The sequence below is a fragment of the Taudactylus pleione genome, unplaced genomic scaffold (assembly GCF_031769625.1).
Source record: "Taudactylus pleione unplaced genomic scaffold, aTauple2 ptg000055l, whole genome shotgun sequence".
In the NCBI taxonomy this organism is placed as follows: Eukaryota; Metazoa; Chordata; class Amphibia; order Anura; family Myobatrachidae; genus Taudactylus; species Taudactylus pleione.
This window is the reverse complement of record NW_028284457.1, coordinates 3,628,873-3,700,961: the sequence shown is the minus strand read 5'-3', so window position 1 is coordinate 3,700,961 and position 72,089 is coordinate 3,628,873. Positions and strand designations below refer to the sequence as shown.

Here is a 72,089-nt window from a genome sequence, read left to right as displayed (position 1 = left end):
TAAATAAAACATAAAACATTTAAATTAGTATATTCACAATGACTACTGTTTGTGAGATGTAAATGCAAAAATAACTTTTGTTTTCACAAATATAGGATTGATGTCCCTTATCAGAATCCAGTTCAGGAGCCAGAGATGTGCATAATTGTAGTTATATTTATATTTACAGTACACATTAATTTAATGGTGTATTTGTAATTTTTGTCACTCCATAGGCATTCTTCTTGGCTGTGCTGTAAACAAACATTAAGTTGACATTAATTATAGGTGCACAAATGACAAGCAAGATAAAAGCGGAAAGTACCGGCTGGCGAAAACCATTCGCCAATGCAATGTTTTTGTCTCATACGCCTGCTTGTACGCAAAGTTATCACGTATTTTCACTTTGCGTGCAGCCACTTTTGCCCTATTCAATTGCAAAACAGGTGAAAATGTGGACATGCAAATTTCGAAACTAGCGAAAAGGACTGCTTTTTTTTGTGAGAATCAGTCTGTACCCCCAAAAAAGCCTTAGTGACCCTGGTAATCAATATAGAAGTGTATTAATAGCTGTTGTTATATTTGTTTGGACAGCTAAATTGAGTAAAATGGCTGTTATATGCACTGTTGCATTAGTGTAAAAATTTATATAAAGTAATTTCTTTTGTGATAAAAGCAAAATATAGTTGCATTGTGGATACAGTTAAATGGGTAATATTATATTTTGGAGTTAATAAAGTGCATTTTTGAAAACTGTAAAAAAAGTAGCTGCTGCAATACTAAAAATACCGGTCCCATACATACAACACCACAAAATACCCGACCCAATACTTAAAATCCATTTTTAAACAGTTTTTAATTTTCACCCCAAAAATGACATGTCTTTTTTAGGGGGTATTTAAATGATTTTATAAATGTATATGCCTAATTCGTCATTAGGAGCAAGGGTGGCCAAAGGGTTCTGAACCAAGGGGGTCATTCAGACCTGGTCGCAAGCACCAATGTGCTCGCAACTGGGTCGATGGGTAGCCCTGCGCGTGTGCAGCGGCCGCACTGCGCGTTTCCAAGCCCCGGAGCAAGAGAGAAACTGTTCGCCCCTTTTTGTAGATGGGCCGGGGGGGTGGTTTCCAAAACGGAGGCATTCCTTAAGGAACGCCTACCGTTTTGTGGGCAGCCGCACTGACATCAGCAATACCCAGATCCAACCTTAGGGTCTGGCCGCAAGCCCCGATGGTCGCGATGGTGATCACCATCGCGACCATCACCCTGGTCGCTAGCTAAGCTGTGGGTTGGAACCCACAGCTTAGCTTGCGACCAGGAGGCAGCACCAAAAAAAAAGAGCCCACCCTCATTCAGAGAGAGCGATCGCTTCTTGCGACCACCACTGAATGAGGTCCGATGTCCCCACATTTTTACACAAAATAGGGATTTTGCACATCATTTCTCCTGCCTTTGGGTGGAGAAACTTTTTTGCCTGCTTTTGCCTGGAGTTTTTGCAAAGGTGAAAATGTCCAGGAAATGAATAGGGTGATACTTTGGAAACAGGTGAAAACCGCGCATTGGCGAAAAGTTTTCGCCGAACGTGGTTTTTTGCCTCTAACTGAATATGGGCCATAGTGTGTGTGTACTTGCAGTGAGCAAATTAAATTCAACATGTTTTATAAATAAAATATAAAAAGTTTGTTACATATGTTAATATTGGTTTAAGCATAGTTTTTGCACATTACTCACCAGACTCTGGAGGACATGGTGGTGCATCTGTGTCATGCACATTCACCCAGACACCACTTCCCAAGGAATGATTGCTTTCACCTGCTCCTCATATTCGTTGAAGTGATCCATCTCCAGTTTCACATGATGATGTCCTTTCCCGGGCCATCTTTTCTTTAACAACTTGTCCCAAATATGCTTGCTGCACTAGGTTTTAGTGCGCTTAAAGGTCCCAGTGCTATTCACTGCATTTATAGCCTCCTGCCACATTATATTTTTGCACCTACTTGAGGTTTGCTGTATCATCCTCCCAAATAATTCTTGATAATATTTTAATATAACATTCACCAAAGCACAATTTTCTGCACAACTAAATCTGACATTAAAGCCAGATTTAGTTTTCCCTGGCTGTGGCTCTACACCAGAGTCAGATTGTTTGCCCTCAGTTTCCTCCTGATTAGACCCAGCAGGAGCACTCTACTCCACCCCCCTCTGCTGCCTTCCCCTACTCCTATCGGCTGCCATACTCACAAAAGCAGAAAAATTTGGATACAGCACTCTGCACTATGGACACACTTAACAACTCCTTTTCAGTTTTCTAGAGTGTGCACGATTTTTCCGTTAATTAGTGTGCATGTGATACATTTGGCCTAATAGGAAGTAATGAGGAAGTTGAGTTTACATTCTATTTTGCATTTGATTTTAATGGGGATTTGAGGTTCAATTTTAGAAGGCATTTCATAAACTGAACACAAAATCCCTTCTTAAAATTGACCAAAATCGAATTCAATCTGAAAATCAAATATAAAATCGAATATTAGTAAATGAGGGATTTGCTAATGGATTTTGCAGTTCGATTTCAGTCTATTTTATAGATTCATGAAATTGAATCCCTAATCAAACTTTAGTCAATTTTCACCCAGCTGCTGACAGTACTCAGGGAACAGTCCTGTGTATGCAAACAGTGGTGGGTGGAGTGAGGCTGTGTCTATCTATCAGGTAGCCAGTGAGAGCTATGAAAGAACAGGTGGGGATGAGGCCTCTCTTCAACTCTCTACTGAGCAGCTGCTAGACTGAAACAGTAGCTGATTATATAATATATACACTACCAGTGAAAAGTTTTAGAAATCCCCCATTTTTATTGAAATTTAAGCTGCAATGTAAGGTCAGGTCAGGCAAGTTAGCAGAGCCTTTCCTGTCATACTTAGATATACTTCAAAGTTTTGACTACAAAAATGATAACAAAAAATGTAAGAAAATATTATAAATATCATATTATTCTAATCATTTTATAGTAAAAAGTCTGGAGTAAAAGGTGTATGGCAGGTGAGGCACTGGCTCCCCTATATACCTTTTCCTCACATCTCTGATCAAAACACACCAAATTTCCAGCACTATATACTGCTGCACCTTTGTATAATGCCCACATGAGCCCTCAGGTTCATATATGTATCTGTAAATGTGGCTCTGATACTACAAGTGCCTCCCCAGCCATTAACCTCACCGCACATCACTGAATTTAAGCAATTCAAGTCCTGTGAAAAACCTGAAATGGTACAAAGGTAAGTAGTAAACAAACTATAAAGAACAAACTATAAAAAAATATATATGTTTGCAACAACTGAAAAATAATGTTAATTTCAGAGTTATTAAAATAGGTATTTTTCAGTAAACAAGTAAAGGGTTAAGAACAGACAACTTTTCTGCCGCAATGAAAAATAGGCTTGCATGGGAAATAAAAAGCTCCCAATGGGCTAGTGAAGACTGGAAGAAGGTCCTATGGACCAATGAATCCATCTAATAAAATCTTTGGTTTCATCATGCAGTGTTTTTGTATGCTGTCAAATAGGCAAAAAGATGGTTCCTCAGTGTGTGGGGTTTATATGCTTTTACAAGCCATAAATCCATGAGGAAGCCTAGTTATCCAGGAGAAACTTGTTGGAGAGGATAGTTAAGTGTGGTACATCGGACCGCACACAGACTCACCAACTGCACATCGTCTTTATCCACACACAGAACTACCAAGTGCAGTGTGTCCTTGGTGTCAGGAACCATCCTTACCCTCAGGGTCATGCTGCTCTGTCTTGGCGGGGGTCCCGGCCTGGTGGCTCTCAGAGTATGCTGAGAACCTTGGACATGTATCATCAACTAAGCACATACAAAGAATGCTGTCAGACCAGGATACTTATACCCTGGATCTAGCAGGGACTGGCTGATGCAGTCAGATGGACACTAGCCTGGCTGTCACTGGAGACTAGTGGTCAGCAGACCGGGACCAATATGACAGTGCCCGGAGCTGGTGGTAATGCTGCTGGACTTTGAGCCCCCTGAGACCACCATAATGATTGGAGCCCATCAGCAACACTGTCAGCTGACCGGGCCTGCCATAGCAGTGCCCAGTGTCCGAAGCTGGCAGGAATGCCATGGAAGCTACAGGGCCCTGAGACTACAACCATGCTGGGGACCCTTCGACAGCATGAACTCGGAAGAGAATCCAGGTACCAATACCCTGCAGACTTTGGCCTCATCATCCCAGCATCAAGTTATGCAGCATCTACAAGAACTATCTACTCAGTTGGATAACCTTCAAACCATCCAGGGAACAACAGTACTCGCATCCAATGCTACATCATTGGTGCCAACACATACTCCTCTACTTACTACGGCTACTAAGTCTTGTCTGCAGCTTTCTACTCCTAGTAAATTTGATGGAACCCCAAAACTTTGTTGTGGCTTTATCAATCAGTGTGAAATTCAGTTTGAGCTCTTACCACAGAATTTTCCAACACAAAGATTGTGGATATTTTATATAATTTTACTTATCTCTGGTTCAGCCTTGGTAGGGTGTCTTCTCTATGGGCGTGTGCAGATCCTATTGTGTCCAATTATGTTGAGTTCATTTCATACTTTAAGAGGATATTTCATGAACCAGGTTGTTCTGCTGCTGCCTCAATGGATATTTTGCAAATCCATCAGGGTTCTTGATCAGTTGGTCAATATGTGATCCAGTTCCAAACTATCGCTACAGAGCTTGAATGGAACAAAGAGGCTCTAAAAGTAGCCATCTGGAATGGCCTCGTGGAAAGACTTAAGCATGAATTGGCTGACCGTGATCCTCCTGGCTCCTTGCAGGAACTCATCTCTCTCAGTATCAAGATTGATCTACGCCTCCAAGATAGAGCTGCTTGCAGGTTCAAAGGTGAAAGTTTTAAGCTTTGCATATCTAGTACTTCTTTCTTCTTCTCCCCTTGTGGATGAGCCTATGCAAGTGTATCGCTCACGTCTATCTTCAGAGGAATGCTTGAGGCGTCAGCGAGAAAAATTGTGGCTATATTGTGCCTGTCCAAATAATTGTATTTGATCATGATCTGTACGTCCGGGAAACTCCAGCCGCTGACCTGCTCTGGGGAAATCATGTTGGGGGTTTCAGCAAAATCCTTCCCGAAGTCTGACTGCTCATTGAATATGACTTTGACTACTCATCAAGGGCTTAAATCCTTGGACAACTTGATAGATTCCGGAGCTGCCAGGAACTTAATTACATTATCATTAGTTCATCCCTATCATGGCTATGTCTAAACCAGTCTTCCTTACAGCAGTGGATGTAATTGGCATTCCTGAAGGTTTCACTACTCATTCTACTATTCCCTTGACTATGCAAGTTGGCCCACTGCATCGTGAAAAAAATAAGTTTTAGTGATTCATAAAGCCTCTTATTGACTATTCCTTGGCCTTCCATGACTACAACTCCATAACCCACAGTTTGATTGGCCAACGTCACAGCTGAAGTCTTGGGGTGCCTCTTGTTTTTAGTCTTGCCTGACTCATGTGATTCCATTATGCCTAATGGTGCATACACACGGGAGCACATTCAGACACGCTCGCAAGTTGTGGTCTCTCGCTGGCAAAAAGGGGCCAGATATTTAAATTAAGTGCTCGCACTGTGTCGCGTAAGGACGCCCACTATGTTTTAGCGAGCTACCGCAAAGTGCATTCACAAGTGTCTAAAGACGCCCCCTTGCCACTCGCAACACATGTCATCTCTGGGAAATAAAGGATTAATCGGGACCATCGAGAGCCATCGGAGCTGCTCACAACCCTTGGGGTAGCCTTAGCCTGCCGCAAGCACAGCGATCAGTGCTGGCTGAAATACATTCATGTGACGTGTACAATAATGCTACTTTGCTAATTATGCATGCCCTTTAAATGGCGTTTTGGCGGCCTGACATGCCTGCGTTCGCACATCCACTCCTCCGTTCACAAGCACCTTCCCCTGTTACCACCCACAAACGGCACTGTCGCTCAAAGCAGCGACCTGATAGTGGGTTATGAGCAACCAAAATCAGATCACAATGAATGGCTTGTGCATGCACACTGCGAATTATACGCATGCGCAGATGGGCAAAAATAGCTCAGAGCGAGCGACCGCGCCTTAGTGAGCGGGTCTGAATCAGGTCCATGGTCAGATCTGTCAAATGAACGATGAACGATTAAACGATTTTACCAATGATTTTAATGATTTTAGCAACGATTTGAACGATTGAATGATTTCAGACTGTATTAAAATGAATGAAATCGTCAAAATCTGACTGCAAGCACAGATGATGTCAGATATCATTATCTGACAAGCGGGAATGCATCTGACTGAGGAAGCGACAGTGAAACGCGCGTCTCAGACCCGCGAATCCGGCTGTGTACAGGCGGGATTCGTCATGGCAGCATACTGACAGGCTCTTCTAGTGGCAGATTTTCTATACTACACACCGGCTCCCTGGAGGTGAGCGCTCAGGTACTTTTCATACTACACTTTCTTTAGCGCACTGAGTGGCTTTATTTAACAGAGACAAGTTTGTGACCCTGCAATACCTTTAGGGCAACAGAGCTCCACTTGTCCTGTACTAGCCATAGTGCAGCTACACTCATACTCTTTCTTCCTATCACTGCATATGCGATCTGGGTTTCCCACCACTCACCACTACCTTTGGTATATGACTGGCAGCAGCACAGATCGCAAACCTATGCTGTGTTATTTCATTACGATAACTATTGTCTCTATGAGTACTCTCATTGGGGTGCGCCTATTAGAGGTTCCTGCAATGTTTACACCAGGACCTTCTTTTTAACGCAGTCCAACAGCAGATACTCATTGTACTTATTCCCTACCCTGGGAGTACCTTTATAGTACGCTCACATGCCATTCAATGGTTATACAATGGCATGCAGCAGCTGCTATTTTGTAAACTCCACATAAAGGAGTAGCTTTACTTTTTCCTATAACCTTACTGTCTACAAGTACCTGGGTGGCATCACAGGCGACCTACGTGTGATCTGCCTCTCATTACAACCTGTGATTTACTTATATTCATTTTGATATTTGCAGGGTCAGCTATTATTTCATCTGACCCCCTTATCATTGTATTTCTCTGATTACTGTTCAGTGTTATTGTGCTGTGATATCTCACGTAACCTATATTGAATATTGTATGGTTATTATCACATTCTTTTCTAGAAGATTTCCTTGTATGCTTCTGCCGTAATTCTGATTAGCCATTGTGCTATGACGACATTATGAGGTCATTGAACTAGTATATGTTTTATATAGGTCTCAATATTGTATGAGACAGAGAATTATAGACCTATTTGTAATATTTCACTTAGCTTCACATAATTGTGATAAGTATTGTATTATATGTTGTCTTATGTTCTATGTATGTTCGTGTTCTGCTTGTGATAATTTATAGCTGTTATTCCAACAGTAATGCCAATAAGTAACAGGCTCAGACTTGTTTTTGGTATTTTAAAATATATCTAATAAAAGTAATTTTTTATATATTATTCTTATTATAACCTTTACATTCGAGTGCCCCCAACAAGAGAGTTTTCTTCTTCTCCCCCATACTATGCGGGAATGTGCATCGTTCATCGTTGCAGGCCCACATGTCACATTTTCTTTCAGATATGAAAAAAATAAATAAAATCGTTATCGTTCATATCTGACAACAAATCTGACCGTGTGTATGCACCATAACACAGTCTGTTGTTCCTGTAGTACTTCAAGAAGCCTATAAAGAATTCCTTGAAGTTTTTAGTGAACGTGCTGCTGAAACCTTACCGCTTCAGAGAATGGGACTGCGCTATTGAACTGATCCCAGGAAAGCCTCCACCTAGGGGTCAAACATATCCATTATCTGTGCCAGAAAGTTTAGCCATGTCTGGATATAATCAGGAGAATTGACAAAAAGGGTTTATCAGACCTTCCTCATCGTTGCTGGGGCTTTGTAAAGAAGAAGGATGGAGGTCTTTGTTCCTGCATAAACTACCAGGGCCTAGATGACATAACCATCAAAAATCGATATATTTTACCTCTTATTATCAAACTTTTTGACAGAGTGAAAAGAGCTACTGTTTTCATCAAACTTGATTTAAGAAGGGCCTATAACCTGATCAGAATAAAGGAAGGTGATGAGTGGAAGATGTATTTTAATACCTGGGATGCCCATTAATTACGAATATTTAGTTATGCGGTTTGGCCTTTGCAATGTCCCCGCTATATACCCGATTTTGTAAATTACATTTCAAAGATATCTTTTATATCTATGTTGTGGTCTATCTACTTAGATGACATTCTCATATTCTCAAGACCTGGAGTCCCATCGGCAGTATTTAAAGGAAGTTTTGTAGTGCCTTTTTGTCAGTCATCTCTATGGTAAACTGAGCAAGTGTATTGTCAAAGTGTCTGAAGTCCCATTCCTCAGATACATTATTTCCAGAAAAAATTTGCAGGTGGATCCTGAAAAATTAAGTGCCATTCGAGACTGGCCACAACCATCCACCTTGAAGGTGGTCCAGCAATTTTTTAAGATTCAACAATTATTCCCGGAAGTTTATAAAAAATGTTTCTTCTGTGGTAGCGCTAACCAAGTAGGGAGCTAATCCCTCACACTGGTATTCTGAAGCCACCTCTGCCTTTCATGCCTTAAAACAAGCTTTCACCTCAGCACCAATCCTCTGTTAGCCTGATCTGGAGAAACCATTTTTTCTTGAAGTTGATGTCTCATCTGTAGGTGTAGGTGCTGTCTTATCACAAAACATGGAAGATTGCAAGCTTCATCCTTATGGATTTTTCTCCCAAAGATTCTTTCCTGCGGCGAAAAATTATGCAATTGGTGACCAAGAACTTTTAGCTATCAAGTTAGCTTTAGAGGAGTGACAATACCTTTTAGAGGGAACTAAACATTTTGTGACTATTTTTTCTGATCTTAAAAATTTGTTGTATCTAAAGTCCGCCTAATGCCTTAACCTTAGCAGTCTTGTTGGGCTTCATTCTTCTCAAGACGCAAATACAAAATCACCTTCTGCCCTGGTGTTCAAAATCAGAAGGCAGATGCCTTATCCTGTGGTCTACTGAGGAAGATGCCATTCTTCAAGAATCTCATATTATCCTTAATCCACTTTCCTTTGCTACTACCCAATTAGATCCTATACCACCACCTGGTAAAATGTTCATGCATCCAGAACTTTGCCAAAAGTTGTTAACTTTGGTTCATGCATCCTTGTTTGCTGGACATGCCGGTATATGGAAAACTTTTTAATTCCTTTCTTGCTCTTACTGGTGGCCTTCCATGAAACTAGATGTTCATGAATAGATCTATACCAGAAACTTCCAAAAGTGAATAGGGAAAAGAAGTCCACCTGGATAGCCAGTTTCTCTTTATGCCACTGTATAGGTGGAGAAGATTTCTCTTCAGTGTCTATGTAGAAGTTGATCAAACACTAAATAGAGATACAAATACAAAAGATGGACATCATAGCATACCTGTATAGATGGAGTGTCCATATCCTAGGCGAATACCACTAATAACTAAGCTTTAGGAGACAATGGTAATAGTATCCCAAGATAATGAATAGTGCTCAGAAAGTAAGAAGATAGGGACCCCGTCCCCTATAGGTCATCACTTACTAGACACTTTCTTGCGTTTGAGCATGTAGTAATGTGTTTTTCTAGAATCTCCAGAAATCCTCACAGCATGCAATGTCAATGTTAAAAATGATTTATTACATCTGTATAACATATATAAATAAAAGAGCGGTATTCCACATCCAGCCAAATAGATGACAAACAACATGTGTAATACATAGAAAAAAATTACCCGGGCGTAAGTCTATATATACACATGTAAGGCTGATGATTACTGCGCTCACCCACTTCTCCAATGCATTTCAACTTCTGCTGCAGTCTTTGTCATGGAAATCCTATCTTCTTACTTTCTGAGCACTATTCATTTTCTTGGGATACTATTACCATTATCACCTAAAGCTTAGTCATTAGTGGTATTCACTTAGGATATGGACACTCCATGTCTACAGACTATGCTATGATGTCCATCTATTGTTTTTGTATCTCTATTTAGTGTTTGATCAACATCTACATAGACGCTGAAGAGAAATCTTCTCCACCTATACAGTGGCATAAAGAGAAACCTGCTATCCAGGTGGACTGCTTTTCCCTATTCACTTTTGGAAGTTTCTGGTATAGATTTATTTTTGTGAACTTACACCGTTTGTTGGAATGGGACTAAGCGCCATTCACTTGCATTTGTGTTTTACAGTCACAGTGACATATCAGAGTAGAAATAATGTTACCAATGTGAGGGTAGCAAGCTTGTAATCAGGACTCTGTGGTGACTCTTCACTGACACCTACTCACTACAATGACGTGACTGTTGGAACCAAAGAACGTGACTCATTTGTGACCTGTAGCTTGTAGAGCCATGGAGTCCTCCTGAGCAGCTGCTCTGTGAATTAGACTGGACTGATGCAGGTGATGCTAGATCACACTGCTCAGCATTACCCGGCTGAATGGATCCCTGAGGAATCCATAGGGCAGTCAATACATAGAGGTAAGCTTTCTTCTATGCATTGACCGCCCCACAGAGACCTCAGGGAGATAAAACTGAGCGGTGTACTCTAGCATCAGTAGTCACAGAGTTGCATTTAACTTTGACTGTCTAGGGTTCTTTGCTGGATCCTGAGTCATCAACAGAGTGATTGCCATTCTAAATTGGAAGGGCTACCTCAATGTTCTACAGTTCTATGCAATGCACTCGGGTCGACGCCTAATTCGTGAAGGTTTTATCCTAAAGCAAGACAATAACCCCAAAACAGACCTCTAGCCTAGGCTATATCAAAACTACCTTTGAGGAAAAAAAAAAGTCAGAAGGCTTCAGATCATGGAACGGCCAGCAGAGTCTCCAGACTTAAACCCCATCAAGCTGGTTTGGGTCAGAAGGTGAAAGAAAAGCAACACATTTATGGAAATATCTGCAACACTGTTGGGAAGAAGTTCCCCAACAATATTTCCATTGTAGAAAGAATGCTACAAGTGCGTTCAGCAGATATATCTGTAAATGATGGCTACTTTGAAGAGACCAACATTTAGATTAAATTTCGTTAAAAAAATGATTCTATGATTTATTTTTTTACCTCCAGTTATTTATTTGGTCTATGATTTAATTGCAGAGCCATTAAGACTTAAAACTGGAAAAATATGGGTGTTCTAAAATTTTACACTGGCTATGGACACCCTTCCACCTGTTTCTTTATCCTTTTTTTTATTCTCACTCTTTCTTTCTATCATGCCTCCTACATCTCTCTTGCCTCCTTTCTTGCTTCACCCCTCCTCTGTCGTGCTCTAGTCAGGCCCGCCAAGAGCCGTGGTGGGCCCGGGTAAAAGGGGGCATGACCTAATCACGGAAGGCTTGGCCACTCCCCCTTCAGTAAAAAAAAAGTAAAGTTTTGCAGCGCCACAATGCGGTGCTGTGTGCTTGGGAGGGGGGAGCTCTGAGCCCCCTCAGCCCAGTGCATAACCAGTGGGGGGTGCAATCAGCTTGATCACTTCCCCCACAGACATAGGAGACTGCTGTGGCTGCTTCTTAGCAGCCGCGAGCAGTCTCCCAGTGCAGCCCAGCACACAGCAGCGTGTGCTGGGCTGCTGTGATGTAAGAGGGAGTGGAAAGTGGTGCCGGACCTGGGACCCCAGCAGGTCCCACCAGCAAGCCTGGGCCCCAGGTAATTACTACCCCCTCCCTTCTCAGCGCCCCTGCTCTTAGTCCCCATCAGGCTCCCCTGCCCTGCTGTTCCTGTATTTCTCATCCACATGTCTGTTTTTGATTCTCTCTCTTTTACTACACAATCTTCTTCTCTATAGGCCCATCTTCAATTCTTCATGTTATGGCCTCTCTGATCAGACACCATGAACTATGAATATCAACATTTGATATGTTGCCCTCTTCTCCATGTTGACTTTCTGAATATTATCATGGTGTCCACATTCTTAATGTTGACAGTTTGAGCATCGACTTTTTATACAACACCCATCTGAAACAGCTCCCTGTCTTATGTGGAAAAATGTAAAATTTGCTTGAGCATGCACAAAAAAGCATAATATATGCCATGGCAGTGAGGAAAGCACTAATCAGCATCAATAGTGCATATGCAAGCAGCCAATTTTAAGTAATACTCTAGTGCTGGTTACTGTCATCATCATCATTATTATCATTCACTATTTGCAACTGTGCTTGATGAATTATATGTCTTTTTAAGCCATCTGTGTCCCAATCTGCATTTGTATGCCCTTACTGTGCATGGCCTTTTCCTTCCCCATTTGGACCCTCCAGGTACAAGTTACAGAATCATGCAAATCTACAGAAGGGTTTAAGGCATACATTTAATGTTTATGACCATACTAGTTTAAATCATTTCACATTTTGGGCTTGATTCAAAGGTGCATACAGATAAGTCCGTGGCTGCATCTACTTTACAGGCTAGTGGTTAATGTTTCATACTAAGGGGGGAATTCAATTACCTGTGGTAAATTAAAGCAGGATAATTGTTCCTCTGGGGCTAATCAAATAGCCCTGAAGTGCGGTCACCGGCAGCTATCGGGGATTTTTTTTGGGACCTCAGCAGGTTCTGAAAAAAAATCCCTGATAAATAGGTCATTTTGCAATGCCTGGCAGCAAAAACACAGAAACATGTAGGTCTGTGAAGCTTTCAAGGATTCTATGTGTTTTAGAGCTAAAAACGGGCTCTAATTGACTTGCCCGATAGAAAAATTGCAATAAAGTCAAAAAAATTGCAAGACAGTCTCATTTTTCACATGCAAAAAATTATTGAGGCTAATTAAATTCCTCTGTTTATATATTTGAAAAAAAAGAAAAATGCATATAGTTTATAAATGTCTTAAATCTTAAATGTAATACAATAGATTATTTTACACAAATGTACAGCTCTTGCAGGAAGTTTCAGAAGACAATACATATATTTTTCATACCTTTCATATAACACATGATTTTGTTGTTTCTATGACAATACAGAATTTGTGTGACCTTTTTAGTTGATCTCAAAAGCATTGTGGAAAACCTCTGGTGTGACTCTAAAAAATGTATCTTTTGATACACATTGACAGCATGCGTCAAGGACAGCCTTTAAAAAATGTTATGAACAGATCAATGGAGTACCGTTTGTTCCTAAAGGCCCCATAATAGCTCATTGCAGGTCAAAAAATGGAGCAGTTCCTATGCATGTAACAAGGCAAGAAACTAGTCGAAGTGTAAAAATGTTTCGTTTATGGGCTCAGTTCATACTTGATATGTACGGCAGGATCTGAAGAGTAGGAATTATTAGAGATTTGAATACACATCTTTACCAGTGTGCAAGATTAGTTAGTGAGGTTTGATTACATGATGGAAACAATAATTATGCAGTATGTAAAAAAAGGGAAATATGGCTGACAAATATTTTTCTTGTTCCTCTTAAATCCTGTAATGATTTCCTAAAGGGAACATTAATAATTTTTTTATAATTATGGTGTTTTGTGGTGTATTTGATATATTTAATTGCATTACTGTATGTCTAGGATTCGGCATGGTGTTATGAAATATAGCTATAATGGAGTAATGCTGAATCAGACAACTTGTAGAATACTAGCCTGCTTGAGGCAGATATATTACTCAATAGAAAAAACACCACAATATATATTTATTTTACATTAGCAATGTTTCAGTGAAATGTCCTTTTAAATATACCTTTTAAAGCATAACAAGTTTTTATTGTATTCGTGTACATGCTTACATTTAAATGGTTTGTAACAATTAGAATTAATGTTAAAACATTAAAATCAATAAATGTTATAAATAATTTACTGTGATAGAGGTGAAAATATTGCGAGTAATGTTACTTACATTGTACATTACATTTGGTATACATTATTATATTATTACAGATAAAATAGTTACAAGCACGAAGACATTTACACGGATAATCTGTAACACACTGACACACACAATAATAATTGTAACTTTCTTGTTAAATGATATTATGGAGGCATGAAGACACCAGGATCAAGTGATGACTAATCAAAATACTTTTATTGTAACATACTGTAGTATATGCAGGAAAATATCTCAAACCTTAAGGTCCAGATGAACCAACTAGTGAAATACCAAAACCCATGGCGCTCTGCCCAAAGCAACCCGAATGCACACATGCAAAAGAAAACAGGGGGGGGTGATGGTCACTTACCGTGTGGGAGTGTATGGTACAAGTAGCATCAATGTAGCTGCACAGTCACATCCCAAAATTCTTGTGTTGAGTAGTTTTGGCCTACAGCAGGGAACATGGGTGTCCGTAGAAAGGAAAAATTCCCCCACAGATACCCTATCTCACACCACAAGTGCTAGGGCCAGAGAAGACAGGAGGAAAAGTTTGAAGAGAACTACAAAAAGACAATGACTACAGCGTCTTCTTGCTGAAGTGTAACTATCATCATCTGTAAGACAAACTGAGGAAAGCCTAACTAGCTACCAGCTAGAAATGGCTACAATAAGCCATCCTTAGGGGATGGAGCTCTCCATGGCAGCATCACCATTTGTAGAAATTAAATCTTTACAGATTCAAACAAACCAAGAATAAAAAACTTAGAGGACTTATTGAACTGGATAGGATCCTAGTTCCATTTTCATCTAGGAAATCATTTCTACTTCTGGGGACTCTCCATCCTCTTTGGAAAGATGTAGCTCACCTGTTCCAATAGCAACAAGTCTTTCTATGGGGATATTCATTAGGACACATATTCACAGTTATCAATTGCTTTGCTTATATAGGCAAGAGTTATAAGGATAAAGGTCTCAATAAAAATTGGACAAACAACTGTACATCAATCCCAGAACATTCATTACTACCTAACAAACTACTTACCAGTAAAACAAGTTATAGATACATATTGTAACTTACATATTTCAACCGAAGTTCATAACTGCAACCACATATCTTTCATGAACACATTTTATCTTAACCATTTGTGTCTAAACATAGAACCTCAGAAGATGCCTGATCGCTGGGAGTACATTTACTTTATGGAGAAACAGGAACATCATAATATGCTAGATCACTGGGAGTACATATTCTGAGAAAGAGGAAGCTTGGGAGATGTCTGATAATTGGGAGTACATACAGTATCCTGAGAAACAGAATACTTGAAAGATGCATAACCACTGAGTACATATCCTGGGAGTACATACAGTATCCTGAGAAACAGAATATACCTGACCATTGAAGCTGATTACTGCATCCTGAGATACCTCGGAAGATGTTTGACTACTGAGAGTACATACTGTATACTGAGATAGAGGAAACACGGAAGATGCCTAAACACTAAGAGTACATACTGTATATTGAGATGCAGAAACCACAGAAGATGCCTGACCACTGAGAATCATGGAAGATGCCTGACCACTGAGAGTACATACTGTATACTGAGATACAGGAACTAGGGAAGGTGCCTGACCACAGAGAGTACATACTGTATACTGAGATACAGGAACTAGGGAAGATGCTTGACCACTGAGAGTACATACCGTATAGTGAGATACAGGAACCACGGAAGATGCCTGACCACTGAGAACACATATCCTGAGAAACAGAACCCTTTCCAATGTCGCAGAACTTAGTTTTAGGAATATATAAGCTTTAAATAGAACAAAAAAAGGCATTTAAATTTACATCTGTATAATTGAAATCTAACAAATCAGGACAATTAGAAAGAATCATTGCTCTCTGCCTACTATGTACAATATGATTTTATAGGTACCATTCTGCATGCTAGTACAGGTGTACTTGCAGAAACTGTTTCAAAGGAATATATTTAGTTTTAAACTTTTAAATACACATGACCTGGCAGAAAAATCCACAGCTGCACATACTGTATCATGCCTTCTTTGCTTACATACGCTTTTGCCATATCATGGGTTTGCTAGAAGGACTATTGACACTATAAGGATCCATAATGGATCAATATACAGCATGTATCCTGCCAATCTTAATTTCTGATTCACGGAATTGACAGTAGTCATGGTTACTGTAAAATTATTATATCCCATACATGGTGACAATAGAAGACTGCTCACATGAAAGTGAAGGTAACACATGAGGTTAGGAAAGCTGAAGAATCTGCTGAGGCATTTCTTCTTGCAACATCTTCATGAAGTCTAAATGGGCACAGCTTTTAATAACAGCAACAAGAGAACGTATCATGAACTCATTGAGTTTTGTGTAACATAAGAACCATTTATTAGCTGTGTCCATGGGTTAGAAATCCTCTTTATGTATACAATTACTCATAATTAGGGATGTGCGCCGACCCCCGTGTTTTGATTTTGGTTTTGGATTTGTATCTCCTTCAAGGTTTTGGATCTGGATTTGGTTTTGCAAACCACCCTCAAGTGTTTTGGTTTTGGTTTTGGATGTGGATTTCTTAAATAAAAAATAGATAAAAAGTTTTAAAAACAGCTAAAATCTGGTAATTTATGCAACCCAAAACCCGGAACTCGGATTTAAAATCTGAATCGCAAAAAGATCAGAACCGCGACCCAGATTTACCCAGATCACCTCAGGAGATTAGAACTGCGACTCGGATTAACCCGGATTCAGGAAATTTGGCTAGATTCGGATTTCTGGAGAACCGAACTGCACATCTCTTCTCATAATCTTAAACCATACCAAACATACGGTGAGAATCTGTAAAGTACTTGCAGAATTTCCGTCCGTCAGAGCAAGGTTACCTGTTCAGCAAGCTCTGCTACACAGGCAGAAGTCAAACAATTACTTTTTATGACCTCAAATTTCCTTTCTCATTTCTATGAGATCAGTCAACATAAACAAACAGATCTAACATGTATTGTGTGTTGTACATTAATATGTAACATAGTAACCTGTATAGTGACATTGAAACAATCATGATGTTCTTCTTCATCATGGATGGGTAACTGAGATGCAAGGTTAAATACTGGACATCTGGAAATAATGACATACTTTGATGAAAGCAAATCAATTTCATACTTGGTGTGACTACCATTAGACACATGTTGAGTTTTAGTTTTATGTAATACTGTTGCACTGCATGTGTAATTGTCAGTGTGAGAGGAGAACCTAAAATGAATGGATCTGACAGTTCAGCTACTAAATCTTCAGGAGTTCAGAGACATAGATGTGAACTAGATATTATAAAATCTAGAGATTTACTGTAACAAGCAAGTAGTCAGTGTTTGTCACCCTGTTGTTGCCAAAGAACCCTTAAGGCAAACCCATATCTTCCATGACCAAACAATAAATGGTGTTGCTTAATCAGGAAGTTCTAATGCAATTGCGGGTGAAAGAGCTTATTTTGTTGAACTATAGGAAGGGTGAAGGTATGGACAATGAATATCGACATATTAAATATATCACTATTTTGACATGATATTGAAGTGAAATTGTATCGATACAAAAAATCAGAATATATTGATTGTATCGATGGATGCATCAAGCAAACATAAAGGGGAAACAATGTACATTTAACCTTAGAAATACTGGCAAAACAAATATTATGGCACCATTAAAACAGGTGGATGAACAAAATGTTTGATTTTCATTTCTCTGGTCTCAAGGAAGCCTGGAATGCATTTATTCTTAATCGTCCACTAAACACAATGAAGATAAACTCAGGAATAAAGGCATTTGCTGTTAAAGGAATTCCTTTCTTTCTATGCCAAAGGAGCCTTGAAACAAACCATGACTATAACAGCATGTTAGCTAACAGCATTCTTTTCTTGAAGATATCGATCATCTGCATAATTTTCATTGATATATTGATCTGTTTCTTCTGATTATCAGTGCATATCGACATGCTGTTATCGATAATGGATCAATACAAAATGTTGCTAAAGACTCTATGATTGACTATCCTTAAAAGGGTCTCTGGTGTGTTTTGAACCACTAAAATCCCCCATACCTCCCCCACATACTGTATATTAAAATTTTGATTTTGCAAAGACATCAATTTAGTTTCAGTATCTCACTTTTTATTTTTTTCTGGCCAGCTAAACAGTGGTTAAAAATGGTTATAAAATCAATCATTGCCTCTCTTTGTTTCAATCCTATAGGAATACTTGGCTTTGTATACTATGCAGTAGTTCTTGAATAAATGTAGCTGTAATTGACTTTATTGCATTGTCAGCAGCATACATAATTCTTCATCAAAAACTATCTTTAGCCTTATTAGCAGGCATTTCTCCCAATCATGTTTTTAGCCTAATTAATTTAGCTTGGGCTGATTCTACTTATAGCTTCTAACAGTCTGCCCTTAGCTGTTATTAAATCTTGATCAGTGGGCTACAGTTAAAGCTGATTAGCTGCTTTATATAATCTAGTTCTAACTTCAATTTGGAGGGTTGCTGAGAAGTTGGTCAATATCTGGTAAATTTTTATTTGAATTCCTGAGAGTCTTGGCTAATGTTTACTCTCAGTTATGTGGTCTTATTGTTTATTTTAAAAGTAGAGAATTTGGGGATAATGCAATGTTGGTCCTGCAAAAATATCTTGTGTGCTTTGGAGTATGCTCTGGTGCTGAACATACACAAGTATGCACAGCGTGCTGTGACTTCAGGCTTGCCAAGTTGTGAACTGTATGGAAAAGCCACAGGAAGGGATGTGGCTGTCCCCTTGGTCAGTACTTACCCATGGTGTGCATCTGGGGAGGCATGCTCACAGCATTGTGGGGGGTGGGAGTGGTTACACCTCCCCTGCACTCCAGTGCCCCTAAAGAAACCTAGAAAATCCATACACACCCCATGTCTTGACACCCCTGGGCATATGTGATGTAGGTTCGAAAAACAGTTGCATCTCCACTTGTGTCTGAAGTAGCATAATTGGGCTGTAAAGGAGTATTGGCACATAAGATAGGTTCAGACAGTGCACTTTAATTAAATTTTAGGCTATGTAGAGTTGTGCATATGTGTACCTACATTGATTTTCAGACACATCTTTTAAACTGTGCTCACTTATAATGAGGATAGCTTTGAAATAAACCCTCAGGTCCAGCATCAGGGATGCATTTTTGTGATTGCAAGCAATTAGTTCTGTTTGCTGAATCTGAGAGCAATTCTGTTTGACTACCATTCAGGCCTTTAGTGCTCCCTCAGCTTCATTCCCTTCCCAGCTTGAAGTGAATCTGCACTTACCTGCCTCAAAGTTGCCATGACAGGTGATGCTGCACCGTATGGAGAATTCAATATGGTAATGAAGTTGATAATATTATTTATAGATATGTTGTGGTGTTAATCTTCCTCTTCATTATTTCTACTTGCCCTGGTTAGATGTGGACATAGCGGAACTTACATTGTTTCACCTTGGCAGGACACCACTTGTTTCTAAAAAGTTTTCAATTGTTCCATTAATTTATCTTTTATATGGTTCAGATGTTGTAATGGGCCTTTGTTTATAAGTTTTCAAACTATTAACATGTGATTGTTTACTTATTTCATGCCAGTCACAATAACCGTTCCATTAACTGAAGTTTTGTTTCCAATAGAGTTAAGGATTCAATGGAGATAATCTAATTTCTTAATATCAAATGCTCTATGTTCTGGAACCTAATTAAATTGATCCTTTTTGGCATAGATATGTCACTCCTTAGTATAATCACAACTCATGTGACTCTACCGTACATACATACTGTATATGGAGCTGGTATTGCATGTGGCAAGTACGGTTCTCCTTTTCTATATCCAATCTCCATGATTTTGTTCTCAGTTCACACAAGACTTTCACACTTTCAACACTTTCATTCTACAAGACAAAGCATATTAATGGGGTCTTGTAGGAAAGAGTGCACAACCAGCAGAGCCGTAACTAGGGTGGTGCGACATGAGCACAGAGCGCCACAAGGCAAGGGGCACTGTTCAACGGTGCCTGTCAATTTTTTGTTTTAAATCAATTTCACTTGTAGTGCTCCTGGTACCTGGTATGTTTAGGAGAGGCAGCTTAGATTTTTAAATTGGATACATTAAGCCCGAATGGGCTTAATGAGGCACTAGATTATATGTCATTAGAATAACTCATTATATTCCTGGTAGGAGTTATCAATTTAACTTATAGGTTGTAAAACTGCCTGACGTGACTTTCAACTACTTTCTACTGGACCATATGTATATTAGTAGCGTGGCCACGCTCATTGTATTTATATACATTGGTTACTCAGAGACAGAGTTATTACATACAATCATATGAATCAGAGCTGGGACGCCAGCATCTTTCCAGCATTCAATTATTCCATTATTTGTGTTTTAATATATAATCAGCTATTGTGATACCAATTCAGTTGTTACATGTTAACAAGTTTTAGTATCCAACAGATACTGATATACAGTTACAGCTATTGCATGTTAATCTGATTTGTGTTAATTTTTATTTTTTTTAATACATGTGTATTTTATTGTTCATTAAATAGAGATTTTACATTCAACAAGTCTCCTATACATTCCATCAGAGAGCAGATTATACGATTTTATATAGATATATAGTATCAATTTCCATCTTGCGCAGTAGCTATATGGTTTGTCTTTTTTGGTTGTTACAATTTGTTGGTCCTAACTAGACCAAGATTGCTACTAGCCAGCAGGTGGATTATTTATGTTATAAATTACTACAGAGCACCGGGTATTGTAATTTTGCAAACTACATATCTATTTCCTCTCCAGATGAGCTTACTTTTCTATCTGTGAGTATGTCCACATGGGATGATGCACAGGGACAGCACACGGAGTGGCTGAAGGGGGAGCTCAACACACTGGAGCATATGTCCCCCAGTACCTCAGAAGTGCCCTGACACATAAGGTGAGGCATAGGGCAAATTGGCTCCCCGCTCTGGATACCTGTCAGCACAGGCTCCCCTCCTACATCAAAAATAAAACAATAAATGCAAAAAGGTCTGGTTCTGATATATATAAGAAATCCAAAACCCGGCACTCTGGAGGCAGCTGGGACCTGTCTCATAACTGTCTTGGGTACCTTCCATCAGGATATTGTACCCCCACTGCATCCAACAAAAATAAGGTGGCACTCCAAGACTTGTGGAAAAACTGGTGTATTTAGAGGTCAACGTTTCGGGGTCGATCACCCCTTCATCAGGACACACAACAATAATTAAAAACAGTGCACATTTTCTAACATAACTAATCAAGACTTACCCGTCCTCCCACGGGTCTCTGTCGTCTGGCGCATGCCACGACTTCACTCCCGGAAGTGACGTCTCACTGGAAGTGAGGTCATCTGGACCAGACCTGGGGAGCAGGGGTTTCCATGGTGTCTTTATCTCCATAGTGACGGATGCATGCGCAGTCCATCCGGACTGAGCCGTTTAGCACTGTGAAAAGTGAAAACACAACAACAAATATCAATGCATACAATACAACTGGTGAATATGTCAAAGAAAACTGACACTGTAAAAACTTTTACTGTACAAAATTTTTTTGGAGTCCAATGACACCACATTTGACACAACAATCAGTGTACAAGTTGAGTCTTCCATATCCAAAATGCTTGGGACCAGGGGTATTTTGGATAACAGAATATTCCGTAGTTTGGAATAATTGTATATCATCATGAAATATCTTAGGAATGGGACCCCAATATACACACAGAATGCATTTATGTGTTATATACACCTTATACACACAGCCTGCAGGTCATTTTATACAATATTTTCAATAATTTTGTGGGTCAAACAAAGTTTGTGTACATACATGAAATTAATTTATGTTTCATATATATACCCTATACACACAGCCTGAAAGTAATGTTATACAATATTTGTAATAATTTGTGCTTTAGACAAAATTTGTGTACATTGAACCATCAAAAAGCAAAGGTTTCATTATCTCAGTCATGCCAAAATAATTCCGTATTTCGGAATATTCCGTATTTCGGAATATTTGGATATGTGAGACTCAACCTGTACTACTAAATTCTATGAACTATTAAAACATGTCCTGCATCTATGAAACAGATCTAACTTGTCTCTATATAAATAATCCTATGTGTCACCTTATATACCAAATGTGTAACTTGTTTAAAAAAAAAAGATCAAACACGTGCATATGGTCTTGGAAAATATTCACCAACCATACCAGTGACGCACTTGTCCCTATATCTGTGAATAAATGATTTAATAAATGCCCTGTTTTATGACATGTGGCCTGAGCACCCTACATGTGTCCTCCTAACCTGCTATTACAATTCTAATTGTATACTCACTAAATTACACCATCAAGTTGTGCAGTACTACTTAATAAAGTCACATAAAATTACTGAACATCCTATCTGAACAAAATACTAAATCAAGACAAGAGGTGTCTGCATTAAATTTTAGGCTATATACTACAATATCTCATACATAACCATCTTATATGACAACTGAACCCAGCAAAGCATAAATGATGCAAGCACACATACCTGCAGAAAACAACTAAGACTCAACGCTTCATTGAGCCCTCTCAGACTCACTGTGTCTAACCGAAAGATCCAGTTACATTCCAATTGCAAGAGTTTCCTCGACCTGTCTCCCCTCCATATAGATGGTGGTACATGATCGATTACACAATACCTTAACATAGCCATGTTGTGTTTAGCTTCTGCAAAGTGTCTGGCCACTGCTTGTTCACTGGACCCAGACACCAATGCAGCGCGGATGGCTTCCCTGTGTTGTGCCATCCTCTCTTTAAATTGCCTTTCCGTCTTACCCATGTAATGTAAGCCACATGGGCAAGACAGAAGGTACACAACAAACATGGAAGACATGTCAAAGGATGCTTTATAGAAAATAATCTACCTGAATATGGATGTGCAATTGTCCCACCCGCGATCATATAAGTGCACTTAACACATCCAGTGCACCTATAACATCCACCCTTTTTCAGACTACCAAGATTCATATGCCAATTGGTAATATCTGATTGCACAACGAGATCTAGATCTTTGATGTTTGGCCCCCACAAAAAACTTGGCATAATTTTAACATTTTTCAAGCTATGTAACTCAGGATCTGAGGTGACTATAGGCCATAATTTTTTAGCTATCTTGCTAGTCTGGTAACTTCTGTTGTTATACTTGTTGAACCAGGGCAACACATATTTTTATTTTGTTAGCCTATCTTGGTCTGTAATAATTCCACCCGTTCTTTACATTGAGCATAGCACTGTTCTAGCAGTTTTCTGGGGTACCCTCTGGCTATGAATTTTTCAAGCATCAACTTCAATTGGATATCTCTTTCCTGAACATCACTGGTGATTCTACACACTCTCACAAATTGTGAGTACAGTAGACTTTCAATGGTGGATCTAGGATGAAAACTATCGAATTTTAATATGGTGTTAGAATCTGTAGGTTTTGAATACAATCTAGTATGCAGTATGCCTGCCTCAATCGATATGTTAACATCCAAGAAATTTATGTCAGATTGGCTGACTACCAATGTTAATTTAGCCGGACAGTCAGATACATTATGATCATCTATCAGTTTTCTAAGCATTTCAGAAGGACCCTGCCACAACAACAGAATAATGTCAATGTAGCGATAATATTTATATACCTTGCTGCTTGTTGTTGTGTCTACAAAGAAGAAATCCTGTTCAACTTCATACATATATGTGTTCGCATAGGATGGGGCTACGCAAGAACCCATTGCACAGCCCGTTAGTTGAATAAAAAATCTCCCATCATAATTGAAAAAATTATGCAACAGGGTAAATTCTAATAGATCCATAAAAAAATCTACATCTGGATCTGTGTACTTAGGGTTGCTAGTGATGAGTCTCCTCACGGCCACCAGTCCTCTACAGTGCAAAATGCACGTGTAGAGGCTGGTGACATCAATGCTGGCAAGTGACAGCCCATCTGGCAAATCCGTCAACTCCTCTAATGAACGAATCAGAGAGGATGTGTCCTTAAGGTGTGTGAACATGTCTTGAATGCAGGGTTGCAAAAATGCATCCAGATATACTGCAATTGGCTCACACAGAAACCCCCTGGCTGATATAATGGGTCTGCCTGGGGGCCTCTGTGTATCCTTGTGTATTTTGGGCATGGTATACAAAATAAGTACCACAGGATATCTTTTAAACAATACCCTTTTCATTTCACTATCTATGACACCTTGAAACACTGCTTTATCCAAGATGTTCTCTAATTTTTTTTTTAAATGCTACTGTGGGCTCAGAGCTCAACTGGGTGTAGGTGTAGGAATCAGACAGCGATCGCTCACATTCTGTCTTATACATGTCTAAGTCCATCACTACAATTGATCCTCCATTGTTGGCCCCTCTGATAATAATGTCTCTCCTTGAACTCAGATATTTTAGAGCCATACGTTCTTCCTTAGTGAGGTCGTGATGCCTCAAGGGGGTACTCTCCATTCCTGATTTCTCTAATAATCTTGCAAACATTTTTATTGAGGGGTTTGTAGATTGCAGGTCATTATGATGAAGATGGTCCTACTTTCTTAACTTGGAGAGGCATGGTATGATCTATCACTGTGCCTTTTCTGTTTTTGTCAAAATGTTCCTTCAGACGTAACTTGCGCAGCAATTTGTAAGTATCAAGTTCCCATTGAAATTTGTCAAAACCGTTAGTGGGCACAAAACTCAGCCCCTTACTTAATACCTTCTCTTCATTCAATGAAAGTTTTTTTTTTGATAAATTAAAGATTAAACTTTGTGACCCCTGGGCGGCCTGCTGTTTCCTCTTCCTCTGTGTCTGCCCAGCCCGTCTTGTGGGTCTGGTCTTACCGAGGCCCTTTGGGCTATGGTGTCCACACCTAAAGGGACACTTCTCTGAAAAGAGGCAGATGCATTGGAAGGGGAGCTCTCTGCTTCACTGGCTGGGGTGCTGGATTGGAAATTGGGACGAGGCCAATTTTTTATTACTTCTCCACCTACGACCTTGAAACTCCTGTGTCTGTTTTGGTACCTGATATAACCATTTATATACACGATGTTGGATGCAATCCAATAGCACCTTTTTCAATGTATCTTTTTTATATTGTATTAACTCCTTTCTATAGGAGTCTACTTGCTCTTTTAGTTTCTCCAGCCATTGATTTGATGGATCTGCAGTGAGCATGGCCATATGTTCTGCCTCAAAGGCTAGAATTTTTTCTTTTGTAAGATTCAATTCCCTGGTGGATTCCTCTAATACTAGCAACATTAAATCCATTGAACATTTGTTCAAGATAGAGATCCATTTGGTGCAGAATGGAGCATTATGTCTACCAATCGTGGGAGTATTATGCACCCTGAATCCTCTGGGAATCTGTTTGCTTTTGTAATATTCCGATAATGTCAAACCGTGGTACAGGAAATTCACCTCACATTTTTTCAGTTTGAACAAATCTCTGTAGCGTTCTTCATTGGAAATATTGTCAGTCGCATCAAACACAGGTTCAGTGTATAAAATGTTGTTAGCCTCTGTATCTAAATAGCTAAAAGCATCAGTGGTGTCAAACTGTAGCATGCGCAACACAGACTCAACAAAGTCAGAAATCCACTGCACTCGCCACTCCCAGATTTGGGGTGCAGACCTGCACTCGCCATTCCCAGGCATGGGGTGCAAGTGGCTTGTGACCACATTTCTTAAATACATAAAAACAGAAAACTCAGCACTCACCATTGTTAAATCACTCACCATAATACATAAATAATGGGGTTTTGGTTTATGGATTGATCAATGAAACACCAACTGCGTTTTGATGCTCTACATATGGCATGGGTCTGCTAACTACATCCCTTACATTCTCCTATAGGTATATAGTTATTATATAGTGCTAGATCAATGTTATTGAAACAATACAGTAAATAAAAATAAGTGTTTAATTCATGCTATCCAAGTAAATTTTACACTCACATTTAGTTAGCCTCAGCTGTGTAGAGACTAATTATATGGTAAGCAAGATTAACTAGTTTTTGAAGCCAGCAATGTTTCTTTATTTCTAGGACACTCTACCACTTCTTGCATAATTCCAGTATACAGCTTTCTTTTTATTTCCTAGCATGGAGAAATTACATGTTTTGCTCAACCAATAATACTAGAAATCTATGCTCAAGTGTGATGATAAATTGTTTTTCAAAAGTTTACTCAGGACTGGCACACCAAATTACTTAATCCTTTATTACACCCTCAAATACAGCTCTTGCAGTGTATAGGAAGACTATTTGGGTTGATAATAAATTAAATTTGCAAGTGAATCACAAAGTATGTATTTGGCTAGAGGAAAAATAGATCTTACTTTGATAGTGACTTGCTCTTACCTATATTTGACCATATGAAGTCTGAAAATTAAGATTAATTGTCAAAACAGAAAAGCCAGAAAAGTATAAAGAAATCTTTTTAGCCTAACTACTATACACCCAGAATGCTCAGAACTCACCATACTTATAGATTGTGCTAGAGAAAAAATAAATTATCATCTAATTACCAACCTTAAAACTTGGATGGGGCATATGAAACAAAATTAGAAACAGAGAATAACCAAATGGAAATATTATTAATTTGAAGACACACAATTGGTGAGGTTATTATGTTAGTTAGTCTTGAAAGATATTCAAAATGACCTAGAAGTAAAATATTGCAAAATCTAACACAAGGACAGATTGGAGCCCTAAATGAAATTGAAAAATGGGATTATATATATATATATATATATATATATATAAAATCCCAATTCAGAAGATGTAAGCTTCATTTCACCCAGAGTCTGGTGCACGGTTAGCTGCTTGGGGTCCAGAGACTCTACGGTTGCTTTTTATATAGACAGGACATTTGGTAACATCTATAAAGGAGTGTAGGGTGTAGCCTGTTTTTAGTTCATAGGGGCCCCGTTGTCTTAAGTGCCCTGGAACCACAGAGCCTTAATCTGGCTCTGAACCACCAATTCCCGACTTAGGTGCAGTGTTACCATCACACTTGCTCTGACTTCAGCTGCTGGTGCAGGTTATATACACTACAAGCAGCACTCTTTCAGTTGGTGATCTACCAGCTCTCGGTTTGTGCACGGCTGTTCTGATGGACAAATCCTGCTATTTAAAGTATTTAAAAAAATTGGGTGGGGTGTAGGGCACCTATGCTCTTTCTGGCACAGGGCACCAAAATGTCTAGTTACAGCTCTGACAACCAGGACTCTGCTCTTCTCGGCAAAGCTTTGTCATCCAAATGCAGATACAGGCTGCAAATAATGGAGAGACACAGGTTCACTTTACTCCTTTCAGACATCAAGGCTTGTGCCTTCAAATGGGGACATACAGTACAGTATTCTAAACAATTACAAAAAACGTATTAAGTGAATTTTGTCATCAAGCTGAATCCTAAATAGCACCCCCAAGATGAATCACCACAGCTGTGTTGTGACAGTATTGGCAGAAATTACATGTTTATTTATTTAGGAGTTACTCCTGATGAAACATAAGGCTTATTTTCTGCATGTATTGTAAGCAAGAAACATGGACCATTGCTTTGTGTTCTGTGTGTCTAGTGAGGCTACACTGTTGTGATGGGCCTTGTAGATGAAGAGTATGTATGTACAGTATATACTATAGATACTATAGAGCAAATGTGTACAGTATATAGCATTGATATACTGTAGGCTGAAAATATAATATACCCACATACATTGGTTGCTCCCTGATAAGTGATAACATTTACTTGTGGGGTTTTTCATCAGTTTTCTTAGTTTACTTTTTATTGAATTGTATTTCTTACATGGAAACTACAGACTAGGAGCAAAGAAACCTTTTGAGTTTAACCTTAGCTGCTCTTTTGACTTTCTTCAGTATTTTCTTCTTGCCTTACAAGAAATCTAAGAAATACAGAATCAAAAGGAGACAATAGCATTCTGAAGTGTCAGTGACACCTGTGTCTTCAATGAAAGTGTTTCATAACTCTTCAATCTTTTAATGCTACTGAATCCTGGTAATGCATGCAGTGGGTACTTTGACTCAAAGAGAAAAATATATACGTAATGATTTGCAAAGCCCCCAAAATACAATAGTGAATATCTTACATACTACATATGCTTAGTTGTCATAAATGTCATAAATGTTGTTTTACTTAAGGAATTTAGTTATTTTGGTATATATATATATATATATATATATATATATATGTGATACTGTACATTAAAAGAGGCTAAACAAATTTTAAATTTCAGCTGGCTCAGGGTATATTACAATAATTTAACCCACACCATAAGCTATATTTATTTGAGCAAACATATTATGATTCACCATTGCAAACAAGTACCAGCTGCATTGTGTGCTCGGAAATACATGCGTCTCTTCATCTGTGTAATGCAATAACACTGCACCCATCTGCTTGTGAAAGCACTCATTATCACTATCACCATGCACTTGCACCAGCCCAATACCTGGAACACAGCCTTTTTGTGAAAGAAACCGTTTTCTACTATATTGTATAACAGAAAAAATATCCAAACTCAAACATGTATTGGCCTATAGCCATTAAGGGCACACAAAATCGGGGTGCCAACTTTATGTCATTTATTAAATTTAGACATCTGTTAAATTGGCATGTCCCAGGGGCCATATTTGGCAGGCATTTGGGAGCTAATTATTATAATTAATAGTATATATCTTTATAGTTTTTTTGTTTTGGATAGATTATTATGTTTTGGGCACTGGCTATCACATTTTCACTTATGAAATCATTCTATCACTAATCCTACTTTCATAATTCTTTCCATGTATTACAGATGTGTTCTGCTACATCTTTGCTCCATACACCATGTAGCGCGCCCTCCTAGTTGCACTATGCCGTGGCGTATTGAGTTGCATCGTAAGGTACTGAAGAGCTGGAAAGCCAGAGAGTAATATAACTTTCTGTCCACCAGATGTCCCTTTTCCTAAACTGCACTGTGCATGCATGAAAAAAGACAATGCAATGTCTGTATTACCACCCAAAGAATTGGCTGACTGAACATATCATTCAGTACACTATAGTTATAATGGATCGAAAGCTGTATTTGAGTGTGTAATATAGGATTAAATAATTTGGTGTGCCAGTCCTGAGTAAACTTTTGAAAAGCAATTTATAACAACTTATTTTAGAAAAGTCAGTGCCAGTCCATGTGACGTGTGACTGTTCTGTGGGGTTGTGTGGCACTCACACAGTGATAACATGCCTTAGAAATGAACAGTTGGGTTTGAAGGGCACTGTATAAAGCCATCACTGAACTACAAGTCTCAGCCCCAGAAAGAGGTGTCTCTGGATTACAAACTGACTGTACATGTTATGCTGCACATTTGCCCCAATGTTGGCAATGCTGTACCACTAGGAGCTGGATGCTGATCATTACACATCAGTAAGTGCCTTTCCCTGCACTAATACTGATTGTATCTAATTATGGATGTGACTGTTGATTATAGATTCTAAGGAAGTTTAACAATGCCGTAGTGAATGACACTTTCCTAGCGGCACAGCAGTTCTCCTGTGGCTGGGGAATGGTGTCCTAGCAATAGTCACCATTCCTCTCCTTTTCAGTACACCAGTACGGTAATTGCATGGGCAGATCTTGAGCTGACTGCTAAAATGGCTAAAAAATCATCCTTTATTATGATAATGAAAGGCTCTTGCTTGCTTTGGGGGAACGGACCTAGAAGGCACACCAAGTTTGTAATGTGATCACAGCACCCGCTCCCAAGATTTCAAAGTGCTGCACTGACCGGCACTTACTGATGTGTACTGAATAGCAACATGTTGTAAAAACTCCAAGTGGCACAGTAGTGCCGATATTAACGCAAGTGTGCAGCAGAAAATAGTTTGTAATCCAGAGACACCTCTTTCTGGGCTGAGACTTGTATTTCAGTGATGGTTTCATACACCACTGTTCAGACCTCACTACTAGTTCCTAAGACATGTCATTGATATGTGAGCGCCACACACTACTTTCTGCAGTGCTGCGGTGAAGGCACTTATGGCTGTGTACCAATTAGCGACATGTTGTCCAAGCTCCTAGTGGCACAGCACAGCAGTGCCAACATTGCTACAAATGTGTGGCATAAAACACACAGTCAGTTTGCAATCTAAAAACACCTCTTTCTGGCTGAGAATTGTAATTCAGTGATGGTTTTATGCACCACTGTTCAGACCCCACTGTTTTTTTTGGGGGGGTGCACTGCTTCCCGGACGTGAACCCCTTAGTTTTAGGGACTGCTAGTAACAGAGAAGCCATGACGTGGCTTAGCAGCCTCACATGTATTTGTAAATGCATGCAACTAATATCTCTGAATTTCTATGACCATATAGTCTTCATATATTGTTGCAGGTATTCTTCAGTGTGCTGAGGAACAATAGGGGGTTAAAACCCCCCTCCTTTTTCTAACCACTGCTAAATTCTAAGACATGCCATCACTGTGTGAGCGCTGCACACCACTTCCTGCAGTGCTGCAGTGACCGGCACTTACTGATGTGTACCGATTAGCGACCTGCTGTACAAACTTCAAGCGGCACAGTAGTGCAGCATAAAACACAGTTTACAATCTAAAGACACCTCTTTCTGGGCTGAGATTTGTGGTTCATTGATAATTTCATACAGCACTGCTAAAACCCCACTGCTAATTTCTAAGGCATGTCATCACTGTGTGAGTGCCACACATCACTGCCAAAAATAGCCTGCCATGCAGAATTCCTACAGTACTGTATACTGTATTAAAGACACTGTTTACACTCTGCAATACTCTACAGTATGTGATTGGTTCGCCTGTCAGGGCTTACTGTTCTCTTGTATTCTGTAGTGCCATACTGTATCCATCCACTGCTGTGTATTGAATGCTGTGGATGATGTCAAGTCTCACTGCACCATGCCACGCTATTCTTCAATGAAAGAGGCATTGAATTATTTTCTTCACTTTTATGACATCTATTAGAAAAGTTCTCCAAACAGGCAACGCATCAGAGTAAAATTACTTTTGTACAGATTGTTTCATGGTAACATCATTAAATATCTGTAGATGCAAACTGTCTGATGAAACTGTATTTGGGTTTTTAATTGTTTTGTTCTGATGCCTCTTGTGAACAAGACCTGGAGGAGATTTACTGAAGTACGCTTTGCAAATTTCAACACATCGGATGTAGTTTTCAGATCAAAATGGCAGAACAAACTACAGGGTAAAATCTGATCTGACACAATCTGTTTTACTCTGGTTTGATTACATGGAGTGCCTGGTGAGGTGTATTGGAGCCACCCTGACAAGCTAACTTGAATTGACTTAAATTAAAGTTAAAAAGTTCCCTTATTTAAAATTCAGTAATTTACCAAGTCCTCTAGGAGCCAACCAATGCTAAGCAGCACAAGGACCCTTCTAATACACTTGGCTGTTGGGTACCAGAGTATTATTGTGAAAATATAGGCCCTCATTCAGAGCCACTCGCTAGCGGCAGTACGCTCGTTCCGAGCGATGTTCGCACATCTGCGCAAGCGTACGGTTTTTAGAACGCATGCGCGAACCAGTCAGTGCGGCTGAAAATCGTTTGTATGCAATATAGCGAGTGCCTGCTATTTTGAGTGACAGAATGAGGCGTATGTGGGTGGTAACAGGGGAAGGTGCTTGAAATCGGGGAGTGGAGATCAGAATGCAGGCGTGCTTAAAGGTCAAAACGGGCGTTTTATGGGTGTGCATAATTAATCCAGCAGCGTCATTGACCACGTCACTTGGTTTTTTTTAACTCAGAACTGCTCGCAAAATAGCGGTTGAAAAAACCAACCACAAGAATAGCTAGCAGTTCATATCCTGTTCGATGTACTCGATTAATCTAATAAAAAGCGGACATGACGTATGGTGCGAGCAGCCAGGGGGCGTTTTTAACAAATAAACGAGCGTATGTTTTGCTCGCTCGTTCAGACTTAGAGGTGTGAACAGACTGCAATGTGCGAACGGATCATTTGAATAGCCACCCCTTGTTTTTGAACGAACGAACGCAAATAGCGAAAGTATGCTTGTGATGTGTACTAAGCTACTAAGCATGTTTTTTGTTAGTTTTATGCGCTTGTTTGTAAACTGTGAATTTTATTAATGGTGAAATCAATCAACATTTTTCAAAGCACCAGGTCTAAAACAGTCATACTCCGATTTTTTTAAATGAAAATAATTAAATTCACTCACTGAATGAAGCATTAGTGTGCAAAACTGTTCATCTAACCACCAGACAAAAGGCAGAAATTTTAGACGATTTCTGATTTCATAAACCGCATTGGACTATTGGACTATTAAGCCTATAAAAAAGCCCAGAAACATATCTGCTACCTAGAAATGTTCAAGATGGCAATTATTGATAAGATGAGAGGTGTTCTAGGCTGCATTGACTTGCTGCATATGGAAGAGGAGCAAAACATAAAAATGAGGGAGGATCAGCAGCATTTGCAGCAGAGGTTCAGCAAAGTCCATCAATTCAGTCAAGGAGCATAGATACCCTGGAATCCCTTACTGATCACCAGGTCATTCAAATATTTATGAACAACAGAAATTGCCTCTTGAATCTTTATGGTGAGTAATGATTTGCACCTATAAAACGTAATATGCTGCCATGCGATTTCTGTCTTGAATAAATTATTATGTACTTTATACTTTGTGACCTCAGGATAATTTTAATCTTTGTACGAACAAACATTTTTTACAACAAAGCTGACATCTCTCTCTGCATATACACAGGGGCATATTTATAATGGGTGCAAGCACAGACACAGCACACCCTGCATCCAATTAAATATACTCACCTATCCATCAGCCCGGCGCTGCCTGAGGTATGTTACTACGACATTAAATGAAAAAAATCATACAGGCTCTGCACTTACCTAATTTTTACTCCAAGCTGTGTTTCATTTAAAATGAGGTGACTGCAGAGCCTGTATGATTTTTATATATAGGCATAGAGTCTACAAAATGAAGGAAAATATAGGAGATGCACAGCTGTGAGAATAGTATAAAAACAACTTTACTAATGTATCAAGCTCACAGACATGAGAGCAGTAGCAAACATATAACAAACTGTTGTTAGGTTCTCCACATATTCAGGCGTCATATAGCAGGTTCAGAAAAAGATAGGGTGTCAGTCCTAGAACTTCAACCCAAAAACTCTAGAAGGGTGCACTCTAATAGCCAAAGTCACATGTATAAAACATAACTTTTATCATATTTATAATGAGCCAAGTATAAAAAAGACTAACATAGACTAACATAGATACCACATAGTATCTAACAGAAAATATTAGGCTATAATAACCCAGGTAAAGTAGGTGAAAATATAAAAGAAACATATATAGACAATACAAACTGAATTCCCGTGAGCAAGCCCCGCCAGGCGATACGCGCGTCGGATGGATCCCGGGTGCCCCGTGACTGCGCAGTATGGGACACCACAACAACATATCTAAATTGTTGCTCTGTGCCACTGCACAGTATTATACCTCAGGTTATTTCTCCGCACATGAGACTGTGCTTGATGAGATAGTCAGGATTTACCCTTTCATTGCCACTGTGCTGCTCTCTACTCGCATTATACTCGTTAAAATACACTGATACACAGATGGATGGATAGGACTTCTTGTGGTTTCTTATACATGCCTTTAAATATATCATGAAGCTTCATTAGACTAGGCATTTTTTTTTATTTGACCCCCTTTTTTTGCTGTAATATTTGTTACTTTCCTAGGCACACATGATATGGTATTTACCACATGACTACTAGCACATTATATTGCCTGTCATTGATTAAAGTGTGTGTCAATAAGGGTTCCTTATACATGCTCTGTATTATATCTTGAAACCTCATCAGGTTAAGCATGATGTTTAACCCTTCTATTGCTACAATGTCTGTTATATTGTGATTTTGGCTATTAGAGTGCACCCTTCTAGAGTTCTTGGGTTGAAGTTCTAGGACTGACACCCTATCTTTTTCTGATCCTTACATATTTACTCCCGGAAGCACCACCACCACCATCATTATTGTTGGATTACAGTACCTTAATACTTTTCAGAGGTGGCTATAGCATATCTCACATATAGTTAAACTTAAGATCAGTGCGGTGTTTCTTCACCCCTCTCTTCTCCCTTCCCCATTTTTTTCTCATGTCATATAGAAGGTATCACATACAATCTCAATCTCCAACCACTGGAAGCAGCAGAGGTCATCACCAGTCCTATGTACTTAGGCCACCCCCTACGCATTTTGTCACTGCTGGACTTCATCCGAGGGTGTAGCACTACCTCAAACTCTGCCTTTTTAAGAAATTAATATATAGTCGCCAATTTTGGTTGGTCCAAACTGTGGTCTGTTAGTCATAACTACATACTAAATTAAAAGAGATCCAATTATCTTAAGTTTTAAATACAAAATTTATACAATGATAAGTTATCTTAATATTATATAACTGAAAGAAGCCTAAAAATATCTAGATAAACCTTTTGGAATGTTTCTTTATGCCCCAAGAAATTGGCAGATATAATTGTGGCTTCCTGTGTACTGCTCAATCTAGCATTACTACAAACTAAGCTGACCATGAATCTCTGCCAAATACTGTTCCTTATCCATAAGGACCACCACTCCCCCTTGTCTACTGGTTTTATTATTAAATCTACATCATCTTTCCAGGATTTCAGTGCTAAAAATGTAGTTTTGGTTAGATTACATTTTTTATTAATATTCCTTTTTTGATTTACAATTTTTTATTTTTCAGTGTTAAAAATTCTACTGAAACAATCAATAAAACTACCCCTTTGGTGTACTTGGTAGAAGGACGATTTGGGTTTAAATAAGAACCCAGAAGGACGACTGGTCTCCTCACATCCCCTATCCTCTTTGCACTTATTTAAAAATAAATTTTAACTGTTAGTTTTCGAGTAAATTTTGTAAATCAATAAATAATTCCAAGGAATTAATCCAGCTTGTTGGGGCAAATTTGAGACCCTTTTTTAGTACATTTTCTTCATCCGGGCTCAATACCCGTTTACTCAGATTAAAAACTTTTGTCTCATCCTTCTCTTTCACTGCCTCCATTATGTTTCCATTTTTCCTTCTACTCCCCCCCCTTTTCTCCTCTTTTTACCAATGTTTAGTTTTTCCATTTTGCTCTTGGATTTGAGTCTAAAAAAGGTGAACACTGGGCCTGATTCAGAGCCGAATGCTCTGACCAGAGCGCTCGCTCTGAATCAGGGCCCTCCTCCCTAAAAATGGAGCGGCCTCCTGGCCACTTGTATAGCTGTGGGTGCCCACCTACAGCTATAGCGAGCGGTCATGATGATGGTCGCGATGGTCTTTGACCATCGTGACCATCGGGCTTGCGACGAGACCCTGCGGTAGGGTCTCGCTGCCGCAAGCCCAGGAGTGATTTGGGCTCTATCAGAGCCCAAATCACTCCCACTGACATCATTACTGATGTCAGTGGGGCCGGGCTCAGACGGTAGGCGTTCCCATGGGAACGCCTCCATCAGGCAGCCACACCCCTGGCACGCCCACCAAAGGGGGCATGCTGTCAGTCACCATTGACAGCACTCCCCCATTGGTGCGAGACCCCAAGTGACATATTCCTCATCGCTCGCCGGGTCTCGCGCATGCGCACGACGGAGCTCCCTCCATCGTGCACATGCGCATTTGGCAAACTTCGACCCGCTTGTGAGCGTCCTTTGCTCGCGAGCGGGTCTGAATGACCCCCACTGTCCATTAAAATCTTCCAGAGGTTTATATCTATTGTTTAATCTCATTGGACCTCTCTTTGGTCCATAATCATCCCAGTAGTGGGGCATGGGTTTATCCCTCCAATCACCCATATTCCTCCTTTCCTGAAAATGATAATTCCCATAATAAAAATAATTACTCCTTCTTTTTGGGTATTCCCATTTCTGTTCATATCTATAAGATATGCCCGCTCTGCTCCCCACCTCTGGAACTCTCTCCCAATCCCCATCAGACTCTCCACCTCTTTGTAATCCTTCAAATGGGCTCTCATGACCCACTACTTCATCAAAGCCTTCCAGCTATCATTCTAACTCCCTGCTACATGCTTCTTCCTCCCCATCTACCCTATCTGTGTCAAATCTGGTTGTCTTCCCCTCCCTTTTAGAATGTAAGGTCTTACGAGCAGGGCCCTCTACCCTCTTGTGCTTCTCCCTACTTTAGTTTCATCTACTTCTTACTCACCACTAGGGCACCTAACACTTGGTTGCTTATGCTCTGTTGCTTATCTGGGTGTTATGGTCGCTAATGTAGCAATATATATTATCCATGTCCTGGTCCTGTATTGTATTGTTCTGTAAGTCGCTTGTCTACAATTTGTTTATGTACTTTGTAAGGTGCTGCGGAACATTTGTGGCACCATATAAATAAATGATGATGATAATAATGATAATAATAATAATAATAATAAGAAGAAGAAGCGGGTGGCTTCATACGGCACTTAATTTCCTCTATCTCTCTTTTCCTTCTCCTTAATCAGTATATTCCTCCTTTTTGTGATGTTTTTCTTAGAGATGAAAAATTCACCCAGTGTGCCTTCTCTCTTTCATAGTAGACATAACATCTCCTTCATTTAAATCTTTTAAATCCCGACTATATTTCCTTTGATTTTGATCCTTTAATTATCTTGTTTCCTTGTTTAATTTCCTTATTATTTATATCTCTGCTTCCTTAAATTCTTCAAGATCTCTAAATGGTTCTGTCATCAACTGAAGGGAATTAATCTCTTCATTTAATACCTCTAAACCCCTCCTTCATTCTTTTAAGATCAAATCAATCAGTTGGAATGAACAATTATTTAAAATTATTTCCCAATCATTCTTAAAATATTCATTACCTGTTGTGAAAGAGGGTGGTTTGGTAATTCTCAATCCTTTTGGTATGAGTTGATCCACTTGATATCATTCCAAGGTAACTACCTCCCACCATAAATAATTCTCCTTCAAAACAGCATTTTCTAATTCATGCAAAACCATAGATAAATCTTCCTCACAAACATTATCGTTCTCATTGTCCTTATTACCACCAAACATATCAATTAATAAGTCTTTTCTACTTTCCCTATATGAGAACATAACTGCTGCAGTCAAAAACCATTAAGAGACAAATACAAGATAAGAAGTAAAAATAGTTCTAGATTTGAGCAATAACTGCAGCCAGTTGGAACTCAAGAGAACCCTTAAATTTCCCTTAAATACAAATAATAGAAATGAGTTCAACTCCGGTGCTGTCAATGTTCCAAAATGAATAAGGTGTATACACAATCAGGACCTCATTCAGAGTCGGTCGAGGCGGCCACACAGTCGTACGTGAAAAGGAGCCATATATGCAAATGATTCCCTCGCAAGTTGCGTCCCTAAGTTCGGATTGGTAGTTGGCCGACCAAGGGGAGGAAGCGGTCGGAAGACAAAAAAATACGCCCCCTTCTCGTACGCATATAAGGATTAATCGAGACCATCGGCAACCATCGAAACTGGTCATAGAGCTTAAGGTTGACCATACCCTCTCTTAAGCTCTACGATCATGTCAGTGTAAAAACCTCCCATATCACATGTGCCATGACGCTACTTTGTAAATTATGCACTCCCATAAACCGTATGCACTCCCACAAATGCCGTCCGCATAATTAGGCACGCCTGCGTTCGGATCTCCACTCCCCTGTTTTCAAGCACCTTCCCCTGTTACCACCCACAAATGCCTCAATCTGTCACTCAAACTACCGACCTGGCTGTGTTCAAGGAGAGAGAAATTTCTGATCGTAGCGGCTAGTTTGCGCACGTGCATTGTGAACTGTACGCATGTGCAGTATAGTGAACATCGGTGGCGTACGACCGTGCGGCCGCTTCGACAGACTCTGAATGAGGTCCTCAGTCTCTTACATTTCAATAAAGACAAGTTCACCAAATATTCTTTTAAGGCTCATAATATATTTTCCAGGAATATAATTATTTTCTTCACCTTCCGGACTATTCCATAATAACACCCAGAGCTTTTCTCAATGTTCCTCTCAAACAAAGAGACAAGATAACATACAGTAGCACAATACCATTTTATACACAATATGAACAATTTATTTGATAATTGCACCCACATTAGGCAACAGGTTGGGGGTCCCGGACACCTGCCCACTCCTTGCTAAACTGTTTTTTTAGTGAATAAGAATAGTAATAAAGAAGAAGATAATACTAATAGGTTGAATGGTCCTTCTTGAATAGCTTTAATTTCCAATACAAGGAGATTGAGGCGGTATTCAAGTGGTATTGGAAGATTTTGAAACAAGATCCAGTGATTGGTGACAAACTACCAGATAAACCTTTATTAATTTATAAAATGGCACCTTCATTGATGGATAAGCTAGTGAGAAGCTCAGTGGATAATAATAAAAGAGTGAGCAGTAGGAGCATGGGTTTCCACAGGTGTGGAATCTGTACAATGTGCAGAACAGTCAAAGGCCCATCTAAGATTAAAGATTTTCATGTAAAAGGTGTTGATTATCCAATAAAGGAATTCATCACCTGCACTTCCAAGTCATCTATGGGTTGGAATGTAAAAGTGGCCTAGTATACATAAATAAAACCAATTAAAATTATACAGTATATAATATTAAAAAGGGCTTGGAGACCCATACTATGTCTGCACACTTTAAATCAATCCATGAGTCAAACCCTTGCCAATTAAAATCCTTCTGGGGGATCCAACAGATACATCCAACATGGAGATCTAAGGATTTGGAAGTGAGACTTCCAAATCTGAGATAAGATGGATCTACAAACTCAAAACCCATGTACCTGGTGGGCTGAATGGAGACTTTGAGCTCAAATGATTTTTATGATTGTTTTTTAGCTATTTGAATAATATTGGATATGTCTATATGAATCTCATTTTATGAACCTTTCCTGAATATTATATATATATATATATATATATATATATAAATAATAAAACTGATGTAAAGCGCACTGTGCTAAGTAAACACAACCAAAGTGTAAATGATAAACTGAGCAATATCAATATATAAACGTAATGTGCAATTATCGCAATATAAAGTGTATAATGTGCATATAGAATAAAGTGAAAATCAAGTTCTTATAATCATAAAAAATATATATAAATTTAATTACAAAAAAACTCTGAATATACAAGGCAACAACATACAATAGAAATAAAAATGCCACTGGCAGATGTTAGCATAAGAGAATAAAAAGGGGGGGAGAGAGGAAATAAATAGGGAATGGCTTATCTGGATATTAAAGGTAAGTTCATGGAAGGCGGAATCAGGAGTCTCCAACGCGTTTCGTCCGATTGTTGGACTTCTTCAAGGGATGTGTAACTCCTGTGGAGTATCTGGTATAAATACCCACATGCTGGGACTAGCTGAGCAGAGATTTCCGATTGGAAGTGACCTCACTTCCGGTTTATGTTAATTAGATATTCGTTATATTATATAAGACCAATAACTAACCATATAGTTGTAATATTGCTGGATAGCAGAATCGCTCTTACAAAGAGTAGATTCTGTTTATGTCCGTAATGTTTTATAATATTTCCCGGGCATCACGTGGTATTAGCCCGTCTCTTCATTTCCTGTGAACTTACTTCCGCCCACACGAGCGCTGTTTTCGGGATCTGATGAGGTATTTCCGCCCTTACGTCTTGGTCAGCTGGCCTGGAAGTCAGGTGTCTCGATATCCCCTTCCGGTATGTTGGTGGCCATCTTGGTACTCATTTTACAAGCGGCGGACATCTTGGTGCTCATGTGAGGCTACGGACTCCATCTTGATATTAAATGAAAATAGCACTACAACGGAGGCCATCTTAGTACTCAAATTGAGCAACGGTGTCCATCTAGCTTTTCAAAAGTGATCAACATTGGCCATCTTGGTACTCCTATTTCTTATCATTAACGATGGTCCAAATGATTCAAAGTTTAGCAGTCAGGTGTCTTTAAGTGTCCATCTTGGTACTCTCATGGTACTGTATAGAACTTCCTTATGGTTGTTATACCCAGACCTATGGAAATCAATATGTTAAAAACATCTGTTTTGAGTTTCATATATAGTTGCTCCTAAATATATATAATATATATAATATATATATAATATCCACATATATAAATATAACTAGTCTAATAAAAGTGAAATATATTACGATAGACTCATGAAATGATATGATGAACTAATTAAAAAGGGGATCTATTAGGAAGGAATAATTAAATATTTAAATATTTAAATATGGGCAGGACTCAGTCTTCTTAAAGGGCAAGCCATCTTTATTAAAGTTCATTGCAGAAAATCATAATTCCTTCTTCAATTTCCAATAGATAATTCTTCTTATATTATTATTCTCTTTATGGTCGATCTTTTCTTTAATGGAGTTCAGCATTCCTCTGCTACAGGCTCATGAGACAAGTAATGTGAAATGATGGTGCAAAATATTGTGAGTCCTATAACATACTACAGTTCCTGGTCTTCCCTGATGGTCTCCCACCCAGGTACTAGCCAGGCCCATCACTGCTTAGCTTCCAAGATCTGATGAGATGGGGCGCTTATAATGAGGTATGACTGTAGAAAAATACATAAAGGATACACTAGCTACCATCAGTACATATCTACAAGAATGGTGCTATCTCGTAGCTGTCATTGAAGCCTCGCGGGGTCATTGTGTCCAATTCGAAGATCCAATACATTTCTCTTTTGGATAGCAGGTTAGCCAGGTCTCCGCCTCTTTCTCCCAATTGTACATGTTCAATGGATTTGAATGTTAAGTCTTCCGGATTAGAATTATGGTATTGTGTAAAATGATGAGATACCAAATGTTCTTCAACCTTGTTCTTTATGTTTCCAATATGTTCTTGTATCCGAAGCTTGACCGGTCGCTTGGTTTTGCCCACGTATTTGGTTCCACAGGTGCATTCCAGCAGATATATGACCGATGTAGAGTTGCAATTCAAATGAGTTTTTATCTTATATTCCTTACTGTTTGTAGAGTTGTGGAAAGTTCTTCTTTGTTTATGTACATACTTGCAGATGTTGCATTTGCCGCACTTATAGCAGCCTGGGCAATTGTGAAAGGCCGTTCGTATTGGGGTATTGGGGTTCCTTATCATACTGGGTGCCAGTGTGTCCTTAAGATTTTTAGCCTTCCTAAATACAATTGGAGCCTTTTTAGGGAGGATGTCTTTCAAAACTGGGTCCATTAAAAGAATTTTCCAATGCTTGTTAAAAACGTTCTTAATTTTATTTTCTTGTGCATTAAAAGTGGTTATGAATGGGATGATGCTATTTTCTTCTTTGTTAGGTTGATCCTTATATTTAAGTAAGTCACATCTCTTTATAGATTTAGTTTTAACTGCTGCTTCATGCAGAACTTTTTCTGGATATTCTTTTTCTTGAAATCTATTGCTGTATAGCTGTATTTGTTCTTCACACGTATGAGCCTCACTGCAATTCCTCTTAATTCTGTGGAAAGTAGAGTATGGTATATTTTCTTTCCAACTTCTCAGATGCCCACTTTTATAGTGGAGGTAGCTATTCGTGTCTACTGTTTTTATATAATTTTTCGTAACAATTTTGTTTCCTTCTCCCATTAAAATTAAATCCAGAAATTCTATATTATTTTCATTAATGTTGGATGTGAACTTGAGATTCATATTATTTTTCATCATATGATCTAAAAACAGGTTAAAATCCTCTTTCGGGCCTTCCCATATAATTAAAATATCATCTATATAACATTTGTACAAAACAATATTCTTCTTAAATGGATTGTTGTTATATATATAGTTCTTCTCCCTATATCCCATGAAAAGATTAGCGAAACTAGGCGCAAAAATCGTCCCCATCGCTGTGCTGTGCCACAAATCTGCTTATAAAATTTATCTAAAAATTTTAAATAATTATGATTTAAGATAAAAGCCATTATGTCGCATAAAAATTCCTTATGTGTGGCAGTAATTGTAGAATCTGTTTCAAGAAATCCTCTACATGCATCAATCCCTAACTGATGCTCAATGCATGTATATAAAGATTGTACATCCACTGTTGCCCATATATAAGAATCCTTCCATTCCAAACTTTCTATAATTTGCAATATATTAGTAGTATCTTTAAGATAAGATTGCAACTCGATCACATATTTATGCAGGAAAACATCCACGTATTTAGATAAATGTGAGGTTAATGAGTTTATACCTGCAATAATAGGTCTCCCAGAAGGGTCCAGCATCGTTTTGTGGATTTTAGGGAGAAAATAAAAAATTGGAATGGTGGGGTTAGTGATTAAAAGATACTGGAATTCTTCCTTAGTGATAATATTATTACGAAGTCCATAAAGTAGGAGAATTCTCAGTACATCGATGTAATTATCAGTAGGATCATTCTCCAAAGGAATATAAGAGTTCGTATCTCCTAGGAGTCTGTGTGATTCTTTCACATAGTAGGACCGATCCATGACCACTAACCCCCCTCCCTTGTCAGCCTGTTTTATGACTATGTCATTATTTTTTTGAAGGTTTTTTAGTGCTTCTTTTTCTCTATTTTTTAGGTTATATCTGGTTGTAGGTTCTATTTCACCCTCACACAGATCCCTTTTAACTAGTTCGTAGAAGACATTCAGATGACTCCCCTTGGATTCCACTGGGTAGTATTTTGATTTCCCTTTAAGACCTGATTTTGATTCATTCATATGATAATTCTTAATTACAGATTCATCTTTCCTCAAGAAATGTCTTTTTAAAGTGAGATTTCTTATAAATTTGTTAAGGTCGATAAATGTTTGGAATTTGTTCATGTTACTAGAAGGTGCAAATGTCAATCCTTTACTTAGTAAGGAGATTTCAGGCTTAGCTAATTCGTGTTTGGATAAATTGAATATTCCTTTTTCTTTAGGGTCTGCTATAGGTTCCTTCTCTTGAATATTCTTCCTCCATTACGGACTTAAACAGAATCTACTCTTTGTAAGAGCGATTCTGCTATCCAGCAATATTACAACTATATGGTTAGTTATTGGTCTTATATAATATAACGAATATCTAATTAACATAAACCGGAAGTGAGGTCACTTCCAATCGGAAATCTCTGCTCAGCTTGTCCCAGCATGTGGGTATTTGTACCAGATACTCCACAGGAGTTACACATCCCTTGAAGAAGTCCAACAATCGGACGAAACGCGTTGGAGACTCCTGATTCCGCCTTCCATGAACTTACCTTTAATATCCAGATAAGCCATTCCCTATTTATTTCCTCTCTCCCCCCCTTTTTATTCTCTTATGCTAACTGTTTTTTAACATCTGCCAGTGGCATTTTTATTTCTATTGTATGTTGTTGCCTTGTATATTCAGAGTTTTTTTGTAATTAAATTTATATATATTTTTTATGATTATAAGAACTTGATTTTCACTTTATTCTATATGCACGTTATACACTTTATATTGCGATAATTGCACATTACGTTTATATATTGATATTGCTCAGTTTATCATTTACACTTTGGTTGTGTTTACTTAGCACAGTGCGCTTTACATCAGTTTTATTATTTATATACTTTTCTTTTAACAAATCACCATTGTTAATATTTTTACTGATAAGCTGACACCCACACCTATGGGGAGTGCTTTGTTGGAAAAAAACTTATCACCTGAATAACGGGTTTTAACTTTAATTAAGGGAATCTCATTTCTCTTTGGCGCTATAATTTCTCATACATACAAATTACACTGGTTATTTATTGTAGCTGCCTTGAGTAAGAGATCCCAAATATGTATAGGAACACTGAACGCTTAACAAAAAGAAGCGATTTCTGTCAAAAAATTTTCAATGAGGAAAATACCACAGTACGTGAGAGAGTTCCCACTGAAAATTTGGACAATTTATTTTGGGAAATGGAAAAACTCATCACTAAGGAAATTAAAGCCTGGTGGGACATCAAAGGACTGGAACACTATATTTCCGTAAATAGAGTCCCGAGAGGTCTAAGACTGTTAAAAAATCCAACATTTGGTATAGAAAAACCAGGTTTTATGGATAAATGGGACAATATATTGCACAAGTGTTCCCTAGACCTAATTAAACTTATAATTAATGAGAAGAAAACCTCACTCACTGAATTGGAAAGAGACATAAAAGAAAAAGAGGTACAAATGGAGGGCTTTAAAGATAAAGAGGAATACAGAGCCAATAACGCAGTATTAACTCGCAAATTGGACCGTATAGAGGAGGATGTCATGAAGGGAAAGGAAAAGAAATTTAATAGGGACAAACAAGATTATGAGCAGAATAGAATCAAGAATTGGAGTAGGTTCCTCAAAATTACAACTCAACAACAGTGGAATCACCCCAATAAAGAAAAAACCTGGACGACAGTACCATATAGAAAGAATTCTAGAAGAGAAACTAACATCACTGAACATCATCAATTTAAACCTTACCAGACAAGGAACAGGTTCTCAACATTCCAACGATACGACTCTAACAGTGATACTGATCATTTTTTATGCCCGGACCCAGGACACAACATAGGAAGCACGAGAAAATCATTCTTCAAAGAAACCACGAGAGTGGCGTCTCCCATGAAATGAAGACTAAGAGAAGAAGAGGAACAAGATGAGGCAGGAGGAAGAATATTCAAGAGAAGGAACCTATAGCAGACCCTAAAGAAAAAGGAATATTCAATTTATCCAAACACGAATTAACTAAGCCTGAAATCTCCTTACTAAGTAAAGGATTGACATTTGCACCTTCTAGTAACATGAACAAATTCCAAACATTTATCGACCTTAACAAATTTATAAGAAATCTCACTTTAAAAAGACATTTCTTGAGGAAAGATGAATCTGTAATTAAGAATTATCATATGAATGAATCAAAATCAGGTCTTAAAGGGAAATCAAAATACTACCCAGTGGAATCCAAGGGGAGTCATCTGAATGTCTTCTACGAACTAATTAAAAGGGATCTGTGTGAGGGTGAAATAGAACCTACAACCAGATATAACCTAAAAAATAGAGAAAAAGAAGCACTAAAAAACCTTCAAAAAAATAATGACATAGTAATAAAACAGGCTGATAAGGGAGGGGGGTTAGTGGTCATGGATCGGTCCTACTATGTGAAAGAATCACACAGACTCCTAGGAGATACGAACTCTTATATTCCTTTGGAGAATGATCCTACTGATAATTACATCGATGAACTGAGAATTCTCCTACTTTATGGACTTCGTAATAATATTATCACTAAGGAAGAATTCCAGTATCTTTTAATCACTAACCCCACCATCCCAATTTTTTATTTTCTCCCTAAAATCCACAAAACGATGCAGGACCCGCCTGGGAGACCTATTATTGCAGGTATAAACTCATTAACCTCACATTTATCTAAATACGTGGATGTTTTCCTGCATAAATATGTGATCGAGTTGCAATCTTATCTTAAAGATACTACTAATATATTGCAAATTATAGAAAGTTTGGAATGGAAGGATTCTTATATATGGGCAACAGTGGATGTACAATCTTTATATACATGCATTGAGCATCAGTTAGGGATCGATGCATGTAGAGGATTTCTTGAAACAGATTCTACAATTACTGCCACACATAAGGAATTTTTATGCGACATAATGGCTTTTATCTTAAATCATAATTATTTTACATTTTTAGATAAATTTTATAAGCAGATTTGTGGCACAGCGATGGGGACGATTTTTGCGCCTAGTTTCGCTAATCTTTTCATGGGATATTGGGAGAAGAACTATATATATAACAACAATCCATTTAAGAAGAATATTGTTTTGTACAAACGTTATATAGATGATATTTTAATTATATGGGAAGGCCCGAAAGAGGATTTTAACCTGTTTTTAGATCATATGATGAAAAATAATATGAATCTCAAGTTCACATCCAACATTAATGAAAATAATATAGAATTTCTGGATTTAATTTTAATGGGAGAAGGAAACAAAATTGTTACGAAAAATTATATAAAAACAGTAGACACGAATAGCTACCTCCACTATAAAAGTGGGCATCTGAGAAGTTGGAAAGAAAATATACCATACTCTACTTTCCACAGAATTAAGAGGAATTGCAGTGAGGCTCATACGTGTGAAGAACAAATACAGCTATACAGCAATAGATTTCAAGAAAAAGAATATCCAGAAAAAGTTCTGCATGAAGCAGCAGTTAAAACTAAATCTATAAAGAGATGTGACTTACTTAAATATAAGGATCAACCTAACAAAGAAGAAAATAGCATCATCCCATTCATAACCACTTTTAATGCACAAGAAAATAAAATTAAGAACGTTTTTAACAAGCATTGGAAAATTCTTTTAATGGACCCAGTTTTGAAAGACATCCTCCCTAAAAAGGCTCCAATTGTATTTAGGAAGGCTAAAAATCTTAAGGACACACTGGCACCCAGTATGATAAGGAACCCCAATACCCCAATACGAACGGCCTTTCACAATTGCCCAGGCTGCTATAAGTGCGGCAAATGCAACATCTGCAAGTATGTACATAAACAAAGAAGAACTTTTCACAACTCTACAAACAGTAAGGAATATAAGATAAAAACTCATTTGAATTGCAACTCTACATCGGTCATATATCTGCTGGAATGCACCTGTGGAACCAAATACGTGGGCAAAACCAAGCGACCGGTCAAGCTTCGGATACAAGAACATATTCGAAACATAAAGAACAAGGTTGAAGGACATTTGGTATCTCATCATTTTACACAATACCATAATTCTAATCCGGAAGACTTAACATTCAAATCCATTGAACATGTACAATTGGGAGAAAGAGGCGGAGACCTGGATAACCTGCTATCCAAAAGAGAAATGTATTGGATCTTCGAATTGGATACAATGACCCCGCGAGGCTTCAATGACAGCTACGAGATAGCACCATTCTTGTAGATATGTACTGATGGTAGCTAGTGTATCCTTTATGTATTTTTCTACAGTCATACCTCATTATAAGCGCCCAATCTCGTCAGATCTTGGAAGCTAAGCAGTGATGGGCTTGTCTAGTACCTGGGTGGGAGACCATCAGGGAAGACCAGGAACTGTAGTATGTTATAGGACTCACAATATTTTGCACCATCATTTCACATTACTTGTCTCATGAGCCTGTAGCAGAAGAATGCTGAACTCCATTAAAGAAAAGATCGACCATAAAGAGAATAATAATATAAGAAGAATTATCTATTGGAAATTGAAGAAGGAATTATGATTTTCTGCAATGAACTTTAATAAAGATGGCTTGCCCTTTAAGAAGACTGAGTCCTGCCCATATTTAAATATTTAAATATTTAATTATTCCTTCCTAATAGATCCCCTTTTTAATTAGTTCATCATATCATTTCATGAGTCTATCGTAATATATTTCACATTTATTAGACTAGTTATATTTATATATGTGGAAATTATATATATATTATATATATTATATATATTTAGGAGCAACTATATATGAAACTCAAAACAGATGTTTTTAACATATTGATTTCCATAGGTCTGGGTATAACAACCATAAGGAAGTTCTATACAGTACCATGAGAGTACCAAGATGGACACTTAAAGACACCTGACTGCTAAACTTTGAATCATTTGGACCATCGTTAATGATAAGAAATAGGAGTACCAAGATGGCCAATGTTGATCACTTTTGAAAAGCAAGATGGACACCGTTGCTCAATTTGAGTACTAAGATGGCCTCCGTTGTAGTGCTATTTTCATTTAATATCAAGATGGAGTCCGTAGCCTCACATGAGCACCAAGATGTCCGCCGCTTGTAAAATGAGTACCAAGATGGCCACCAACATACCGGAAGAGGATATCGAGACACCTGACTTCCAGGCCAGCTGACCAAGACGTAAGGGCGGAAATACCTCATCAGATCCCGAAAACAGCGCTCGTGTGGGCGGAAGTAAGCTCACAGGAAATGAAGAGACGGGCTAATACCACGTGATGCCCGGGAAATATTATAAAACATTACGGACATAAACAGAATCTACTCTTTGTAAGAGCGATTCTGCTATCCAGCAATATTACAACTATATGGTTAGTTATTGGTCTTATATAATATAACGAATATCTAATTAACATAAACCGGAAGTGAGGTCACTTCCAATCGGAAATCTCTGCTCAGCTTGTCCCAGCATGTGGGTATTTGTACCAGATACTCCACAGGAGTTACACATCCCTTGAAGAAGTCCAACAATCGGACGAAACGCGTTGGAGACTCCTGATTCCGCCTTCCATGAACTTACCTTTAATATCCAGATAAGCCATTCCCTATTTATTTCCTCTCTCCCCCCCTTTTTATTCTCTTATGCTAACTGTTTTTTAACATCTGCCAGTGGCATTTTTATTTCTATTGTATGTTGTTGCCTTGTATATTCAGAGTTTTTTTGTAATTAAATTTATATATATTTTTTATGATTATAAGAACTTGATTTTCACTTTATTCTATATGCACGTTATACACTTTATATTGCGATAATTGCACATTACGTTTATATATTGATATTGCTCAGTTTATCATTTACACTTTGGTTGTGTTTACTTAGCACAGTGCGCTTTACATCAGTTTTATTATTTATATACTTTTCTTTTAACAAATCACCATTGTTAATATTTTTACTGATAAGCTGACACCCACACCTATGGGGAGTGCTTTGTTGGAAAAAAACTTATCACCTGAATAACGGGTTTTAACTTTAATTAAGGGAATCTCATTTCTCTTTGGCGCTATAATTTCTCATACATATATATATATATATATGTTTGTGTTTTTAAAAAATAGTGTTATATATATAAAAATACAGTTATTTTTATGGATTTTTTATGATGATATATTTGCTTTTTATTGTTATACTTCTTCTTTATATATGTATTTTATCTTTCTTTTATATATATATATATATATATATACTGCACTTTACTGATTGATTCCGGGACTTGACATTTGACGCTTATTAAATTGGTCACTTCCAGGCCTTGGAGCGCAATAGCCTGCTTGGACCGGATGGGTATGTTGCATCCGGCCGATTGGATATCATCTCCGAAGGCAGTTTCTGATTACCAGACGTACATCGCGGTGCTGCAGCTGTGCAGGGTGCATGGAGATGACGACTTCCAGCCAAAGGACCACACCAGAGCCGGAAGGTGGCTCCAGTTGTTGATGTGGCATTTCTGGAGAAGTAGCTGCTTTGGGAGAGTGGGAACAGACTGCAGTTTGTGGAAGGGGCTGTACTTATTGATGATGGTTTTTAAAACCTGTTAGGATACTCTTTCACCACACTTCTGATGAAGGACAAACAAGTCCGAAACGCATTAAGTGGGTGAGATCTTAGACATTTTGGACTGTGGACCGGAGGACAGAGCAAGGAGTGGGCTGGTGTCTGGGACCCCCAACCTGTTGCTGTTACCATCTAGAAGTTCTCTGGTATCCATGTCCACTTACATTTTAAAGCGTTTATGTATCCTTGCGTGATGCGATGTCTATCGTTTTTTAAATTAATATGAGTGCAATTATCAAATAAATTGTTCATATTGTGTATCAAACGGTATAGTGCTATGTTATCTAGTCTCTTTGTTTGAGAGGAACATTGAGAAAAGCTCTGGGTGTTATTATGGAGTAGTCCGGAAGGTGAAGAAAAGAATTATCTTCCTGGAAGAAAACTTTTGGAGCTTTAAAAGAATATTTGGTGAACTTGTCTTTATTGAAATGTAAGAGACTGATTGTGTATCAACCTTATTAATTTTGGTACATTGACAGTGCTGGAGTGGAACTACTTGTACTTAAGGAAAATTTGAGGGTTCCCTTGAGTTCCAAAAGGCTACAGTTATTGCACAAATCTAGAACTGTTTTTTCTTCTTATCATTATTATTATGTTTCCCTCACTGTGCCTTCCCTAACAGCAGTGGATGAGTGGAGTGCACAAGGATTCAGTAGATGGATGTGAAATCCTTCTTGGCCTAGTAGTAGAGCAGTGGTTTTACATTGCCATGGTCCAGGGTTCAAATCTCTCCACAGCCCAATATTATTGATAACTTTAGATTAATTCCTCTATGTTTTTTTTTATAAAGTACAGTGAAGGATCCATCAACACTAATCGAGTTTCAAACGCACCCACAGGTGTTGGGGTTCCGTGACTCAAACGCAACCTCAGTTTTAAATAAGACCACATGATTTCCTGTTCAATAATGTTGCAGTAGTGTATTGAAGGCACTACATTGCTCCACAACTCCTGCGCACCCAGCAACACACTCATACCATACCATAATTTCCCCCACCCTCCCCCCTGGCACTTCTCAGACCCATTGTGGAGCAATGTAGTGCCTTCAATACACTACTGCAACATTATTGAACAGGAAATCATGTGGTCTTAATTAAAATTGAGGTTGTTTCAGTCCCTGAACCCCAATACCTGTGGGTGAACCTGAAACTCCCACTCCCGCACTGTACTTTCTAAATATATATATTGAATATATAGAAGAATGAATCTAAAGTAATCATGATTACAAAATAACATTGGGTTGTGGTGGGAATTGAACCCAGGACCATGGCAATGTAAAACCACCGCTCAACCACTAGGCCAAGAAAGCTTTCACATTTATCTACTGAATCTTTGAACACTCCACCCACCCACTGCTGTTATTTTTTTATGCTTAGCTGGAGGGCACAGTGAGGGAAAGACCCGAGGGTTAGCATGGGATGGCACTGGGTGCCAAGAAATCTATAGAGGATGGGAGAAGGTAAACACAATTATGTACACTGTAATCATGAATTTTATTTGTGTGGTGTGGTGGGGGATTTGCATAGCCAGCCCTGAAGTTACAAATTATGAAGCCTATTGTAAATGGATCTGAGAAGTGACTGGGGGGGAGGGTGGGGAAGGTAAAAAATGTACCTAATTTTATTTAAAAAAAACTATTTGCATCCCTTTTACAGCAAGTTGCAGTCTACAGTTAACTGTATGTACACATCTGTAAATGAATCATCATTTTGCAGTTATGAAGCACTAATGTAAACTCATTAGTTGCTAATGTATTGGTTATATTGTCATAACACCATGGCAATTCAATTGCACTACAGTACAGTACTGTATATGTGCTAGAAAATAAAAGATGGAGTATCTTGCGCCCCCTAACCACAGCTCCATACCAACTGCCAAGAGCACCACTTCTTGACCATATGTGCAACAATAGAAATGGAGTGGTCCACAAGCGCTGATAGCAATAAATTCAGTAATTACCTCTATTCCACTGAATGTTCCTGTGAAGACGAACCATATATATCTCCAAAAAATATTAAGAAGAAATGTTGTCAAGTACATGGAGTTATCAATCTTTTTCTCAGAAAGATGAAGAAACCTTTGGACTCACCCAGTTAAAGTTATATGCAATCATCAAAAGGTTTATTTATATCCCCAAACACTTCTAATAGTGATAGTGTACTTCAATCCCCACATTAGGATGACACTCACCTCCTACTTCATACAGACGTTCATATAAAGGTTTCTTTAATGGTTGGGGTTTTCACAGCCTGTTGGGTTATTAAGGTATATCCAATGGAACACTCAAAACTCTCCAGTATCAATTAAAAAAAAATTAGCCAGTACATATACTCTACAATAAAAATCATTTAAAAAGTCCATAAAAAACAGTAAAAATAGCAATACAAAAGCAGATCATATAATGGATCATATGGAAATTACATATGCGACACCATAAAACTGATGGTTTGTTTCACTTCATACCATAAGGTGATTAGCCACAAAAAAGAAACATTCACCCTCCATCTCTCTCGGGATAGCAATGGAGTAGTGTATACAGATGAAAGAAAAACTAAAAGTAGGAAAAAACAATATGGCATACTTTGTACTAGTGGAAAAAGGTCTTGGAGATATACTTCTTTAAACAACAACACGTATTTCAAGTTAAAATCTTTCCTCAGGGTGTGAAGTATAACAAACCATGTCAGCTATTTATACCTAACTGATGGGTCATGTGACCTTGCACCAAAAGAGACATTATTAGCAAGAAAACATGGTTCTTAATATCCATTTGAATAAAACATCACTTTTTTGCTTAATATATCTAAAATGAGTGATCATAATTCATATAGTTTCTATCAATAGGTCAGAATCTTTAAAACTTAAAATAATATAATTTGGTAAAAGGTAAACAACGGAGTGGGAATCATAACTGGTACATACAAGAAACAAACAGCAATAACTCCATAATGTCAAGGAATATACGTGCTCCATCTCCTTAGTTTAGGGGCTTCCCATAATGGCCGGATCTTTACCATGAGAGAATTTTTACCCATAAACCACTAGTTTAGTTCGTGAAGTGATTGGTTAAGTTTGACTTTGATATAGATGCACAACCGTTCCATTGGTCTCCAGTTGTTACCCTGTATGGACTATTCGCAGCATATCACTTCCAGACCATGAACCACAACTTAGAGGTAGTGTAACCCAGCCAGGAGTTGTGGCTCTTCATTTCTGGACCATGAGCCGCAAACAGGGGGTAGTGTGTCATGAACAGAAGTCGAAGCTCTTCACTTCCGGACCATGACCCACAAACAGGAGATTTGGAATGCAAGCTGTCAGTCTGGATCAAAGATAGAGGAGAGGCTCATCCTCACATGTAATCATAATGAAAGCATTGTATTAATATATAGTCAGATCAAAGTTAAAAATACATGTATAAAAGATCCAAAACTTAAATATAAACAAGTTTTTAGACTACACATTTCCCATAGACATGAATTTGCACCCTTACAGAAACCATTTTGTTTCAGACTCAGCATTTAGCCCCTTGGGATCAAGGGTCTTAAGTTCATACATAGTTTGCATTTCTGTCTTGGCTAGTTTAATATCTTTATCATCAGTCCTCCAACTTAATTTGATGGCTTTAATGCCACAAAAATTGATAAGATGTTCTATATTACACTGATGTTTGTCCTTAAAATATGAGGATACATAATGGGTTTCTAAACCCTTCTTTATATTATGTGCATGCTCCGTTAATCTTATTTTCAACATACAGCATGTGTAATCTTACCGACATACTGAGTACCACAGGAACATTCAAGTAAGTATATGCAATATTTTGTGTGACAAGTAACAAAATATCTGATGGGATACACCTTATCTTTTTGTGTGGATTTATACTGTGTGATTTTATTATCTTTGCAAGTGCCGCATCTATAGAAACCACTAAAAAGATTATTTCTTATAGGTACTATTGGTCTAGGTACAGATATTGCACTTTTTACCAATTTATCTTTCAAGTTTTGTGCCTTCCTATACACAAACCTGGGGTGGTAAGAAACATGATAATCTAATAAAGGTTCCATATCCCAGTGTCTTCTGAAAATTTGTTTCACCTGCTTATACTGACTGTTAAAATTAGTAAGAAGTTTCATTTGTACACAAGATGTTTCACTTGTATTTCTATTTCTCTGAGTCTGATTCTTCAATATTTCTGAAGGTTCTAATTCGCAACCTGCCTGAAATGATTTCTTTACTATGGTTTTATCATACCCCTTGGCTGTAAATTGACTACACAGGTCATTGGCTTGTACCTTGTATACCTCTATGTCAGTATAGTTCCGCCTTGCACAGTGGAATTGGCTCAAAGGGATACTTTTGAGCCAAGTATTGTAATGGTTACTATTATAGTTTATAAAGCAGTTACAAGTAATTCTTTATCTTTAGTTTCCATTCTTCTACATAAATACTCAAGTCCAAAAATGTACCTATAGTTCACTGACATTAAAAGTCAAATCAATATTTAATACATTCTTATTAAGATAGCTAAAAAATACATTCAAAGATGTTTCCTCTCCATATAAACAAAATGTCATCAATATAGTGACTCCATGACTTCAGACTGTCACCAAACTCATGCCTGCTCCATACAAAATGATGATCCCAGTGTGCCATATATAGGTTGGCATAGCATGGTGCCAGTCTGTGCCCACAGCAGTCCCCAAAAGCTGCAAATAGAAAGAGTCATCAAACCAAAAAAATTTTTTATGAAGGATAAGGGAAATACCTTCCAATATAAATTGTTTTGTTATCTTCTGACATATTTGCATGATCTAAATAACCACCAACTGCATCCGATCCTAATTTATGGTCGATGACTGTATATAGTGAAGTAACATTAGCTGTTACTAAAAAGAGATCAGATTCCCAGTTGATTTCTGATAGTTTGTTAATTACAGATATTGTGTCCTTTAGATAAGATGGTGTGTTTTTAACTAAAGGTTGCAGTAAATGGTCAATGAAATATGAGAGATTAGATAGACAAGAGTTTGTGCATTTTTGGTAAGATGTAAAAAACTGGTCTATCTATTAACATAAACTGCCATTCTTCCTCTGTAATAACTCTTTTTGATGTGTAAAGGGCCAAAAAGGTCTAGCATTTTTTGTTAAGTTTGCAGTTGGATTACCCCTAAGTTTTTTATATACCCTTCTGTCTTAAAATGTCTTAAATTGTCTTAAAATGATCTTCTAAATTCATGACCATGATACCCAACCCCCTTGTCGGCGGTAAGATTATGATCTCTATGTGTTTTTCTAAGAGACTTAATGGCCAAACGTTCTTCCTTAGAACGATTCATATTCCTGTTGGGTTTCAATTTTAATTTCTCCATATCGGCTTTCACTAGTTTTTCAAAACACTCTAAAATACTACTTTTTTGTGCTTAGGGAAGAAGTTAGATTTCCTTTTAAAATTGGGAACCACTACCATCTCTGGTGTATCTTCAGGTGTTGGTAGTACTTAAAAAAATGTTTTTAGTGTTAATTTTCTAATAAATCTCTCAATATTGACATATACCTCAAATTGATTACATTATTTTGAAGGGGAAAACTTTAGACCTCTTTCGAGGATATTTTTTTCGGGTTTTATTAACTCATATCTACTCAGATTATACATTTTAGTTAGCTGTTCTTCTCTCCGTATTGTATCATCCCCAATAGGATATTCAGGTTGTGTCTTTTTCGCTGATGTTTATAGTCAGTTACTTGTGTGTTGGGGCTTATATCTATAAAAAAAATCATCCTGATCCTGGAGAGTTTCATATCTGTTGTTTCTATGTGGATATGATGAGTATGATTCTCCTCTTACTCTCTCTATTTCTGTAATGTCTTTCCCTGGGTTCTCTCCATGTGGGGGACTTTTCATAGATGTTATCATAGATATTTGGTCCTCTCCACTTAATTTCATTTTCATCCCTATCATCTCTCCTATTTCTCCATGTATATACAGGTCTGGATCTCTGGTTTCCCTTGTTCTTACTATAACCAGATCTGGATCCTTCTCCCTATACTGTATAATCTCATCAGGTCGAGTTTGTGCTTTTTGTTTTCTATAGTTACCTCTAGGTTTCACATATGGTGAAAACTTGTTTTTATTCTCTTCCATATTACAGCTAACCTGGTAACTTGACTGATTGTCTGTAATATTGTTATGTTTATTTTTATCCCTCAAAAATGTGTTTTGTTTTTTTCATTCTAACTTCTTTTATGTTTTTTCAAATTTTTACTAATCTTTTCCTCTAACTCTTTTTAAAGTGTTTAGAGTTAATGTACTGTAGGGCTCTACTAGAGATTGAAAAATTACCTCTATTTCCTCTTCTAAATTTTTTTTAAAACCTTACTTTGCTCTTTAATAATTAATTGCATGAATGAGAAGGAACATGTGTCTAAGATTCTTTTCCATTCTTTCTAAAATTCTCCAAATTCCTCTTGAAAGGAAGGAGTCTTATTCATTTTCAATCCCATTGGGATTAATCTTTCATTACAGTATCTCCCTAAAGACACAACTTCCCACCACACTTTTCCTTCTATTGTAAGTAGTTTTTCTAATTCTAACATTGTATTTTCCAAGTTGAAATCCATAGAATTAAAATCCACATTATTCTTAAAAACTTCATCTATATAAGTATTTCTTTCAGCTCTAAAAGCAAACATCATAGAGGCAACAAGACACACCAAAAAACAAGTGCAAATGTAATATAAGAAAATTAAACAAGATGGAGCAACTTGCACCCCCTAACCGATGCTCAGTACCAAATCCCAAGAGCCCCACTTCTTGACCATATGTACCACAATAGAAATTGAGTAGTCCACAAGCACTGTTAGCAATAAAGTCAGTAATTACCTCTGTTCCACTGAAGGTTACTGTGAAGACACCATCAGGATGCAGCCTGGGATCGGCTGTTACTCACATCTGCAATGGCATCTTTGGGCTCCTAACTGCCTGGACATCAGCAGTTAGTAGTGGCTGAGTATTCTGCCCAGGGACTGCTAAAGCTTTCATGTGTGCATCTTAGTTGCTGCAGGTGCAGTCCTGGGCGCCACCATGTTGGTTCATGTCATCTGATCAGTGTCCTCCTATGGTAGTTCTGCGGTTGGTCAGCTAATGTCTCTGGCCAATGACTAGCTACCAAGGGGTATTTTAGGGCACTTCCTGCAGCATTAAGTTGCCTGTACAACTTTGCTCCTATAGTGGCTTCTATTGTGACTGCTTCTCAGGCTCCGCAGTATTCCTTCCTAGTGAACCCTTCTCATGACTACCACTGTTGTTCATTGTTTCATACCAAGTGCTGACTACAATCAATTCCCAGTATTTCATATCAAGTGCTGGCTACCATTGCCACTCAGCATTTCATACCAACTATTGATCACCATTGATTCTCAGTGCCTCAATCCAAGTGCTGGCTACCATTGATTCTCAGTGTCTCATTCCAAGTGCTGACTATCATCATCACTCAGCATCTCATACCATCTATCGATTACCATCATCACTCAGCATCTCATACCAAGTCCTGATTACCATCGCTATTCAGCATCCCATACTAGTTGCTGATTACCAGTGCAACTCACATATCAGTCTTTATAGCATCATCCTTGCTTATTAGTGGTTATATAGTCCTCCCATATCTATCTCTGTGTTTTCTCCAGGTACCTGTCTCAGGGGCTGTGACATGTTCACTTGGTGCAGTGAAACCCACATCCAACTTGGAGGGGTCAATGGTGAATACCATCTAGTGGAAGAGACTCCGGTACCCTTAGCCCACGGCCCAAGTTCCAGCAGTTGTAGCCTATATACATCTGGGCATGACAGTGTGTACAGGCCAAATGGAAGCCGCTGGGTCTCAGGGTGACTGAGGCCTTCAGAATGTTCTCTCTTGCTTGGAGGCACAGGAGATCACCTAGCAACACATGGGGCAACGTCTCCAGGAAGTCTCTAAGCAACTTTCTTCCATTCTCTCATTTATGTCTGTTTCTGGTCCACCTCAACACAGACCCGCAAGTCCTCCAGTGGTCCCTACTGTTTCTAAGTCTTGCCTCCAATTGGTTCCTCCCAACTGCTCTGACAGTACCCCCAAAAATTGTAGGGGTTTTGTCAACCAATGCGAGATCCATTTTGAATGTTTACCCCACAATTTTCCCACCTCCAGATCCAGGATTGTGTTTGTTATCTCTCTACTGTCTGGAACTGCCCTGGATTGGGTCTCACCCCTGTGGGAATCAGCTGTTCCATTGGTCTGTAATAATTATGAGTTTATTAAAGCCGTTAGGCAACTTTTTGATGAACTTGGAAGGTCAATTTCAGCATCATCCGATCTTCTGTAAATCAAGGAGGGTACTCAATCAGTGGGTCAATATGTAGTCTCAATTAAGATGATAGCATCTGAACTGCAATGGTACAACGCCACTCTTAAGGCAGCTTTCTTACACAGGCTTTCTGAAAAAATGAAGGATGATCTAGCTTCCCAGGACTTGCCAGAAACTGTTGCTGATCTCATCTCTTTGTGTATTAAGATTGACCTATGACAGCAAGAAAGGCAGGCTAATCGGGGATGTGAAGTTCAGGCTCATGTTCGATCCTCCATTGTTACCACCAGTAGACATCACTCTAATCCTCAACAAGACAAACCCATGCAGGTTAACAAGGCTCATTTAACCCCAATTGAACAGATTTGTCGAATGCTCAATCAACTCTTTATTGCCTTTATTGTGCTAAATCTGGTAGTTTCCTGAAATCTTGCATGCTGTTGTTGGGAAATGCCAAACCTTAATCATACCAAGAGGGATTCAGTTAGGGGTTGTGTCCAAACCCTCTCATTTAATTGATCAATTGTTACCAGTTGTGCTTTCAGTGGGCTCTCATTCCAAAGACTTTCTAGCTCTGATTGACTCAGGAGCTGTTGGGAATTTATTATCCAGTTCTGTTATCCAAAAACTAAGAATACCAGTCAGTTCCCTTCCAAACATATAAATTCTCTCTGGTGTGGATGGTAGTACTCTTCTAACCGGTACCATCTCTTTGAAGTCTGCTACGGTACGTCTTCAGATAGGTGCCCTACACCGAGAGGAGATGAAATTTTTCATCCTATCTAGTAGTAGCCATGATATTGTTCTTGGGTTACCCTGGTTAAAGACTCACAACCCCACTATTGATTGACCTTCTATACAAATAATGGCATGGGGTTCACAGTGAAAATAGATGTGTTTCCAAGGTAACTCCTATCCAGTCTCTTCCAGTTTGTAAAGCTACAGCAGTAACTCCTTTGACATCTGTCTTAATTCAACCCTTATTCCTGAAACCAATGTGGATTTTTCTGATGTTTTTTTTGTAAAAAAAGCAGTGGACCAGTTGCTGCCTTCCCGCAAATGGAATTGTGGCATAGATTTAATCCCTGAGAAATCCCTCCGAGAGGTCGTCTATATCCTCTTTTATTACCAATGACATCAGCCATGTCCACTATATTCAAGAGAACTTAAAGAAGGGGTTTATTAGACCATCTTCTCTGGCTGGTGCAGGCGTTTTTTGTGTTGAAAAAAAATATGGTGGTCTTAGGCCCTGCATCGACTATAGAGGTTTCAATGAAATTACAATTAAGAACAGATACCTGCTCCCTCTCATCTCAGAGATATTTGATAAAGTTTGTGGGGCCTCTATTTTTTACTTAGCTTGATCTACGTGGTGCATATAACCTCATCTGCATATGTGAAGGGGATGAATGGAAGACTGCTTTCAATACCAGAGATGGACACTTTGAATATCTTGTGATGCCTTTTGGCTTGTGTAATTCCCCAGCAGTCTTCCAAGGGTATGTTAATGAGATCTTTAGAGACATCCTTTCTTTTTCGTTGCTGTATACTTAAATTATATTTTAATCTTTTCCAAAGATCTACACACACACCATCAACAGGTTAGAAAAGTCCTCTCTCGCCTCAGGGAACATCACGTATATTGGAAAGCTTCCAAGTGTTTATTTGAAAAGCCCTCAATGCCCTTTCTTGGTCATATAATCTCTGGAGAATAACTGCAGATTGATCAAGGGAAATTGAATGCCGTTTGGGACTGGCCTCAACCAACTATGTTAAAAAGGATCCAACAATTTTTAGGGTTCTCCAATTATTAGCGGAAGTTTATTTTAATTTCTCGACTGTTGTTTCCCCTATTTCTACTCTTATGAGAAAAGTAGCTAACCATGCACTGTGGCCTCCCTCAGCTATAAGAGCATTTCAGGCTTATAAGGAGGCATTTTCTTCTATCCCCATCTTGAATCAACCTGATTTGGAAAAGCCTTTTACTGTAGAGGTTGATGCATCTTCTGCTGGTGTTGGTGCAGTCCTTTCCCAATTGGCCACATATGGCCGGAATCATCCCTTTGGTTACTTCTCGAAAAAATTGTCTCCTGCAGAAAATAATTACACTATCAGGGCTCAGGAGCTGCTGGCAATGAAGTTGGCTTTAGAGGAGTGGAGACACCTTGTTGAGGGGGCCAAAATCCCATTCACCATAATTTCAGATCATACAAATGTATTATATTTGAAAACAGCACAAAGACTCAACCCCAGGCAAGCTCGTTGGTCACTTTTTTTTCCCACTTTGACTTTAAGGTTGTCTTCCGGCCAGGTAACCTTAGTATAAAGGTAGATGCATTATGTATTTTGTTTTTATCCCATGAAGAGAATGAAAAGGATTCTAAAACACAATCTATTCTTCAACCCACTGTCTTTGCTCAGACTCATCTCAACTCTCCACCTCCAGGAAATATTTTTGTTACTCCCAGTCTTCAAAAGCAACTGTTAACTTGGGCCCATACTTCTTTGTTTGCAGGTCATTCTGGGGTTTTCAAGACCTTTAAACTTCTTCAGCATTCTTATTGGTGGCCATCAATGTCTTATGATATGAAGTAATTCATTGCTTCCTGTGCCCAGTGTGCTCAACATAAAGCACCTCTTAGGAAAATACAGGGATTTCTTCAACCTTTACCTATTTCCACCCAACCCTGGTCCCACCTATCCATGGATTTTATTACGAATCTGCCTGCATCTAAAGGTTTTAACACCATTTGGGCAGTGGTTTATTATTTTTCCAAAATGGCCCACTTTGTTCCGCTCATTGAACTTCCATCTGCCCCTCAGTTGGACAAAATCTTCATTCAAGAAGTCTTCTGGTTGCATGGCCTCCCATTCAAAATTGTGTCCAATAGAGGAGTCCAATTCATGGCGAGGTTTTGGTGACCACTCTGTTATTCTTGTCACATCAAGTTAAAGTTCTCTTCATCTTATCACCCGCAGACTAACAGGCAAACAGAATGAGTAAATCAAGAACTTGAAACCTTCATCAGACTGTTTGTATCCTCCTCTCAGAATGAGACCTGGTTGACCTTCTGCCATGGGCAGAATTTGATCACAACTTCCATTACCACACATCTACCGATTCCACTCCTTTATTCCCAGTTTATGGGAGACATCCTAGAGTGCCAGAATTTCAAAGCTTGTCACCCTTGGAGGTACCAGCAGTCTCTAATCTTCTGGCATCTTACTCAGACATCTGGAAGAAAGTTCACATTTATTTAAAAAAGATCTCAAGTAATTACAAATAATTTGCAGACTGGAAGTACACAGCTGTGCCTTTACTGAAATCTGGTGACAGAGTTTGGCTTTCCACCAAAAATATCAGAATAAGGGTGCCAAGCATGAAATTTGCTCCACGATTTATTGGACCTTATCAAATTTTGAAAGTCATTAAGCTGGTGGTTTATATATTGAGTCTACCTCCACATTCGCAAGAAGTTTCCTAATAAACCATCTAGGTGTTCGGAGTCCACCCTAAAAGAAGGGGGTAATGTCAGGATGCAGCCTGGAATTGGCCATTACTCATGTCTGCGATGGTGTCTTCGTGCTTCTAAGCATCCGGATGTCATCCACGGAGAAAGGTAGTGGCTGAGTATACTGCCCAGGGACTGCTAGAGCTTTCATGTGTGCATCCTAGTTGTAGCAGGTGCAGTCCTGGGCACCACCATGTTGGTTCATATCATCTGATCATTATCCTCCTATGGTAGTTCTGCAGTCAGTCAGCTGATGTCTCTGGCCAATGACCAGCTACCAAGGGGCATTTTAGGGCACTTTCTGCAGTTTACCAATTTTTGTGGCATTAAAGCCGTCAAATGAAGTTGGAGGACTGATGATTAAGATTTTAAACTAGCCAAGACAGAAATACAAACTATTTATGAAGTTGGGACCCTTGTTCCCAAGGGACTAAATGCTGAGTTTGAAACAAAATGGTTTCTGTAAGGTTGCAAATTTATGTCTATGGAAAACGTGGAGTCTAAAAACTGGTTTATATTTTAAGTTGTGGTTTTGTTTTACATGTATTTTTTACTTTAATCTGACTATATTTTAATACATAGTTTTGATTTTGATTACATGTGAGGATGAGCCTCTTCTCTATCTTTGTTATGGACTGACAGCTTGCATTCCAAATCTCCTGTTTGTGGGTCATGGTCCGGAAGAGAAGAGCCCCTACTTCTGTTCATGACACACTACCCCCTGTTTGCGGCTCATGGTCCGGAAATGAAGAGCTGCAACTTCTGGCTGGGTCACAAGTTGTGGTTCACGGTCTGGAAGTGATATGCTGCGATTAGTCCATACAGGGTAACAACTGGAGACCAATGGGACGGTTGTGCATCTATATCAAAGTCAAACTTAACCAATCACTTCACGAACTAAACTAGTGATTTATGGGTAAAAATTCTCTCATGGTGAAGATCCGGCCATTATGGGAAGCCCCTAAACTAAGGAGATGGAGCACGTATATTCCTTGACATTATGGAGTTATTGCTGTTTGTTTCTTGTATGTACCAGTTATAATTCCCACTCAGTTGTTTACCTTTTACCAATATATATTATTTGAAATTTCAAAGATTCTGACCTATTGATAGAAACTATGTGAATTATGATCACTCATTTTAGATATATTAAGCAAAAATGTGATGTTTTATTCAAATGGATATTAAGAACCATGTTTTCTTGCTAATAATGTTCCTATTGGTGCAAGGTCACATGACCCATCAGTTAGATAAAAAAAAGCTGACATGGTTTGTTATACTTCACACCCTGAAGAAGGATTTTAAATCCAAAACGCATTGGTGTATAAAGAAGGACATCCCCAAGACCCTTTTTTCATTAGTACTAAATATACCATATTGTTTTTTCCTACTGTTAGTTTTTTTCATCTGTATTCACCACTCCATCGCTAACCGAGGAGAGATGGTGGGTGAATGTTTCTTTTTTGTCTTATGGTATGAAGTGGAACAAACCATCAGTTTTGGGGTGTTGCATATGTAATTCTTATATGATACGTTATATTATCCGTTTTTGTATTGCTATTCTTACTGTTTTTATGGACTTTTTTAAGGAATGTTTATTGTGGAGTATATGTACTGACCCCATTTTTTTTAATTGATACTGGAGAATTTTGGGTGTTCCCTTGGATATACCCTAATAACCCAGCAGGATGTGAAAACCCCTACCATTAAAGAAACCTTTATATGAACATCTGTATGAAGTAGGAGGAGAGTGTCATCCTAATGTAGGGATTGAAGTACACTCTCATTGTCAGAAGTGTTTAAGGATGTAAAGAAACCTTTTGATGAATGCATATAATTTTAACTGGTCTTATTGAAATCTGAGGTTGTGTTTGAGTGACTAAACCCCAACACCTGTGGGTGCATCTGAAACTCGATTAGTGCGGATGGACCCATCACTGTTCTTTATAAAAAAATATATAGAGGAATGAATTTAAAGTAATGATGATTACGAAATAATATTGGGCTATGGTGAGATTTGATTCATGGACCATGTAAAACCACTGCTCTACCACTAGGCGAAGAAGGCTTTCACATCCATCTACTGAATCCTTGCGCACTCCAGCCACCCTCTGCCATTAGAGAGGGTGCAGTGAGGGAAGCATAATAATAATGATAATAATAAAAATGTGTCTTCCTTTCTAAATATTATACTATACATGTAAACACAGTACCTGAGCATTAGTGGATATTAATTCATCCCATCTCATTGAAAGCTGTGAATGTGTGTGACCCCTGTCTGAGCCCTTGAGACAAAAATATAAAAAAATATGTTTTAGAAAGTGCAGGACTCACACACATACTGTGGTGTAATGCTTGAAAAAAATTTTACACATTCTTCTACAGCCCTGATTCCATGACGAGACTTCTGTACTATAGTGTCCTGAATCACAAGTTCTGTCAGCCAATCATCAGGCTGTAATACAGACAATGCTTTGTATAATGGATGTATGCGCAGTGTAGTTAGGAAAAGTGGCACCTGGTGGACAAAAAGTTCTATTACACACTATCACTTTTTCCAGCTCCACGATACGTTCCGTTGAGATTAATACTGAAATGCGCGACTCAAGGCTTACCATGTGGTGCGAGATGCAGGGCGCGCTACATGGCATAAGGAGCAAAAAACTAGCTGGGCCCATCTGTATTTCTGGTGCAGTAAAGGAACATGTAAAAATAAAATAAATTTGCTTTAACACTGAATATACATTTTTTTCCCCTTCTTTTCCAGGCTGGTTTACCCCAGATGCCTTTAGTTTGCCCACTAGCATTCCTTGTGCAAACAATTTGTCTTGAAGGAGAAGTTGACATAGATGTTGATTGGGTGCTGCCGGCACCACTCTCGGTAAAAGGAGACACATAGTTAAGCATGTCAACACAATATGGCATAACTGGGAGAAATCAGCAATACAATTTGAATTCTATTCCCTGACACACTTAATTTATCCTGTAATGTCCTACTAAATTGTAATAAGTATATATCCAGTCTCTCCAGGGTATTTGCTGTATATATCTTTGTTTAAATGCTGTAGTATGTTAAGCCACTTTGGAAGTGAACATTCTTATGCTACATTTACTGTTTTTGGGCATGCCTTTGGATGTGTCTGAAATTACAATACAAATAGAAAGGAAAATACACTTGTCCGCACTGGTACTTATATCCGTCCGGTCGAGTCTCTGATAGAGAAAAAAATAGAAAGGATCCCTACACAATACTGATATCTGCTTTACTTCTAGCTTCATTTCAGAGTAGGGTGTGCAATCTTTGACAATAAGTAGAAAACTTTATTAGAAAAAAGAATTGTCATTTGTAGATGCAATCATATTATAATATAATTTTTATTATTGCCTTTTAATAAAAAAAATCCAATACAAATAGATAAAACAGTGAAATATAAAAAAGTATGTTTGTTCAAAGAAGGAAGTTGAGTGTAATAAAAAGAAAAACACAAAGCTGCCTGGGACTCATGTAGTTATCTAATATCTTAATGATGTTATGATTTTTAAATGTTCATAAGAAATATTGAATGTTTCCCAAGTAACAACTTGTGAGTCTTTATTTTACAAAATGTTCGTTCATGAGACCATGATATAAATTGCAATGCTCATACACTATAAGATTCCTGAGGTATCTTTCCTTTCGCTGAGAATCTTCTATATATGTATTGGTAACAAAACTATCCTTTGTATAGAGAGTGTGTCAAAGAATGGTAATAATTTTAGTGGTTTCAAAGAGGATTACAAAAAATATTGTCCTCATAATCTGAGACACATCTCTGTGTCAGATTGATATATGAGGACTACCCCCATAAGTATAGATACTTCACATATACATTACAACCATCAATTGTGAACATCTATATCTGCTTCTGGATTATCTTATAATAGGAATTTATGCACACTGTAAGGGTCTTATATACACTGCAATATGGTCTAATATAAACTGTTATATTATAGGGAAACTACTTCTGTTATAGCGAGATCTTATGTACAGTGTACTGTAAGTTGTAGGGGAATTAATATTTTAATTGTGAACAGTTATAATATTTCCCAGTGACTGTCAAGGCTTTCTTCATATATTAGTCTGTTTTAATTAACCACATTCACACAGGTATCTGTCATCTGGGGGACCTTGCAATTACACTATGTAGACAAAAGTGATTGGACATCCCTCGCAAGCGAAATGCATACCATACATACCACTGCATATGAGTTCTAAATGGCCACTAATGTGGCGGTTTTCGACAAGAACACTTTGTAGGGAGACCCATGCACTTGCAGTTCTAAGGAAACAACAAATGTTTTTCTCAGGATGACAATGCCACCTGTCATGTTTCCAGGGCAACGCTGGACTGGTATACAGACTCATCGGTCCCACATACAAGCATGGCTCCGGGTAATTAGTGCCTGCCATCCCCTCTATTGGTGCCCCTGCTTTCCGCCTGTGGCCCATATCAAAGATAATGTGGAGGTGATGAGGATTTCAATGTGGAGGTCACAAATTTGGGACATTGCAAACTGCCACACATCAGATGCAGTTTGAGTTTTCAGCTTACAAACTAACGGTTAATTAAATTGGTTTGGGTCTGAAGACTGAATGCAATGTGTGGTGGTCTGCAATCTGCATGCAAAACTCCAGCTTAATAAATTTCCTTCCAGAAGTGCTTGTATAGAGCTGAGTAAAGTAACTGACATAGAAAGGTTCTGGTTCAAAAGTCAACAAATTGAACATAAATAAGTGTTTATTTGTCAAAAAAGGCAGCCAACTGAAATAAACTAAAGTTAGCAAGTAATGGGTAATATGTGTATAGGATGTAAGTCATTCTTCTACTGTGTCAAAAGCATTGATGATTGTTCTTTATGTACTGTGCAATAATTTATATTGTACCTAGAGCATAGGTCAGATGGAATGCGTTAATCTACATTGTTAATGTTGGCCACTATCAAGCTGATTGGCTCAGTCAGCTTGGTTGTATTGTTTCAAAGTGATCTGACTTTCACATTAAACATGTGTCTTGTGATCAAACAATCAAATTTGAAATATGATAACTGTATATTGTATTTGTATTTGGTTGAAAGTGGTGATGAAATAAGACAGTAAATCAAGGTTTACATGATTTTCATCCTATTAGTATACATGATGCTCTTTATGATACAATAATCCAAATTACTTGGGACTTGTAGGGAAATGGGGTCCCTTGACAGCGGGCTGCAATCTTGAGTGTTTTAATCAAAATCTAAATAAAATCCCTGTGCTTTTATTTGCTAGACACACACAGATTTGCAGTATATATTTGTTAGTGGTGATAGCAGAAGTTTTTCTGTTTTGTATACAGTACATACAGTATATGGCATTAATACTGCCATGCAGCTGGTTCCATGTAGAATATGGGTAAAACTGAGGGCCTGATTCAGACACGGTCGCAAGCGCTGCGCGCTCGCAACCGGGTCGATGGTGGCCTACAGCGCATGCACACGACGGAGCCGGCTCACCCATTATGAGCCCCTTTTAAAGTCACCCATTGGTCACCCATTATGAACCCCTTTCAAAGTCTGTTGGTCACCCATTATCATGCCCCTTTCAAAGTCACACTTAATTACTGCTATCCCATGACTTTTGGCACCTCAGTGTATATATATATATCTATTTGTGCCTTCCATCCAGGCACACAACTCTCTACCTTTTTCTGAAGTTCGCCATCTTCACCCCCTTCCTCATCCTCACCAAGCTTCACCATAGGGTTGTTTGGAGCATCAGGCCCAACAAATTTTCTGGAAAGGGCATCAGCATTGAGGTGCTGTTTCCCTGGACAATGCTGTACCTCAAATTTAAATGACGGCAAAGACAAAAACCAGTGGGTTACAAGAGCATTCACTTCTTTGTTCATGTGCATCCACTGTAAAGGAACATGATCTGTAACCAACAAAATTTCTCACCCCAGCAAATAATATTAAATAATATTTGAACGAGTCTACTGCCCACTTGATTGCCAAGCACTCTTGCTCCACAGTGGAGTACTTGTGCTCCCTGGCAGCAATTTCTGGCTGAGGTAGAGAATGGGTTTCTCTTCCCCTTCTACCACTTGGGAAAGGACTGCAACCAATCCTGTACCCGAGACATCTGTCTGCAATATATATTGCTTCTTGAAATCAGGAGCCTGCAAAACAGGTTCTGCACACAAGGCACTCCTCAAATTGTGCCATGCAGCTTCTGCTGATCCAGACCACACTATTTTGTCTGGGAACTGTTTTTTAAGACACTCAGTTAATGGTGCTGCCCTAGTGGCAAAATCACAAATGAATCTGCGGAAGTAACCCACTAAGCCAAGGAATTTTCTGTGTTGGAATTAACATTTGAGTTTAGGCCATGTGAGGACTGCATCCACCTTTCTGGGCTGAGATTTTACCTGCCCTCTGCCTACAACATACCCTGAGTATTTTGCCTCCACCATTCAAATGGCACTCTTCTCGGGATTAGCAGTAAACCCATGTGCCCACAAAGATTGCAACACTGCTTCTACTCTTGGAAGGTGTGACTCCCAGTCGGGACAAAAGATGACTATTTCATCTAAATATGCAGCTGCATATTCATTGTGAGATCGCAGCAACCTATTCATAGCCCTCTGGAAGGTTACCGGAGCACCATGCAAACCAAACGGCAGTATTTTATACTGAAACAAACCTTCTGTGGTAGAGAAGGCTGTTTTTGCTTTAGCAGCATCAGTTAAAGGAATCAGCCAATACCCTTTTGTCAAATCAAGAGTGGTGAGATACTGGCTTTTTGCTAAATTCTCCAGCTCGTCAAAGCGGGGTATAGGGTAGGAATCAAACTGAGAAACTTTATTTAACTTGCAAAAGTCATTGCAGAATCTTAAAGCCCCCGAAGGCTTAGGCACTAAGACAATGAGGTTATTCCATTCACTGTTTGACTCCTCTATGACCCACAAGTGCAGCATCTCCTCCACCTCTCATTTTACCACTTCCCGTTTTTCCTCAGGTATGCGATAAGGTCTCTGCTTTATTATCACCCCTGGAGGAGTAACAATATCATGCTATATGATTTGGGTCTTTCCCGGAATAGCAGGGAATACATCTTGGTATCGTGCTACTAAGCGCATCACTTCCTGTTTTTGGCTAAGACTGAGGGTGACCTCCATGGGTACCTGACAGTCTGGGGTCTTCTTTGCCACTAAAGAGAGATGACTTCCATTCAAGGTTTTAATAGATTTATATGGTAAATTTGTGCCTCCTTCCTTCTACCCTCCTGTTGTACTCTCTTTGGTTTACAGGTCCCACTGCCTCTATGATCTCATCAGGATTTCACCATTAAGCATACAACTGCTCTAAGTAGCACAAGCACCAGTACCTTGTCTCCTGGTTTGAAAGACTGGTTGACTGTGGTAACATCATAATTGAGTTTCTGATGCTGTTGAGCTCTGTCCATATGTTCGTGGCGCAATCTGCCGTAACCAGCCATATAATTGGGACACAAACTGAATGATATTAGGATATTGTTAGAGCTGTTGCTCCCACACTTCTTTTAACACATCTAAAATCCTCTAGGTTTCCTCCCATGGAGGAGTTCGAAGGGACTGAACCCCATGGAGTATTGGGGCACCTCACAAACTGCAAACATCAAATAAGGCAGGGGTAGATCCAAATCTCACTCTTCTTGTGAGACCACCCTCTTTATCTTCTGTTTAAGGGTCTGGTTAAAGCATTCCACTAGGCTATCCATTTGCGGGGTTAGACTGGTGGTAATCCTAACTACCTTTATCAGCCGAGACACACATCTTTCATCAATTTAGATACAAAAGGGATACCTTGATCTGTCAGAACCTCTATTGGTATATTGCATTAATAACCACTGGGCAATAGTGCTAGATTTCATGTTACATAGTGGGATGGCCTCCGGGTACCTTGAGGTATAATCTACTACCACTAATATGTATTGATGCCCACGAGCAGATTTTTCCACCAGCCCTATCAGATTCATACCAATTCTCTAAAAAGGTACAGCCCCATGCAAACCAAATGGCAGCATTTTATACTGAAACAAACCTTCTAGGGTAGAGAAGGCTGTTTTTGCTTTAGCAGCTTCAGTCAAAGGAATCTGCCAATATCCTTTTGTCAAATCAGGAGTGGTTAGATACTGGCTTTTTGCTAACTCCTCCATATTGCACTGATTTATCCCTTTAAAACAAATTTAGGAGGCTTTATAAATTCTCTTTTGCAAGACAGATTCCCTGCAATCTATATCAACTGGCTTCCCTTAAAACTGCACTACATTTTCTGAACTACCTAGCCACTTACACAGGATTTAAGCAGTTTTATATTGTGCACAATTTGCATATACACATGGACAGATTATCATTGTGAACAATTGACATTTTATGGCTGGCCTGCCACACTCACCTACCCAGCTGCTAGTAATGCGACTCAGACTCACCAAGCCGCTGCCCAGTGGGTAGCATCCTCCAATGCATCTCACTGCCGCTGTGGGTGGATCTAGTCACTGTATCTGGGCTCTTGCTGCATAGCAAGGTCCCTGCTCGGGTGACAAATGTGACAAGAATCACATAGACCGGGTAAAATCCAACAGATGTTTATTTTCTCACCACAGGCAGGAATACAGGACAGTGCAGTTTTCACAGACAAGATGTTACAGGCTGGTACACAGAATCTTGCAAACAGTAATACAGTTCTTTTTGAGGTTCTGGTTTTGTTGAGGGCCCGCTGTGGTGATAGGAGCAGACACTGTAGCAGGTTTAAATGAAAAGGTGGAACTTTTAATGAGTGGTTTGATAGACAGGAATATGACAAAAACTAAAGTCCAGATATAGCACTAAGTGCACTTGGGAGCTATGGTGAAGTAATGGGAAAAAGTCCAGTTAGTGACAGGCAATGAACAATGTCCAGGAAGTGACTGGTTAATAGAGAATGTTCAGGTAGTGGCAGACAATGGGAACTGTCCAGGTAGTGACTGGTTAATAGGGAAATGTCCAGTTGATGACAGGCTGGAGAAATCAGGTGTAGTGGCTGAAATGATGAATGCAGGCTGAGGAAGGATTAGGTAATGGAGGATGCAGGGTAGTCCAGTGGGGTTGGAGCAGACAAGCAGGCAGGCAGGTAGTGTATCACAGGAAACAGGCGGTCAGCACAGGAAACTCTCTCAGCTATGCTGAGAAACACGTTGCCCTGGCTATGAAAGGAAGCTCTGCACTCCCTTAAATACCCAGTGCTGCACTGTGACAGGCTAGAAAGAGCATGTGACACACCAGGATAGGGCAACTAGGTCACATGTCTGGAGGCAAGATGGCGGCGCCCATGCCAGAACGGAACGGAAGCACCACCAGTCTATTAAAAGTGACTATAAGGTATGGTGCGCAAAACCTGCTGCCCCCAGTTCAACACAACAAATGGAGGCTCACCCGACTCCAATACATAAATCCAACAAGGCAAAATTATTGTGTCATCCAGTGGCGCTGGATATAAAATGTTGCAAAACACAAAGTATTGGGATAGTACTTAATCCTTATCAGAAATTTGAAATCCTGCTGGTCATCCTTTTGTATCTGGAGTTCTCAAAATCTTCATACTTTGTCCATATGATACATGTAACAAAAATAGTAAAGGAATATCTTAATAGTCTGATGTAATTTTCCTATTAATGTTCATATGCAGAATGACGTTGTTCTTATCAAATGGGCACGTATGGTTGATGCGTACCCCACTCACATTAGAAAGTGTGGTTTAACTCCTAAAAAGGTTTCTTTACTCTTCCTTCCTAATTGTTATTCCAAACAAGTCTTTTTATATCGTGACACACAAATGTTTATGAGGGGTGAAGTGATGCGCACCCTACTCACATGGTGTAAATGCTGTAACCTGCATATAATGGTTTCTTTTCGGATATCCTCCTGGAGTATCCTCGGGGTTAATTCCCATATGATGTTTCTGTATAACAAACACAATTGTAATTTCAGTACAGTGGACCAATATCAAATTGCATGAACCTCCTGTAGGTCTGAACCAGGCTTCCTAGCCACCAGTGTCTTCCCAGCCCACACTGGTCTCCAATTGCAGTCCCACTTTGACTGGACACACAGGCCCCAGCCTGTCCTGACAGCAGAGTCTTGCAGACTGACTCTCTCTCACTCCCATGGGAAGCACCACCAGGCCTAACTAGTGACAGTATGCCCATACAGGACTATGTGCAGCCAATGCACCCTACCAGACTCCAGCGCCACCGCCAGACGCTCCTCGACATAGCATCCTCACAGGTATTACCCGTCGTCCCTTATGCTGGGAAACCTTGGTCGTGACAGTACCCTCCTCCTTACGGGTGGCCTTAGGACACCTTCTAGGCTTTTCAGGGTGAGCCAAGTGGACTTTGTTGACAGGTCTGGAAGTGTAGACATCCTCAGCTTTGGTCCAACAGGAACAGGAACCTGAAACCCCCTCCTGGGGTACAAAACTTGAAACCTCCTCTCAAAGTATGGGACTGAAAACACCAGCCTGCGGCTGGACACTCGGAAATCCCCTATGGGGCTGAGGCTCTGGAGACCCCCTTTGAGTTTGAGATTCAAGAGACATCATCTGGGGTTGAGGCCTTGGAGTCACCCCTCCTGGGGCTACAAAGGACTTCCCAACAGGTGGTTGCAGTTGTATCATTGTTAAAACTTTGGCCCCAAGCACTGGTGTATTCCTTAATGTTTCTGGACCACTATCAGGGGATAGTGACTGTGACAAGGCATTGGTCTTCGGAAGGCAAGACCCTTGATATTCCACACTCCATGACTGAACCTGCATAGTG

The 72,089-nt window shown here is 38.9% G+C and overlaps 2 pseudogenes; one reads left to right on the top strand and one right to left on the bottom strand.

Annotated features, from left to right (window-relative positions):
* Positions 1-40,523: 40,523 nt before the first annotated feature.
* On the bottom strand, positions 40,524-40,642 carry LOC148535150 (5S ribosomal RNA; annotated as a pseudogene).
* Positions 40,643-47,031: 6,389 nt separating this feature from the next.
* Positions 47,032-47,150, top strand: LOC148535149 (5S ribosomal RNA; annotated as a pseudogene).
* Positions 47,151-72,089: the final 24,939 nt, after the last annotated feature.